Source organism: Papaver somniferum, chromosome 3 (genome assembly GCF_003573695.1).
Source record: "Papaver somniferum cultivar HN1 chromosome 3, ASM357369v1, whole genome shotgun sequence".
NCBI classification, from domain to species: domain Eukaryota; kingdom Viridiplantae; phylum Streptophyta; class Magnoliopsida; order Ranunculales; family Papaveraceae; genus Papaver; species Papaver somniferum.
In genome coordinates, this window is record NC_039360.1 from 41,800,962 (window position 1) to 41,873,050 (window position 72,089).

At 37.2% G+C, this 72,089-nt stretch overlaps 1 protein-coding gene and 1 pseudogene across 5 annotated transcripts; one reads left to right on the forward strand and one right to left on the reverse strand.

Annotated features, from left to right (window-relative positions):
• Positions 1 to 34,421: 34,421 nt before the first annotated feature.
• LOC113362381 lies at positions 34,422 to 34,521 on the reverse strand (annotated as a pseudogene).
• Positions 34,522 to 50,272: 15,751 nt separating this feature from the next.
• LOC113355975 (serine/threonine-protein kinase pakF-like) lies at positions 50,273 to 57,017 on the forward strand. Of its 5 annotated transcripts, none has more exons than XM_026598963.1 (29): positions 50,273 to 50,587; positions 50,727 to 50,981; positions 51,156 to 51,280; positions 51,370 to 51,414; positions 51,507 to 51,588; positions 51,678 to 51,746; positions 51,842 to 52,012; positions 52,111 to 52,176; positions 52,303 to 52,371; positions 52,483 to 52,563; positions 52,637 to 52,707; positions 52,812 to 53,057; positions 53,213 to 53,274; positions 53,405 to 53,502; positions 53,588 to 53,629; positions 53,712 to 53,825; positions 53,922 to 53,970; positions 54,060 to 54,103; positions 54,182 to 54,240; positions 54,888 to 54,939; positions 55,037 to 55,212; positions 55,361 to 55,476; positions 55,564 to 55,661; positions 55,741 to 55,782; positions 55,863 to 55,979; positions 56,073 to 56,127; positions 56,243 to 56,289; positions 56,431 to 56,492; positions 56,602 to 57,017. In XM_026598963.1, the coding sequence occupies exons 1-29, from the start codon at positions 50,306 to 50,308 to the stop codon at positions 56,660 to 56,662; spliced, it is 2,856 nt and encodes a 951-aa protein (XP_026454748.1). In that variant the 5' UTR covers positions 50,273 to 50,305; the 3' UTR covers positions 56,663 to 57,017. The 5 variants fall into 5 exon arrangements, with proteins under 5 accessions (XP_026454748.1, XP_026454750.1, XP_026454749.1 ...); XM_026598965.1 differs by having other exon boundaries at positions 55,361 to 55,458; XM_026598964.1 differs by having other exon boundaries at positions 53,724 to 53,825.
• The last annotated feature ends 15,072 nt before the right edge of the window (positions 57,018 to 72,089 follow it).

Consider the following 72,089-nt stretch of genomic DNA (forward strand, 5'->3'; position numbering starts at 1 on the left):
AATTGATAACTCTATATTAGTACTATTGTCTAGGAGCATTAATTATTCAAGTGATATGATCTTGTTGAAGCGTCATATTTATATAATCAGGAAAACATTGTTACATCCTGAAGACATTATTGCTCTATACTAGCAGGCATGCTGTCTAGGAGCTGTCCAACCTTGCGATTCTATATAGAGGTGATTACTGAAATTGCTCAGTATTCATGAATGTTATGTTGTCTCAGCTGAGAGACTACACATCTACATATACTCGGAGAGACATTATTCTCAGTCAGAGATTCTTGTGGCATGAGCTTTCATGCTTCAATGAGAGACATTAGCCTCAATACTCATCTGATTGCTGAATCAGGAGCATGCATAATTATGGTTTTACGATTTTAACCCTTGTCGAAAATCCAACATCTACATTAAGTCCCATGCTTAGTGAGGGACAGTCATGTTCCTCAGTCAGCACTGAATGGTGATTTTCCAGTTACGAACGAAAATAAGTAATTGAACTTAGTCATAAGATAAGACGTTACCGGATTTTCGATTGCGCGATTGGACCGTGGATTGAACAAAGATCCCAGTGGCATGATAGAACATCGTCTAATGAGCATAAATTGGTTTTGAACCGCTGATTTAATGATGGAACCTTTGTCGATTTAGGATTCATGGGCCGGGCCCGAAAAGGAAATCCTTGTGAAATTAGGTTTTGGAAATAAAATTTGATATAAAAGGAATTAATCCCCCTTTTTTTTATTTCACCTTACCACGATCGACCACCACCTTCATCTATTCCTCATTTTCTCGTCAGAAAAAAAAGAAAAATTTTGCCGGAGTTTTGCCGCCGACAGTCTTTGTCGATCGTCGTCCGATCAACTTCTGCCCGCCGACCAGGTAAGTTTTTTTTTTTTTTGCTGATTTCATTAGTTGTTCATGCTTTGATCATGTTGAAGTTATATACATGTGTATATATGAGTGTGAGTTTTGTAGAAAATCCCTTGTTTTTAGAAAACGTATGTTCGTTTCAATCGTTAGTTTAAGAAACTAGTAATAATCCATGACTTATGAGAGTTTTTTTATACATAGACCTGTGTCCAGTGATAAAATTTTGTTTATGAGCTTTCAGAAAAACCAAAACTTTATCTTGAAAGATGTGAGCCTTCACAAAATCGAAATAAACCCTCGTTTCGAAGACGGATGATAGTACGAAGGAAAAATATATTTTTTTAATATAAAACCATGGCATGTTCATGGATTTTTTTTTTGATGAAACCGTGGAATATCCACGAATTTTTTTATGTGAGCCTTGCTCACGTCAAAAATGTTTTTTTTTTATTTACGTGAGTAAATCACGTTTATATATATATATATATGTAAATATATATATTATTTTCTTTTAAAATTCAAAACTTGAATTTTGTGTAATCTTTAGGAGTAAATTATTTATGATGAAATAATGTTTTAGTTTTCATAATTCCATGGTGAATGTTCACACAGTACAAATATTCATGATTTTATGAAAATCTGAGTTTTGCTCGTCTTTTGTAGATTCGAAGAAACGAGCAAGTTTTGAAGTGTTAACTCTTGCATTACAGTCACTACTGTTAGCGGAATCATAAAAGGTAAGAATTGAGAATTACCATTTTGTAGATGTTTGCATCTTGTATGAATGGCATACTAAAGCAAAGTATCGTGTGTATGTCGCAGCTACTTCGTGAAGATGTCTGACTCCCAAGAGAATGATATTTCCAGAGATGATGCGTGTATGGATGAGACTTCCATTGGTGAATAAGAGGAATAAACACATGGGATCAAAAATGTTCCAAATGTGGATGATGTTTTTTTTTAGGTTCAGAAGGAAACCAAAAAACGCCTTAAGACCCCAGCATATCATCTTCTGATAAATCCCAGGAGTGTTACTCAAAAGAAATTGGTGACTCCCAAGACAATAATACGATTTTTTCTTGAACGGGGGATCTTCCTTGCATCAATCATAGAGTTTAAGTTTTCTCGATGAACTTTAGAGAAATTCTCTGGATGGGCGAGGTATATGCTGGGTTTCCCTCGCGTTAGAGCTACGTTGGATCAAGCACAAGTAACAAGGGCCATTCAAGCATCCTGAGATTTGTTTATTTTCCATGATGTGCGAGGCATAGTGGCTCTTCTTGCTCGCTGGTGCATTCCAAATCACACTTTCATATACATATGGGGAGAGTTTACCATCACCTTAGAGGATGTGGATGCTTTGTTGCATCTCCCAATCACAGGTAATCTTCCTGAGGGACTTTCAACTGAAGAGACGGCAATTTCTAACATCTTGAAAAAAGAAATGGAGCGGATCAATAGGGCGTCTGGCAAATATTGTTATGCTTACTGGTTAACGCGTTGGTGGCCAAAAGATGAGGCTCTTGATTTTCCCGTTGATGGTAGGTTGTTCATTGCCGCTTTCTTATGCTTATGGCTGTCCAGAGATGTGTTTGAAGACAATGGAACTTTGTTGAAGCCGTTTGTGATTCCATTTTCTATCAAGATGGCTCAGGTGAGAAACTCCCGAAAGGTAGTCTATTCTTGGGTTCTATGTATTCTAATTTAGATTCCCTGATTATAGACTCCAGTGTGTCGAATGGCTTCATGAAGATCGAACGCTATTCCAATACGATGTTTCTCCAAGCTTTGTTGTGGGAATATTTCAAGAATTATGCTCCTGTTCCACGTACTATATTTCCAATACCGTGTGTTGATGCCCGTCATGTCTTCTCTGAGAAAGATAATGCCAGGATTATGCGCTGGTCTACAAACCAGCCTCGGTTCAAGACACGTCTCATTGATGCTTTAGACAATGAATCCGAGTTCGATTTTCTCCCATGGGTGTCAATTCCTTCTTGTATTTCCCAGCCATAACTTTCAATACTGGAGAGAGTATGATTTTGGCGTCTGGTGCGGGTCTGAGTGACGGAGAGAGATCTTTCATGCTGAGTTTCACTCCTGGTCACTTGATATCATCAATATATGGAGATATTTCAGTGGAGGAATACAACATTGATAGGGAAGCTCGGCAAATGGGTATGGATCAGTGTGTTCCAACTTTTCGAAGAAGAAAGCCATCAGTTGAGCAACTTAGGACCCATTTGGACTTTACACATGTGGAAGGAAGTGCTTATTGGTTCCCTTGCTCCGAGAGAATTACTTATGTAACTCCAGGTTTTGTAGACTTCTGGGATCAGCAGCTTGAGCGTCTACATGATTTTGTAACAATTGGTCAACCTCCGGTGAAGGATGCTCCTTCTGTTGAGATGCTTTCCACTCGACCAAGATTGAAGTATCTTTCTGGTGATAAACGAAAGACATCCCCAGGATGTTCACAGGTATGAACCCTTTTCATAATCTTCATAAAATTATGATAATTATATTTTGATCATTGCATCAAAATTTTCCGCAGGACGGTCGTAATGTAAGACCTCGAATCCGTGTAGACTTCTCAGAAACTGAAGCAGTTATTCATGGTGGAGAGGGCATGATAAAGAGTTATAAGCTGTTACCTAATACCATAAAGTCCCCAGTTGCTTCTTTGGTGAGCGATCAATACTCCTTTGTTGTGACTTCTTCTTCCGTGTAATTAGGATCGTGAAACCAATATTTTTTATTCCGTTGCAGAACTTTGTTCCATCAAGTATTGACGGTCTTCGATTCTCTGCTGCTGGGCAGACGGTTTCTGACTCGAGTGTTGAAGAAGAGGCCGAAGTAAGTATTTCTTCATATAACAAATTATGATGCTTTGTAGATAAAATGCTAATTGGTGAAAAAATATCCAGTAGGATGTCTCCATGGAAGTGGAGAGTACTGGTGATGTTCTTCCGGAGAATAACGATAGAGAAAACTCCCAGAGCTCGAACCGAATGAAAGTAATGGTGTTCTTGACATTGATACAAGCAATTCTAGTTCTTTGAACACTCTAGGGCCCACCCAAGTAAGTATTTCTCTTGAATTTTATCCATAGAAGCATAAACTTGTTGATTTATGAATGCATGAATGAGAATCCCCGTGAATATATGAAAAGCTTTGCCGAAATACGTCACCAGAAAATTCAGAACTTAGTCTTTTAGCAAAAACGCCATAAAACCTTCGTATGAAGTCGGATTTTCAAGGTATGCATATGTATATTCAAGCCCGGAAAATTTTCAATCTTAAGCTAAGAAGCATTTTAAGTTTTTAGCATGTTTAGGACCTGAAAAATGCGAAACAGTAAACTTCCAGGATATTTTCAGAACTTTTTCAGACTGTATGTTGCCCAATGTTTTGATCACATGTCCTTGCTTGTTCATCGGATTGTTATGAAATTTGGATATGTTTTAGAGAACATCTATAAGAAGAGAATGGTATATAACTCATCATAAGATTCCTTGTATATTTCTCCCAGTTCGTCGTCTTGTACAGGTCAGAGTAAAATCTCATGAGCTTGCCGCAAAACGTGTTTCATGACTTTCACGCTATTTGTTCGTTTCTTGAGTTCATAGTGATAAATTTTGATGATGTTGTACTGCTTGTATGTTATAGTTGATGATCCCATTTGGTTTCCATGTTTAGATTGCTCTAACCTCATGTAATCTTCGTATTAGGTGCCAGATACCGAAGTTGAGGATATTGAAACCACTAAGGATAATTCAATCAGCCCTGGAGTTATTGATGAAGATACAACTATCCCTGCACTTCAAGGCCATGAGAGAGTTGTCACTGAAGTTATGGAAACTTCAATTGTTGTCACTCTAGTAATAGAAGAAACCGAGCCACAAGCAGAGGAGACTGAAGAAACTGTTGCCATGACCGTAGAAGTTGCTCCAGTAATTGAGAATCGCATAGTGTGCATGAATATCCAAGTGAAAGAGTTGCTTTTGATCCCACGTTTGATGTATCATTCCCATATCATGAACTAGTTGGTGGATTCAGCGTTCCTATTGGATATGCAGGCTTGTACGAGAAGATATGGAGGAAGTTTGGTCACATCATCGTTACTAGAGATCCTGGACGTGCTTATGCTTTAACAATGCAAGTAAGTGTCATTGATCGAATTTTAGATAGTGGTAAGATAAGGTTGTCGTTCACTCATACTTTGTTGAGATTGATTCTAGGCTTAAATAAAGAAAAGACTAAAAATAAAGAAAATATGCAACTTATGTCACAAGATGAAGAGAGGATGGGACTCATGATTCCACTATTTTTCATGTTCACGGGGTTCATAAATTAATTTTAGACATTTATAACTCAAAACAAAAGAAACATCAACTCTATTCTTTGCCAAAGTAGATTTCATAAAATATTACCCGTAGGTCATAAGCATGGCGCATCAAAATTACCTAGAACTAAGCATGCTCCATCAAACAAAGTCACGATTAGTTAATAGAAATCATAATTCATTAAAAATCAATGCAAATAGTAAATAAACAATTAATTAAGTTACCCCAATGGTGAAATCCAGCTTCCTCCGTTGTCCCACTGTCGGGGTTTAGCTCATCATATTGGAAACACGCTCAAAGTATGATTTCATTGCTCAAAAGGGTGCTTACAAGGATGATAAATAATAACACAGAGATTTGTAACGGTAAAAGGGCGTTACAGAACCTCTTATTACAAATACAGTGCTGTTACAAGGAAAACGATACGTTACATCTGTTGCAGAACAACAGGCGCAGAGAGGAATAGATGACAATTAAAACAACGACAGACTAAAAGTATAGTTTGTGCGTCTTCTTCCTCTCTTCTCTGCTGATGAAGAACAAGGTCACTGCACTTGGTTTCTCGCTCTATTTTTATCCTCTAACTCTCCATCCCCTTTTCTATGCTCCCAGCATCCTTTATATACTCAATAAACCAATAAATCTCGAGTTTAATTCACGTATCTTCTCACATAACTCAAGAATATTGTTTTCTTGATTTCCCGTATATGCAGTTGGAAATCATGAGCCTTCTTTATCTCAATCACACTCCAAGCTCTCTCAACACGTTGATTTTTGAGTTTCAGTCAGAGTAAAACTCTGTTATCCATACGTCCAACTACTAAAAATACAACTGAGAATATTTTGTTTCCCTGTATAATGAAAACAACATGCCACACTCCTTTTCTTTCAAATATCTTCCCTGTGTTTGACGCATTCAATGCCGTTAGCAATCTTGTTGTGATACGGACAAAATCTCCGACCAAAACTTTCCAAGTCTGGTCCATGCAGTTACAAAGAGAACTGGCACAATTTTCCCGCCAAAAAAATTCGTTTGAATGGTGAAGAAGAAGAACACGTGTCCATAGTAGGGGTGCCTTTAGCTGTTAACTTAGGAGGTGTCCTTGGGTGCCCCTTAGCAAATGAGTTGCCCATTGTCCAACCTGAGGAGTCCGAATAACACGTGTCCTCCGGGTGCCAAAAATACCTACAAAGTTTCTTTCTTAAAAATACCTACAAACACATAAAACACCATATTAAGTACGAAATCGAGTACCAACAATACAGAAAATTGAGGACAACTTAGACACAAAAATGTGTCTATCAAATACCTCCAAACTTAATATTTGCTAGTCTTCGATAAAATCTATTCTAGAAAATAAAATTCTAACTCACTAGGTGGCCCTAGTGACCAAGTTAATCTCGGGAGGGTTTACCAGAGGTGTACCCACAAAACCTTGACTTCTAATTGGTCACAAGTATCCAAAGATCTATGAGGACATACACATTCTCAACCTATATCCAAGTAACTAGAATTTCCAGATAAATCAAAGGTTTCATCTCTAAAGCTGACTAAAGAAAAGGGGAGACACATCCGCAACACTGCTAGATAAAGAGATATCCGCTACACAGCTAGATAAACATTGTAAGATACATCCGCTTTACAGCTAGATAGGATTAAGAGAGAGATAAAGATGAGAGGGACATCTGCTACACAGCTGGACTAATTACGTGTGATGAGTTGAACCAGTGCTAGAAAGATCTCGTGCCAAATAGAAAGAGGACTAACAAAGCAACCAATATGTGTCTCTCTTCGAATCTCTCATAGTGCTCAGTAGAAAAAACGTCTTCTTCGGCTTCAATTGTTGATGATAAACTCTCGAACCTCGTAGAACCTTGACAATTTAACTTTTCTCCTTAGTTTCTTGCTTGAAACTTCCTTATAGATCTCTACTTCCGTATGGCCTTATTGAACAAAATGCAACGATGATTGTTTCATTTTTTCATTTTTTTCACTTTTTTTTTTTTAATTTTTTTTTCAACACAAAAATAACAAGACAAAAATTTAAATGGCCATGAGAGAAGGACTTTAGAACTTGGATTTTCGCAACTTGTGATGTCTTGGTATCATGAACTTCAACAACTCATATTATTTGCTCTTATAACTTCTTGTAACTAAGTCTTCAACTTTGATTTTTGAATTATTCTTTTCTATTGTTGCTTCTAAACCTTAAACGTATTCAACTTTCTTCATAGATTTTGATGTCGCTCTGCTTGTTGATGATGATAAGTTTCTACTGAGAGAGTCGTACTCCAGTAAATAAGACTACATTGTGAGGTTGCTTTGTCTTTCTGGCATTTTCTTCTGACCTACTTTCCTTTCCATCATGGATGGTTAGGTCCATCACGGTTACCTTCTAAAAGGAACAATTTCTCTTCTGAATTTCAAAGATCTCAATGTCTTTTTCTCTAATGTCTCAATAGAATGTTATCCCTAGCAATTCCAACTTCTATCTTTTCGGTGAGAAACATTATGTAAACTTAGCTAATTAACCGGATACTATGTGACGCTAGAAGTTTCTCCCTTACCCCCAAACTTAAATCTAACATTGTCCTCAATTTTCTAAAGATGAAATTGAAAGCATGAACAAGGAGAAACTATTACCACTCGAGGGAAAAGAAATAAGGAAGAATATTACCGTGTCGCATGAAAATGGGTTACCTCCCAAGAAATGCTAAGTTTAAAGTCTTCAGCCAGACATTGGAAGAATTAGTTACCTCGTAGAATCATATAGTAGTAGCCGGAATAACTGTGGGTCATATGGATCAAAAAGTGTTACCCACAAGAAGAGGAAACTGCAACAGACCAAGAAGATACCGAACATACCCTTTCTTAAGACAACTACATCTAGTTGTGGTTCAGGTTCAGGCTCTATAAAAGGGTCTAAATAAAAAGTTTTCATCGGTTGGATTTCCTCAAAGGCATTATGAAGACCAGGCTGAAGAGTCTGGAAATGCGCAACTAAGAACTTAGAAGTGCATAACAAAAGCCTGAATAATTGGGGATCCTCTAAGTCAATCAGATTTGACTCACACAACTGACCACAATGAAAGAGGTGGTCTTTCTTAAGAAAATGTGTCGACCCTATTCTCCTAAAGTAATTAGGTTTAGTCTCAAAACTTAATAACCGACACATCTTAAAATCAAATGTTCCCACAATTGGAAGAAAAGTTTTTGGTGGGAAAACAAAGTCAATCTTGGTATCATAGCCTGGGTTAACCACATCAACTAGAGGATGGGTTTCTAACAACTGAGCTCTGTTATGGACACAACTGGGTTCAGGAAAAATTTCATGAAGATAATCTTGTAAGATGGTTGAGGCACAAATGACAAGTCCTATACGAGGGAACTTTCTAAGAGTTAAAGGTAAGGCACCAGGAAAGTGATAATCACCCCCAAACTTAGAGCTTTCAGTGTCTCTAGATAGACTAGTCACAATCTCCCTAATTTCCAGATCATCAGATTCCTGAAAATGGTCAATTGATTCTTCTAAGTTATTATCAATTAATGGATCCTTACTCATCTCTACGAGTTTATGGTCTTCTAAGACTAGTGTTTCTAAATCGCTAGACTCTAAAACAGTATTCTCAGAGTAAACTCTTTCCTCTAAACCATCATCACAATCATATAAAGGGTTATCAACAAAAGTTTCTGTTAAAGGCTCATTAACTAAGGTTTTAATCATAGTTACTTACTCCGATACACTGATAGGCACATCAAATAATGGATTATCCAACACACTGCAGGCTAAAGGATCATGAACTACATCGTCTAAAACGGTGGTATCTCTAGTCAAATCCTCATCCCTTTGAAAAGGTGAATAATTATTAAAATTATTTGGATTTGTACAAGAAACAACACTATCATTATAAAGCTCAATCGGTGTAACAAATTCCTGATCACTATGCCTACATATTTCATGTTATTCATTGATACTATCCTCATCATAATCATCATTATAATAACATGAAAATGGTTGAACCTCATCTAAAGTAGTGTTACCAATTCTAACCTCGTCATCTTGATAAAAATTATCCTTATTTTCACGGGTGATATAGGAAAGAATGTATTGGCAATCAAGAGTAATACGAGCAGTTCTTTCTTCCGTCTCTAATTCAAGACTGCGTGTTGACTCAACAAACTCACGTGTTGACTCAGTTAACTTACATGTTGACTCAGCTAACTTCCTGATGTTATCTTCTAAATAAGTTCCACTCATTTTTACCATTCTTTCGTCCATAACTAAGTCATTTGTGTCCGCTAATTTATGTGTCGACTCAAGTAACTTACGCGTTGACTCAAGTATCTTACGTGCTTCATCTAGAGGAGAGGAATTATAAGAATCTTGCTCGTATGACCGGTGGGAATGAGGATAGTAATTGGGCTCACCATGGTATGACCCATAACCTTCAAAAGTTTGGCGTTCCCAACCACTATTCACACTATGGTCATAAAAAGAATAATGTTCATGTTGCTCAGTCGAATAATCATTGTATTGGCTATACCAGTTTGACATCCTAACTGCAGGGAAATTCTAAACAAGCACAAAGAAGGCTGACTCGACCACAACAAGCCTATTTTATCTAGCAAACAAAAAGCATGATGGCTCCCTTAGATTGTTTCTAGACCAGCTTCTATTCTTTCGAAAAGGAATTCGTTACAATCTGAGCAAGCCTCTCTGGAATCAATCCGTGTTAAAGTAAGTTGAATAGAGACGAGGGAATCTCAGTGGAGCTTAAATACCCAAGGCCTCACCGGCATTACAAGGCGGCGTATTCAATTTACAGAAACCATCATGAACTTCGAAGTATGCTCAATAGAGCAACCAATATTTTTCGAACGACTTTCCTATTAAGCTCGTTATCCTATCGGTCTCGTTCTAGTCCAAATTTTAAATCTTAGGTTCGTGTAGGTTACGTGTTCCTAAGGCGGGCAAGAAGGAAACGGTGATGAAATCCGAGTCCTTATCTTGATTTGTCCAGGCCTTTCCCTTTACTAGAAAATTAAATCCGATTTCAGGTCCTCAACATATATGCATACAAAATCATCCAGTAAACCCGCTGACAGGGGATTCGCGGGTGTTTAGAATTGTTACCTCCCGTTCCAGACGGGGGATGAACCGTTGAAGTCGACTCGGGCCAGCGACTCCAATGTCAGTGTACGAACCCGAGGGACCGAGACGGTATCGTAACTGTCGTTCTTCCCTGTGCAGTTTATATTTAAACCAACCCTTCCTTAGGGTTTTAAAAATAAATTCCAATGTTCAATGTCCGAAAGAAAATAAGAAAAAAAAGTCCAAAAATAAAATATTTGTTAAAGGGCCCATGCCCATGGGTGTGCGGTCCAGATTTGGTGTCTTTTAGTTTTCCTCTTTCTATGTATACATATGTATTATGTCCATGTAACCAAGAGAATACTGATCAATAGAGCATCCTTCTCCTTCTCCACCTCTTTCTTTTTCTCTATCTTTTATACTAAAACACGTTATCATGCCCGATGCTATACCGCAGAGCGATTGATTTTTTTTTGATTTTTTTCTAAATGGATGATAAACACAAGTTGTTTGAATCAAAAGTTGGGTTTGGATTTACATCGAGGAAATTGTGGAATCAATCTTTAAGCTAAGTATTTATGTTTCTTTTCTTTTGATTTTGGCAGTTTTGAATTGATTTGATTTAATTTAATTTAATGGAGGAGAAATCTGATTTGATTGATATTTATATTAATGGAGGAGAGGATTTGTACTGGGTTGATTGATATTGATTTTTTTTCTCAAGTTTAATGGAGGATTTGGTTTGTAAAGGAAATCCGCTGATTTGTTTTTCTTTACCGATTGGTGATAGGAAATCTCTGGACGCGTTAATGGTGAAAGATGGAACGGCAAAAAGAAATCCCGTTCAGATCTCAGCTGTCCGTTTTTGAACAGTTCTGAAACATATGTTCGAATTTGAGCAGTTCTGAAGCATCTGTCCGAATTTTAACAGTTCCGAAGCATTTACCCGAATTTGAACAGTTCCGAAGCATCTATCCGAATTTGAACAGATCCGAATTATCTGTCCGATTTTGAACTTTTCCGACCCAGATGTCCGATTTTGAACTGTTCCCACCTTGTTCAAACTTGTATCCCGTTTCGATCCGGCTCCTGTCCTATCACATTCCGGTCCAGCCAACCCGGTCCGGTCCAACCAAAGCCGGTCATGTACAACTGACTCAGTCCGTCCAATTCGACCCACCGATCCGGTCCAGTTCAACCCGAACCGGTTCTGTCAAACTTGAACCTGTTCTATTGTATTTCCATTTATTTGGGATGTGCGCGACCAAGGCTATACACCGGGAACCAACCAATATACGAGGTATGCTACTAATGTAATGTGGATTTTTACATTGAATACCTGTTGGGCTTATTTATTTATCTTTTAGAACATGTCTGGTTCTGTTTTTTTTTCCTTTCTTAAGATAAGTCCATAGACGGTCAATTTAAATTATGACTACTGATCTAGACCATTAGGAATTTGGTTTTATTGTTATTTTGTTCTCTTGAATATGATATTGGCTATAATTAAATGATGTCTTTTGTTCAATTGGTTGTACCAACTCTATTTCAATGTATTTATTTGGGGTTTAAAATGACTTAAGCACCATTATTGTGTACTTGATATTTTTCTACCAAAATTTGAATATTCCCTGAAATGTATCCACTTGCTCGACTATTAATATGTCAGTTGTTTCAAAACATACCTTCAAATAAAATCACACGTATTCCAATTTTTGTGGAAGAACTCACAAAAGATGATATGAGTCAGAAAATTTTCATTTCTCTACTTCATCCATAATACTAGCGAACCGGTATATGTTGAAGTATGACAACAAGAGAATTAATTATTTTTAATAATATATTCAACCTAAAGTAAGTAGTTGACATGTGTAGTGAGATTCTCTTGGCTTATTGAGATAAAGAAATTTCTCAAATTAAGCTAAATGTAGCAAAATTGAAAACGGAAAGAACCCCGAAGTGATAAGGGTTAGATGTAATGACTCGTATAAAGCATGTGAAAAGGCACATATATATCATGAGACGGAAATGTATTTTTTCCTCCGGTAGTAATGACACCAAAGTACCGGTATCAGCTGAATATGGGATGAAGCTAAGATGTAATTCTATCTCCCATCATTAATGAAAGAGTTGGAAATGCACCTGGTCATAGGTGTTGATATATACAATGTAATGTGTATATCATAGTAGGAACCAATTTTCACATCAACTTTAATGGAAACAAGAAATTTTCCTGGCCAATTGATTATTTAATTGAACTAGATCATATGTCTGCCCTTACAGTGACAATGGATTTGATTGCATCTATAAATTATTTCCAATGAATGTGGAAGGAAGCATATTCTTAGAAAAATAATGTGTCAATCTAGTGAATTGTATAGATCACTGGAACTTGAATTACTGAATCCTTATTAACCCCAACAATGAAATGAATGGGATTGATTCATAAAGACTTTGACATAACCATAAGGCACATTGGTTGTGACACGATGTTCCGTTTTGAAAGTACTAACATGATGAGCACGCAAGTGTGACGCATTTTCACCCATAACTACATTGGCTATGACTAATTTAATCACTAATAATCTTGGTTTAAGTCTTTTCAAGGAAATGAGCTCTTTTGGAAAAATAGCTCGAAAAAGTGTTAAAGGCAACCAGAGGAGCTGATAAAGGCACCCATCATTTCAGATATGGGCACCCAACTTGTTAAAGGCACCCAACAAATGGATAGAGGCACCCTCTTCTTCTTCATTTGAAATAGATTCACATAATTATGGGAGATCTCAAAGATTTAAGGAAAAGATATCTTCTTTCCTATTATACAGGAAGTTTTCATATCTTGAAGTTAAAAGAGATAATATATTGATGAGTTTGTTTTTATTGAAAAGGAGAAAGAAAATCTGTGGTTTTATTTATAAATAAAAAAGGATAATATCCCCAGGATTTTATTCTAGCAAATAGAGGAAGATGTGTGATAAATGGAGAAAAAAATTATTCCTGAGATATCTTTCATTAACGAGAAGATCTGGTGGAGTTATGGAAGAATATTTTGAAAAGATGTTTGAGTAATGGGTTGTTGTGTATAAATAGGGTGCTAATAGGACGAAACAGGCATCCGGAGAGGGGGGAATTTTGGTAGAGAAAAATAGTTGCGTTTAATTTTTCTTCATTTTCACCATTGTAAACACTTTTCGAGCAATAAAATAATCTTTTAAGAGTGTCTACAACATGAGAAGCTAAACCCCATCACTTGGACGACGGAGGAAGCCGAATTTCATACATGGTAAAATTATTTTATTCTCTATATGACTTTTGCACTTATTTTAAATTGATTTATGATTTGAATTAATTAGTTATTATTTTATTCGATGGGTCATGCTTGCTTAAATGTTTGATGTCCCATGCTTACGATTTATAACTAATGTTTTGAGAATCTACATTGGAAAAAATAAGAGTCAGTATATTTTATTTATTGAGCTATAATTGCCGAAGAATAAATAATTGAACCTTATGATATGAATTCGGTGAACTCCTAGTCCCAGTAACTTTTTTTTTATTATTTTCATTAAACCTTTAAATTTAATCTTCACAAGTCTTAGAGTTCGAATCTTTATTACTACAACAACTTCAAAAAAAATCTCATCATTTTGGCGCCGCCGACGCGGATATGTTTTCAGATTAATTTTTGGTTTATTTATATTTATTTTGTAAGGTATTTCTATTTCATTTTAGATTATTTTTTTCCTTTTTCCTTTTTATGCGTTTCTTTTTGTATTTGTTTTCAAGAACTTTTTGAGGATGATGACTTCTTCTGAGGAGACAACACCTAAGATGATGCTGGCGGAATATAAGATTAGAAAGTCAAATTATCAGGAAACCTCATCTGAGATGACGCTTGCTGAATATAAGCGTAGGCAATGGTATGGAGTTTTTGCTCCACATGAGGTAAGTGAAGAATCACCTTTAACAATATATGAGAAGTATTACAAACACACACCGCCTAGTTTGGGACAAAGATTGAGAGTTCTTGAATGTCAAAGATTATATGCTGCCGAGGATGAATCTTGTAGTGACTCTCTGTTCCATACAGAACATATAGATGACCATGTGGATGATTGTGTGGATGATTTTCCTAATTCCATAGATGAATCCATCCCACAAGAGAATTCACCCAACTTAGAGGTTGTTTCTAGACCCATAGACTTCCAAAAGTTGTCTAATTTAGGTTTAGAATTGCGTGCTTCTAAAGTGTTGTTGTATTACTTTGCATCTAAGTACCCAGAGGACTTGCCTATTCCTGATATCGTGCATGAACCAATTGATATTTCCCCAGTCCCAATAGTATCCCCATATTTTGCTCTATACCCACTTCCATGTGAAATAAAAACTAGGTTTGGGGGTAATATTCTATTTCAGACAGTTTCAATTTCACCATTTTTTCATAGCATAATTGTGAAGCTGTCGTTTGTAAGTACTGTATTTTGGGTTGATCCCCAAATTTTCAGGCTGCTAATTTTTGGGGATCCATTTCTGTACATTCCAGTAGGTATATTTATTTTATTTTATTTTTATTTTGGTTTACTTTTTACATTTCTCATCTTAATATTTGCGTTGGATGACTCAATTACATTGAGGACAATGTAATGTTTAAGTGTGGGGGAGAGGTTAACTTTTTACTTTATTTTTTTTCTTCAGGAAATTCCTTGCAAATCATGACCAGCTGTGTAGCGGGTCTGTTCCTTTTTCTTGCATGTTATGACCAGCTGTGTAGCGGGTCTAAAAAAAATGAAAAATATAAAATGAAAAAAAAATAAAATAATAATAATAATTTGATTGTTAGGGTTATGACGAGCTGTGTAGCGGGTCTTTTCTTTTTTCTTGCATTATATGACCAGCTGTGTAGCGGGTCTAAAAATATATATATAAAAAATAAAAATATATATATGACCAGCTGTGTAGCGGGTCAATTTTCTGTTTTGCTCGAGGACTAGCAAAATGTAAGTATGGGGGAATTTGATGAGCACGCAAGTGTGACGCATTTTCACCGATAACTACATTGGCTATGACTAATTTAATCACTAATAATCTTGTTTTAAGTCTTTTCAAAGAAATAAGCTCTTTTGGAAAAATAGCTCGAAAAAGTGTTAAGGCAACCAGAGGAACTGATAAAGGCACCCATCATTTCATATACGAGCACCCAACTTGTTAAAGGCACCCAACAAATGAATAGAGGCACCCTCTTCTTCTTCATTTGAAACAGATTCACATAATTATGGGAAATCTCAAAGATTTAAGGACAAGATATCTTCTTGCCTATTATACATGAAGTTTTCATATCTTGAAGTTAAAAGAGATAATATATTGATGAGCTTGTTTTTATTGAAAAGGAGAAAGAAAATCTGTGGTTTTATTTATAAATAAAAAAGGATAATATCCCCAGGATTTTATTCTAGCAAATAGAGGAAGATGTGTGATAAATGGAGAAAGAAATTATTCCTGAGATATCTTTCATTAACGAGAAGATCTGGTGGAGTTATGGAAGAATATTTTGAAAAGATGTTTGAGTAATGGGTTGTTGTGTATAAATAAGGTGCTAATAGGACGAAACAGGCATCCGAAGAGGGGGGAGTTTTGGTAGAGAAAAATAGTTGCGTTTAATTTTTCTTCATTTTCACCATTGTAAACACTTTTCGATCAATAAAATAATCTTTTAAGAGTGTCTACAACATGAGAAGCTAAACCCCATCACTGGGACGACGGAGGAAGGCGAATTTCATACATGGTAAAATTATTTTATTCTCTATATGACTTTTGCACTTATTTTAAATTGATTTATGATTTGAATTAATTAGTTATTATTTTATTCGATGGTTCATGCTTGCTTAAATGTTTGATGTCCCATGATTACGATTTATAACTAATGTTTTGAGAATCTACCTTGGGAAAAATAAGAGTCCGTATATTTTATTTATTGAGCTATAATTGCCGAAGAATAAATAATTGAACCTTATGATATGAATTCGGTGAACTCCTAGTCCCAGTAACTCTTTTTTTAATTATTTTCATTAAACCTTTAAATTTAATCTTCACAAGTCTTAGAGTTCGAATCTTTATTACTACAACAACTTCAAAAAAAATCTCATCATAACACGAGCATCACTTCATTTGAGTGTATAAGAAAATGAACTAATAGAATGCGAAGTTACGACATCTATCATAATAAGTGATTTCTAAAGTTACTAGATTTGCACTGCCTCTCCCCATTATGCTTTAGAGTAAGAAAGCACGTCACTCATCTTACAAAGTCTCTCTTTAGTGAAACATAATTGAGACCATCCTGTTTTACTTAGATGCAAATGCTAAATAAATCATTCACCAAAGAAATAAAGTGTTGTTAGTGAACATATATCCATGCAGAATGCGGACCATTCAAGTGATTTATGGCTCTAGTGGATGATTCGACGCATTGAATCAGTTATTGTTCATAACAAACGATGCGTTTAATTTTTGTAGAATTCCTAGAACATATTACACAAAGCAAAGTGAAAAGTCTCACCACTCTTGTTAATGCTAGAGAATTTACATCAAAAGGACTTGATGAATGTTGCATATTTAATAAGATCAATATAGAACATCTTATACCTAATGGTCTAGCAGAGGCTACCATCAAAAGTTACATATGGTGTCTAAGGAATAGGTTATGCGTACCAACCTATCTTTTATTACTTTTGGGATATGCAATATTACACGCATCTTACTTAATTCGTTTTTAGAACGCAATATTAGTCAATCTTTTCTGCGTACCAGTTGGTAACTGAATTTAAGCCTGACATTTGTGTTCTTACGCATTTTTGGTTGCACGATATATGTGCCATTACGACTCCACGTCTTACTATGATGGGTCTTCAAAAATGATTAAGTAATTTTGTTGGATATTTACTCTCAACAATTATTCGCATTTTAAAACCTTTGCAGGAGGTCTCTTACTGCTAGATTTGCAGGTTATCACTTTAATGAGACAGTCTTCCCGTCGTTAAGGGGAGATAATAAAAGGTATTTTCTAAGGGAACGACATGAATTGTTGTGGTGTGTTACCACTGTGTCTCATATTGATTATTGTACTCCACAAATGTAAATGTGAAGTGACAAAGAATAACCAATTTTGAGAATGTACACTGATGTCGCTAAAGTGACAAGATCACACATATCAGATGCAAATATTCCGGCAAGGTTAAAAATCCTCAGTATGGGGTACACCATAGACTAAGGTGTTGCAACTACACTTGGTGGAAGTGTAGTTGAGGCCGTGGCTCCATAAAGGAAGATAGAGAGACCACCAGGTTCGATCAATGCTCACCTAGAAAGGAAGTAGATGATTAAGGCACAATCTAATTTGTATCATTAATGAAATAATATCATTTGATTGTCTCTGACTATATCCATGAATCAATAATGGAGGACGCTCCGAAGTTTTAAATGATTCTAGAGAACAATGAAATCCTTACAGATTATGAGAATGCACATGAGACAATGGAAGGATCATGCATGCACAATGATGATATAATCCATAAATAGTTGCTCCATAATTAGAGCACAATGAGATCGAACCATGCTTTATTTTGATTAATTTCAAATAAATAGCATATTTGGCCTACACAATCCAGGTAGAACTTAGTTCTTTGGAAAATATACAGGTATTTGGTGTGGTAGTGCTAACCAACCAAGTGTAAAGCCTATTGGACATACATAATTAATTTTTCGTAAAGCATAATGAGAAAAAAGTAGTTTTGAAGTATAAAGACTCGCCTTGTGGCACGAGGTTTCTCACAAAGCCCTGGAATTGTTCTCTTGTAATGAACGTTATAGAGTTCCGCTACTTAGTTAGCTTGGTAATTTCAAAAGGACTTGAAATGCAACATATGTATGTGGTTGTTACGTATCTCTAAAAGAATCAAGAGATAGAAGATATTTACAAAAGTACTTGATAGACTTTTGTTGGACAAATCAAATGACTCTAAACCACAGAGTGCGTTTACAGTTAGATAGAACGCTCACCTATATATTTAAGCAATCAGGCGGATGTGGTATACCCGTCTAAGTGGATATTTTATTTGGAGAGGATAAAAAAGTAAGTTATTTTTCCTTGCGTATTCATAAGAAAGTTCCTGATTTGGAATTGTAGCTATTTATGTTGATGGTACAGACATGATGTGTACTCTTGTTGTAATAAGAGACCTTAAAAGCTATTTAAAATCCGAATTTGAGATGAAAAATCTAGGGAAAGCTCGATCGAATAGTGAGATTATGGTATTTTATTCCACCAGTTTGCATGTGTCTAAAGTTGTCAGGAAATTTAACAAATTCCTGATAGCACTCCCATGATTAGTCGAGGTTCAAATGTAACTAAGTAACCATTTAATCCAAAAGGATATGACGAAGATGTGTAGGGAGATGAAATTCTCATATCTAAGTAAAATAGACGCATTGTTGTACTTAGTATAATAATGTACTCGATTAAATTTTATATCCTCAGAGAACTTGTTATCTAAATATAGCTCAGCGCCAACGCAACGTCATTGGAATGGTATAATGCAAGTAATCATATACTTAAAAGTAACCATTGGCATGAGTTTGTTTTATCCCTACAAAGACATTAAAAGGAATGCTAATGAAAGTGCAATCCAAAAGTTGTTGATTATGAAGGAACAATAATCTCTTATCTGCCTAAAGTAATAAGAGGGAGATATAGTAGATTATTTTCTTAGTCATTACCAATATTCAGTTTCGAAAAATACATGACTAAAGGAACTGTCTGGAACAAATTTGAAAGTAATCAGGGGGAGATGCCGACATCAGGGGGAGGATCCAAGGATATGATGTCTCATATTTTACTTCGAAATTGAAGCTGTGTTGTACTCTTTTTCCCTTCGATCGAGAATATTTTTTCCCAAAGGGTTTTTTTACTCTACAAGGTTTTTAGCGAAACAACACTAAAACATCAAGTATGTTTAAAGTTGAAGGCATAAAGATCGCGTTGATATTACTTAAAATATCCGAATCAAAGAAATTAAACGCGATAGTCTGTTAAGCAACGTAACTTCCAGAATCAACAACATGGTCTTATAAGCTTTCAAGTCACCAAGGTACAGTGTGATAAACTCCTTTTGAATGCATTAGAATAATGAAAAATATATGACATCAGGGGGAGCATCTAATGGTGTGTTGAACTATTTTCCTTCACCGAGGTTACTTTTATCCCACAGGGTTTTGTTACTCGTCAAGGTTTTTAATGAAACAACTACAAACACCGAGAATTTAATTTCCCAGCTAAGACTATTGTCTTTCCTACAAGGATTTTCTTCCTTAGGAGTTGTGAAGCATCTAATCAACTTCAACGAAGCAAAGTGATCAAATGCAATAGATCACCTTTACTTGTATCTATCACGTTGTACTCTTTTCCCTTCGTAAAGGTTTTGTCCCACTAGGTCCTTGTCAAGGTTTTAATGAGGCAACATATTTGAGTCCAACTATTTTCTAAGTTTGTTTCATATTGTACTCTTTTCTTTAGTTCAGGTTTTTGTCCCTCTTGGTTTTTCTGACGAAGTTTTAATGAGTCAATTAACTTAGAATCTTCAATCTTTGAAGATCGTATTGCATGTGATGAACTACATGTAAAGTACGAGACAACATGTGAAGTACTACATGTGAATAGTTTTACAAAGGTTTTATACCACTGGGTTTTTTCCTTGTCAAAGTTTTAATAAGGCAATGGACTTCGGCACAAGTCATCAACGAGAACAACATTTGAAGGACTATATGTGAAGCACTATGTATTAATTTTTTTTATTGAACCGTACAAGGGGGAGTGTTAAAGGGCCCATGCCCATGGGTGTGCGGTCCAAATTTGGTGTCTTTTGGTTTTCCCCTTTCTATGTATACATATGTATTATGTCCATGTAACCAAGAGAATACTGATCAATAGAGAATCCTTCTCCTTCTCCACCACTTTCTTTTTCTCTATCTTTTATACTAAAACAATATTACAAAAATAAAAACCTTAATTACAGTTTCTAAAGAAATAAAATAAAATAATATAAAAATCTTCTTCTTCACTCCTTTTGGATTTCTCTTTTCTTTCCTTTTGGGGCTTTTCCTTTCTTTCAGCACTTTCTCTTTTTTCTTTAGCTTAGCTCCAAATCTGAAAGCAAACAAAAATACCAAAACGCGTAAAAAAGAACAAATAAAATAAAATCTAAAAAAAAAATCTATAAAAAAATCCCCGGCGGCGGCGCAAAAAATTGATCAAATTTTAGATAGTGGTAAGAGAAGGTTGTCGTTCACTTGGACTTTGTTGAGATTGATTCTAGGTTTAAATAAAGAAAAGAATAAAAATAAAGAAAATATACAACTTATGTCACAAGATGAAGAGAGGATGGGACTCAGGATTCCACTGTTTTTCATGTTCACGGGGTTCATAAATTAATTGTAGACATTTATAGCTCAAAACAAAGAAAATATCAACTCTATTCTTTGCCAAAGTAGATCTCATAAAATATTACCCGTAGGTCATAAGCATGGCGCATCAAAATTACCTAGAACTAAGCATGCTACATCAAACAAAGTCACGAGTAGTTAATAGAAATCATAATTCATTAAAAAATCAATGTAAATAGTACATAAACAATTAATTAAGTTACCCCAATGGTGAAATCCAGCTTCCTCCGTTGCCCCACTGTCGGGGTTTAGCTCATCATATTGGAAACACGCTCAAAGTATGATTTCATTGCTCAAAAGGGTGCTTACAAGGATGATAAATAATAGCACAAAGATTTATAACGGTGTAAGGGCGTTACAGAACCTCTTATTACAAATACAATGCTGTTACAAGGAAAACGATACGTCACATCTGTTGCAGAACAACAGTCGCAGAGAGACGAATAGATGACAATTAAAACAACGACAGACTAAAAATATAGTATGTGCGTCTTCTTCCTCTCTTCTCTGCTGATGAAGAACAAGGTCACTGCACTTGGTTTCTCGCTCTATTTTTATCCCCTAACTCTCCATCCCCTTTTCTATGCTCCCAGCAGCCTTTATATACTCAATAAACCAATAAATCTCGAGTTTAATTCACGTATCTTCTCACATAACTCAAGAATATTGTTTTCTTGATTTCCCGTATCTGCAGCTGGAAATCACGAGCCTTCTTTATCTCAATCACACTCCAATCTCTCTCAACACGTTGATTTTTGAGTTTCGGTCAGAGTAAAACTCTGTTATCCACACGTCCAACTACTAAAAATACAACTGAGAATATTTTGTTTCCTTGTATAATGAAAACAACACGTCACACTCCTTTCCTTTCGAATATCTTCCCTGTGTTTGACGCATTCAATGCCGTTAGAAATCCTGTTTTGATACGGACAAAATCTCCGACCAAAACTCTCCAAATCCGGTTCATGCAGTTACGAAGAGAACTGGCACAATATTCCCGCCAAACAAATTCGTTTGAATGATGAAGAAGAAGAGGCTCCCCCTATCCAGAGTAGGGGTGCCTTTAGCTGCTGACTTAGGGGGTGTCCTTGGTTTCCCCTTAGCAAATGAGTTGCACCTTATCCAACCTGATGAGTCCAAATAACACGTGTCCTACGGGTGCCAAAATCAGCTTTTTGAGCAAAATTTTCCAACAAAGTTTCTTTCTTAAAAATACCTACAAACACATAAAACAACATAATAAGTACGAAATCAAGTACCAACAATACAGAAAATTGAGGACAACTTAGACACAAAAATGTGTCTATCAGTCATCTTGCGTATTGTAAGTGATATATGCGCTGGACAGAAATACTGTGACTCCAGATGTACTCTTTGATTGGGAGTTCAACTTGGAGAATTCTGAAAGACTTGGCTTCAATATGAAGTGGCTTCGTAAGAAAATAAATACTATCAAGGACTCATGTGAGAATAACATACCCTTTCCCAATAATGCTGTGATGGAGAAGGAGGAAAAGATTGCTAAGCTGACTGAGGCGCTGAACCTGGAGAAGGCATCTTTGCAAATCTTGAAGGATGCAGAGGAGCGAAAGTGTTTCTTTGCTGACTTTCTTTGATTTCTTTTCATAATCTCTTGAACTTCTGAGAGATGTGAGGTTTTATTTTAATTTTGATATTGATTGGTTTTGGATTGGTAGATGATTGAGGATTTTCTTTTGGATTTGATAGAGATTTTCCTTAAGTAAAATGAACTGAATTTTGGTAAATTGCTGAATTCAAATACTAAATGCAAGTATTTCAAACGTTTTGGATAGATTGAAATACAATGAAAGAAAATCCTAAATGCCAAATCTCAGACATCATGAATTCTCAAACGCCCAGTACCTCAAATGCCCAATAATTTCAAGCGTCGAACGCCTTAATCCAATTCTCGTGGATTACTGGCAGGGTCCTTCCATATGTGTTGATCAACCTGTAGTATCCTCCGTTTATGGACTTAACAACTACAAATGGTTCTTCCCAATTGGAGTTCCTTGCAGAGTGAAGGTTGCGCTGAGTTGCTTTGAGAACTAGATCTCCTTCACATAATTTGTTAGGCTTGGTTGTCCGTGCCTTGAATATATTCTGCTGATTCATAATTCCTCGCGTGGTGGGATTCCATGGCTGCGGCACATATGGACACTAGTGCAGAGGGGAGTATCCAGTGTACTGTCTATCGTGCTTAGCCATGTCTTCAGCAATAAATATTTTGATAGAATGATAAATTTGAAGAGGCTCTGTACTCAACCATTTGGTGTAATATTTCCGTGGTGAGGCTATCCACTCATAGTACTTTGCGACAGCTAAGTTGTCAGTGGGAAGAAGTCCCTGGACCAAGAAAATATGATTAAACATTGGTAGTATAGGTGCATGAAGGGGAATCAAACTTGCCTGGGTACAGAACCTTTTGATGAAAGAGTATGCACTTTCTCTAGGTTTCTGCGCCAATTCCACCAAGGATTTAACTTCTTCCAGATACTCGAATGATGGGGGATCATCTATTTCTTCTGAGTCAGAGCTTTCTTCAATCGAAGGCATTAGAGCTACTTTTCTAGCATGAATCCAAGGTCGTCCAAGAATCATGTCATATCTTGGATCTTCCCGGATTATATAAAACTTGGTCTCAGTACATACCGAGTTTTCTCTGACCTTGAGGGTGATGTGGCCGTATGCATCCCTGAGTGTTCCTTCGTGATCTCTGATTGACATGGGAGCATGTGTAGCTTCTTGTCGAGTAATGCCAGCGGCTCTGAGAGTTTTCAAAGGAACGATGTTGATGGTTGTGCCAATATCAACGAGCAATCTTCTGAATTCATTTCCTTTGAGATGTACTGTGGTGAGTAGTCCCCAGTCATACATTTCTTTTTCAGTGCTGGAGGTTCAGGAGGAACCTCTGGGATCGGTAGACATTTCCTAGATACTATGTGATTCAAAGCTATGAACATGTCTCCCCTTTGCGCCTTCGACAGATAGAGAAATTCGCAGACATGCTCGATCAATGACTGAACTGCTTCTTTGACTGGTTGTTCAGAGATGGGAAAAGTCCTGACTGGGAGAGGGTCCCTGTGTACTCCTTCAGTCCCTAAGTTAAGCTCTCCTGATTCAACCTTTTCCCTGAATATGCGCTTCAAAACTCTGCAGTCGCTTGTAGGATGATTGACGAACCTGTGGAAGCGGAAGTAACGAGGACTTTCCATGTCTTCCTCAGTTGGTTCTTTCTTGACATATGGCAACTTGATTGCACCATCTTGGATCCAGTCATCCAGGAGTTCGATCACCTCTTCCATGGAAATGGGAAAGTCAGGTGCCTCTTGATCAGGGACTCATGTGTGTTGGTCAGAGGTTTGTGCATCTTGCTTATCCTTCCTTTGTGCTTTCGAAGGAGCTGATGTATGTTTGCGTGGAGGTTCGGATTTCCGTTTTTTCCCTTCTGCAATGACGTTTGTGGAAGGCTGAAGGTTGTACTGCTTGTTGATCATGCGTCTTCTACCTCGAGTTTCTCGCGGTTCTTCAGCCTTTGTAGCTTTTGTTCTTTCCAGTAAAGCGGGTGCAGTAGTTTCCGATATCTTTGCTGCTTCATGAAGCTCTGAGAAGGTTTGGAAACGAAGAATTTCAAGTAAATCTCTATAGACCGGGATCATGCCGTTGATACACAAGTCTACCAGTTGTTGTTCCGTGACGTTTGGATCATGACATTCCAGGGCCTGGACTCTGAATCTTTTTACTTAGTCATTGGGGTGTTCATTGTTTCTCTGAAACATTCTTCCAAGATCAGAGAGAGTAATTTTCTCTGACACAAAGAAGTACTTTCTGTAGAAGGCGTTAATCATTTCTCCCCAATTGTTGATAGTTCCTGGTGCGATGTTGTTGTACCAGGTGTATTCCCTGCCTTTCAAGTATTTTGAAAATTCTTTGAGGCGAACAACATGGTTATGTTCATGTTCACCCAAGGCTTCCAGGAACCGATAAACATGTTCCCGAGCGTTGTCTGTTCTGTCATACAAAGTGAAGGTTGGAGAGGTATAACCTTTTGGAAGAGGAATCCTTTGCGTAGTGGCAGGGTATGGAGGCTGGTGATGATGGACATGTGATGTCTTCTGTCTTCCACGGTTCTCCAAGAGGCGTTCCAAATCTTCCCGAGTAATGAAATTCGATGATTCCTTTGCTGATGGATCGTCTGCATCTTTCAAGACTTCGCTGTCATCCACTGTATGAATTTTGAACTACTTCGGGATCAACATCTGAGGATGTTTCTTTTTCTTTTCCCTTTCTTGAGTCTTCTCTGACATCTTGTCAGTGAGAGTTTTGAGATAATTGCACAGCTCCTTCTGTGTTGCAGCTATGTCAGTCTGATTCTTGGCAAGAGTCTCTTGCAGCTTCATCAGATCAGCTATGGTAGGTGGGTTTTCTCCGATTTCCTCAGGGAAACGACCAAACAGGGGATGTGATCCAGTATCGGTATGATGAGGAGTGACGCCACTACCATTGTTGGAAGCAGGAACGGTTTCTGGAATATCATCATTAGTGTCATTGCTAGTGTTAGCATCATTTGTGTTAGGATGTGCAATCGTGCGTGACCTGAGATCAACCATCTTGTAAAAACTTGAGATTGCAACCGAGAGATTAATCTCCCACTATGGTCGCCAATTTGTAGATGGAGAAAAATGATTTGGTGGTTTTTACAGAATTGAGGGATGATCGTGCGGAGGAGACTCCTTGAACCGAGCAAATGCTCAACCTCACACAGATGCACTGCAATAAGGGAGTGCTTTAAGTTCGAGAGATCAATATGTAGGACTTCAGCCTAAACCAAGACAATGGCCGTTCCAGAGTCAATTTGGTCACAAGAGAGGATGGGTTGATCTGTAGGAGGGAAGCTGAGAAATATGTGAGATCAATGGTGATCAAAGATTGTAGGTGTGTTGTCTTTTCTGTGTAAAGAAAATAAGTTAAGTTATGATTGATTGAACGCTGGGTTCTTAATATCTTGTTTGTCTGCTTTGACGAGAGATTGTCTTGACCCTTCAATCATGATTCAGAGACTTATTTATATTGCCAGAATGGTAAACACCTTGATCCCATGAAGTGTAACAGTTGCTAGAGTCAAAGAGTGGGGAAGTGGTAAATCGTGTCAAAACCAGTTGCTCATCGTGCGGAGACTTGGTTAATTTTCCACCCACTACTTTTCTAACTCCTCCAACTGATTGCACGAATTGCTCACATTCTCATCGTGTGTATAAACACACGTGCCGTAGACCTCCATACCAAAACCGTAGTTAATATCCCTCCATGTGATATGATTGACATCTCGTGATTTTGACTTTATGGGACGATGAGTCCCTGTATTGTTGAGTCGTGATTTGCAAATGTTCTGAGACTCATGAGTTGAAAATGTCTGCTGAGACAAAGGTATAATTATGTTGATTGTTAAGGTGAGCAAATATTGCTCTTATGAGAAAATGTTGCTCATTTGATGAATTATTGAATATTGATAGTTGAACCAATATTCATGGTCTGAGCAAATATTGCTCATCTGATGAATTATTGAACATTGATAGTTGAACCAATATTCATGGTCTGAGCAAATGTTGGTCGTTTGAGGAATCATTGGTAACAGGACCAAGATAAATATTAATTTAAAATACTGGCAGATGAACCGCGTATAATTAATTAGGGTGTTGATCATGGGATCAACATAAAATTATTAACGTTTGAATCTGGAATTATGAACCTTGGATTGAAAACCCTAATTTTGATCAATTGCTGAATTGATGATAAATTGATGATTTATTGAAAATCATTCATGAAGTGAAGGAGGGACCGGCTACATGGGATGGCGAATCGACCATGTATGGCCCAGATTCTCAAGTGAGAAAAATACCAAAGTCTCTTGAAGACCAGTTGGTGAAAAGATGATTAAATGCTGGTTTAATCATTTATTAAAATAATGCTCGTGTGAGCGTTAGGTAGTAAAACCTGATTATGGAGAAATGAGGGACCGATCAAGGGGTCATGGGACTGGCTCTTGGTGGTCGTGGGACCAGCTGATGGTCGTTTGAGAAAATTCCCAGTTGTTTGAGAAGAGTTTGGACCCAATATGAGTAATTAGGTCAAAATTATTAAAACATGTGGGACCAGCTATTTGCAAGTCCTAGGGCCATCCTTGGTCGGTCAAGGAGTCATGCCCGCGTCACCATAATGTCCGTGTCTCAGTCCTGAGAGTTTCGATATTTTCTGGTGTGCGTTTGAGCAACATTTCGAGATATATTTTCAAGCTCTCAGCCGTGTTGCGTTGGCGCTTCGAACTTTTCTCCAGGAGACGCTTCTACTTTTCGCTCCAGAATCCGCTCCGCTTCGACGTTTCGCTCCATAAGCCGCTCCGCTTCAACGTTTCGCTCTAGGAGACACTTCAATGTCTCACCTCCATAAGCCGCTCCTCTTCAACGTTTCGCTCCAGAAGTTGTTCCTCTTCAACGTTTCTCTCCAAGAGCCGTTCCGCTTCAAGTTTTCTCTAGAAGTCGACACTCCTCCCTGTCAAGGATCGTGATCACATCCAGCCAAGGTTCGTAGTTGTGACCACTTTTTGATCCATCCCGCCAAACCTCGTGGCCGTGGGCAGTTTACTGGCTTACGCATCCAGCCAATCCCTTTGCTTCCATGGATGCCCATGCAATTTCAGCCAACCTATTTTGGTTCCCACGACGATGTAGTCTCTTCCGATCACACCTTCTTCCAAGAAAGGTTGCTGCTCGTTTGTCAGAGCTTTACCATAGCAACAACCACTACAAAGGTAATCCATACTTCTCCATGTTTTAGTTTCACGTGGAAGAAGTAATAGAGTCTCCAGTGAGGATGCAAGATGATATCTTTATCATGGTCAACTTGCCGACCATACAAGATAGAAATGTGTAAACCAAACTTGGGGACTAAGGCTCTACACGGAATCCCTTTATTTTTAAAGCTCAGAATGACACGTCCAACCCAAAATCCATAGCCATGACAAGGTCATATACTCTTCAAAGGTGTAGCCTAAGGATATCATCACCTCTCCGACCAAAAGGCGTGTGCAAAACTTTATGAGGCCGCGGCGGATCCCAAGTCTACTCAGAGAAAACAACTTCAGTAACCAAAGAGAAGTGCGATTGGGGACTGCTCATCATGGCCCATACCCGACAACAAACAAGCATTCATAAGACAACTCTAGAGACGCGGCTGAAACATTTTTCTTGAAGAGACAGAGGGAGCCACGATTAACGACATAAGTCTCTCACTTCTACCTCTTCGTTATCCAGAATGTTTCGTCCATGTGATATTCCAAGCATCCCAGCATCACATCAAGGGGAGTATGATAAGATTGTATCAAATCCCATAGGCGTGTATTCAAGGCAATGTAATTAAATTAGGCTAAACTTGGGGACTGAAGCCTCCTTCATGTTTATAAGCTTAAACGCAGTCACCATCTTACCAGTGAATACAGCAGAAGCACACCTTCCACGAGAAAATAGGTTCAAGATAATTACACATGGGGACTGCCAGAATGGGATGCCTTCACTGCCCTCAACCAGGTTATTTCCAATTTCAACATAATCACTGTCGAAGTTTTACGAGCCGCGAGAATTTCTCAACATGAAGTCGTACACGCGCATCAAAAACCCCAAAAGTACGCCACAGAGATACATTCACGTATCCGGCCACGCTATCGGATCTAAAAGAAGTATAACTGGGGACTGCTCATTGCATTCTGCTCCATGAAATAATCCAAGATTCAGAAGACGGTTTAAAGGATGTCGCTTGGAACGAATTCCTTAAAGACTTGATAGAAGCACATCGGCAACAGAACGCTCTCAGCTCGTCTACTTCACCCAATGGCTCCAGAATATTTCGACCATGCAAGCATCCACAACATATCATCATCGCAATCAAAAAGTCCAGGCACTAAATAACCTAAAATCAAGGATGGACCAACAACTCAACCACAAGCTCCAAGATTAGCCCTGACATGATCATTGCCGAGCATATATTTCATCCATCTATCCTAAGATCATAATGGAGTTTGGTAAATTTTGAAATCCACTGGAGAGGTTAGATACTCATTCTTTTGAAGTCAGATCCTTATTACACATTCTAGAGAAGATCGATGGTACTGTTGGGTGGATACATGCGAGAGCACCTACCTTGAATCCTCCTGGCTTGCCTTGCCGTTGATTATAACTATTAGAGATTTCTCTGTTTCCATTAATGCTCGCTTTACCACTGCTAAAAAATGACGAAGAGGAGCCAGATGTTGCAGATGAAAGTACAGAGCCGGACGAACAAAAAAAAACAGAAGAGGGTCGATACCCATTTTTCATAAGAACGCAGTTTCTATAGTTTGAAAAGAATAAGGATTCCTCATTGCTCCATGAACGGGAATGGATGACTAGGCGCACCAAACTCATGCACCATAGCCGAACAATTAGTATGCCAATATCTCCATTCCATGACCGAACCAGCAGCGTGCCAGCACGAGGAACACCAGTCGCTCAACCTACAAACTCTCCATGACTTCAGCACTCCGTGGTCAATCCAACTCTCCATGGCTCCAGTACTCCGTGGTAAAGCCAACTCTCCATAGATCCAGCACTCAGTGGTCAATACAACTCTCCATGCCTCCAGCACTCCGTGGTCAAGCCAACTCTCCATGGATCCAGCAAACCGTGGTCAATCCAACTCTCCATGACTCCAGAACTCTATGTTTAAGTTAGCACCGACGCTCCAGCATCTCGTGATCCATCCAGTGATCCTTCCAAGTGCCATTTCCACCGTTCCACGGACCGAAGCCATCAGCGCCACCATCACCATTTGAAGCCAAAGTCCAGTTCCATCATCACCGCTTGGTATCCAAAGTTCCAGTGCCATCATCACCGTTTGGTAGCCAAAGTTCCGACGCCATCTACCTTTCCTATCCAACCAACGCCCGTTCCGCTGACCAAGTTGCATCATCACCTCTGCCGATCAATATCCAAAGCTGCAACGCTGATGCCAATACCCGATGGCCAAGATGAATTTATGCAAAACCGCCAATAGAAGGATCACGTATTTCTCATGCCTTCCACCAAAGGTTAGTCGAATTTCCTTGGAAATCTCTTCACGTCTTTCCCTTTCAATTTTACTCTTGTCTGTCACCATCTCATGCTTATCAATAATGCCACTGTTGCGCGCTAAGCATGGGACTTAATGTTGATGGTGGTTTTTAGCTTAGGGTTAAAATCGTAAAACCTTGCATCTGAGGTGACGTCACTCTGCAAGGAAACAGTGTCGTGAGTGCTAACCTCTCCATCGACATATTTATTGAGACATTCAATATATTTACATGAAATTTATCCATACTGGCGAATGTAGCAACCATCCCAGATGTTTTGTAAATTTCGGCGCCTCGCCTAGATTCACTTAATATAAGTCCCTTTGAATGCATTATAAGCTATGTTCTCCGGCTGAACTCTTAATGTTGATATGGCATTTTGTGTTCACTCGCAGTAGAGTAGCACGAATCTCCAAGTATCAAGGATAAGGTCTTTGCATAAGGTATTCAAATCAGAAAATCATGCTGCTCTCTGGCAATGAACTTAAAAGAACTCTGTGTCAACACATAGAATTCAATCAATTGTCCTTACTAACTTACAGAAGTTAGGGTTTCGCGCCTCGCGCAATATACCAGACCTTACTAACTTGCAGAAGTTAGGGTTTCGCGCCTCGCGCAGTATACCTGACCTTACTAACTTGCAGAAGTTAAGTTAGGGTTTCGCGCCTCGCGCAATATACCAGACCTTACTAATTTATAGAAGTTAGGATTTCGCGCCTCGCGCAGTATACCAGACCTTGCTTGTCAAAATTAATCCTAGGAAAAATAGGTAATTAATCCGCCATGGATTAATAGGTGCAAAACCTCGCAGAGAATCAGAAAAATAGGGAGCCGTAGAAGCAGAGGGAGGCGTGGCCATGCCTTAGGCCAGCTGGCGCCACTTTCCATTGGCCACGCCCCATCCTAAACTGGCCCTATTTAATTTTCCTCGACCAATCAGGTCGCTTTAAACTCTCCACGCGCACATAAGTTGTGGCTGGGCCCATACTTTCCGTCCCCACTTCCCATCGACCAATCAGGTCGCTCTAAAGCCGCCACACTCTCGCCAGAAGTGTAGCCGCGCCTTATGTTTGGCTGGCCCCCTTTTCGTGGCCAATCAAGTTGCTCTAAACTTTCCACCATACATTAAAGGCCAAACACACCCTGCCGCGCCACCATGCTAACTGGAAACCCAAACACACCCTACCATAACAAACATATTGTTCGGCATGCCAGCATGCCACTCTACCGCGGTAACACGCCAACATGCCACTTTTCCGCGGTAACATGTGATAGGCACATTTTTGTGTCTTATATAATCTCAATTGTATATATTATTAGTGCTCGATTTTATATTTATTATGGCTTTTTATGTCCCCGTAGGTATTTTTGGAGAAATAAGCTTTTGCGGCGAAATTGGCTAAAAAAGTGGTTTTTGCGCTTGTGGGAGAAAATTACTATACGGACTCTCACTTTGGATAAGGGGTAACCTAATTACTAAGGGGTGACCCATTTCCAGGCATCTGCTAAAGGGAGAACAGCACAGGATAGGGGGACACCCACCTTCTTCATGATTTGAATCAAAAAAATTGGCGGGAAACTATGTGCAACAAATGCAGATTTTGGACTCGATTTTTGGAGCTGTTTCAGGGAGATTCAACACCAGAAATTGATTGGGATGGACTTGATATGACTTAACAAGTTCATTAGAAGCAATTGGACCAGTCGAATTGGGATGTAATTGCCGGAATAAGGAAACAGAGCAAATAAGGAAACAAGTTCCTGTCGAGTTTGTTTTTGGACATTCAGAGAGATTAAAGGCAAGAAATTCGTTCCAAAGATACATATTCTATCTAAGGAAGAGTTTGATATAATTGGGAGAGCTCAGAAACGCGTGAAATGAATTAGGGAAGAGATTATTGTCGTGACTGCCAAGGAAGGAAAGAAGAGATTTCGAAGCGATTTGGGAAAGATTCAATGACCCTTTTGTGTATAAATAGGATGCTTAGGTCACCTAGCAGGATGACGAAGAGTTTGGAGTAGTTTAGAGCACTCAGGAGGCGAGAATCAGAGTTGCAGGAAGTTACGTGTTTCTGCTGCTGCTGAAGAACAAACGTTGCAAGGAAGAACAACGTCTCAAATTCACAACATCACTTCTCTATAATAGCTGAACTGTCCGTCACCTTTTTCTTTTACTGTAACAATTGAACAACGCCTTTGCATCAGTTATTTCTGTTGCAATTTTTCTGTTTTATTGTTTCACCTCTTGTAAACACTTTTTGAGCTATAAACATATATTTTGAGCAAGTGATTAATATGAGGAGCTAAACCCCATTGCTGAGGCGATAGAGGAAGCTATTTTTCCAACAAGAAGTGGTATATTCTATTTTATTTATTTATTTGCAATTATTTTATGATTATTTTCCTTGGTTGAAAATTGTTTGAATGATCCTTGTTAAGCAATTGTGATTTCTTTCGATAGAACATACTTGGACCTAGGTTTTTGATGTTCTATGCTTCGGATTTACAGTTGTTATTTTGAGAATCTACTAGTTGCAATAAGTTAGAATCAACTTGAACGAGAAAATTGCATAAATATAAATATTGGGATTAAATCACTTTGAACTTGGAAAATAGTGGAATCTTAGCCTCAGTGTTCTTTTAATACCGATATCATCTTTGATTGAGTTTGTGACAGTTTTTAGTTTGTTTTCTATTTTCGTTTTAGAATTTAAGTCTATATTTTATCCTTCGCAAGTCTGAGAATCGAACCACTTTTACCACTATCTCAAAACTACATCAGTTTTTGGCGCCACCGACGCGGATTTGTTTTTAGGGTTATTAGACTTAGTTTTCTTTTCTTTTTTTTATTTTTTAGGTTTTTATTATTTTTGTTCTTTTTTACGTTTTTGGGTATTTGTCTTTTGTCTACAGGTTTTGGATCATAAAGCTAATTGAGCCAAGGAGTTTGGTGATTTCGTAAGGACTGGAACTTAAAGCATAAAAACTTGGAGCGAAATATTAAAGCGAAAAGAACGAAGAAGAAGACAATTTCTTTTTAGATATTTTTTTTATTTTTTTTAGGGTTTGTTTATTTTTCTTTATTAAAAAAAAAGTGAGAGAGAACTGTATTAGGGTTTGCTATTTTTGTAATTTTTCTTTTCTTTTTGGACACTTGGACATTGGACTTTGGACATTATTATTTTTAAACCCTAAGGAAGGGTTGGTTTAAATACAAACTGTGTGCAGGGAAGGACGGTGATTACGATATAACCTCGGCCCCTCGGGTTTGTACATAACATAGGAGTTGTGGCCCGAGTCGACTTCAGCGGTTCTTCGCCCGTCTGGTACGGAAGGTAAGTTTTTCGAAACACCCGCGAATCCCCTGTCAGCGGGTTTGCTGTATTTCTTAAGGTGAAAATATGCTGAGGACTTGAATACGGTTGCTTTTAATTCCTTGTAAAGGGCAAGGACTGGACATACAAGATAAGGGTTCGGATTTCATCACCGTTATCTTCTTGCCCGCCTTAGGAACACGAAACCAAACGCGAACCTAAGCCTAAATTTTTGACTAGAACGAGACCTATAGGGTAACGAGCTTAATAGGAAAGTCGTTCGAAGAATATTGGTTACTCTTTTAAGCATACTTCGAAGTTCTTGACGATTTCTGTGAGTTGAATGCGTGACTGCGCCGCCTTGTAACCGGTGAGGCCTTGGGTATCAAAGCTCCACTGAGCTTCCCTCGCCTTGATTCAAATTACTTTGACTCGGATCGATTCCAGAGGAGTTTGCTCAGATTGTAACGAGTTTCTTTTCGAAAGAATAGAAGCTGGTCTAGTGACAATCTAAGTGGAGCCATCATGCTTTTTGTTTGCTAGAAATTTAGGTTTGATTTGGTCGAGTCAGCCTTGTTTTGTGTTTGCATAGAATTCCCTTCCTTATTCTGTTGCATGCCTGAACATAAAAGAGACGCCCTAGGTAGATTTGTTAAAGAGAAACCTAGTAGTTCTAAGCGTCTTGATTACCTCAATTTAGAGAGTCCGATTCGTGAAGATTCCGTTTTTGAACGTCCGTTTGAAGAGAAAATCCCTGATAGTCCAATAGCGCCAGAAATGGCAACTTTGAAAGCCTTGTTGAATCCTACTAGGACTACTTGTCTCTCGTGTATCAAGTTACCTGAAACTGAAGCAAATTATGAACTTAAGCCTGGAACCTTACAGTTTCCCCCAATCTTTTTAGGAAAAGAAAATGAAAACCCCTATTTCCATGTTAGGGACTTTGAGGAAATTTGTAGTACCCTGAAAATTAGAAACCTTGATGATGATGCTTTAAAACTCAGGTTATTCCCCTTTTCCTTAAAAGATAAAGCCAAGTCGTGGCTGTATAGTTTGGCTTCCGATTCAATTGAAACCTATGAACAACTTACATCCGCCTTTTTGAACAAGTTTTTTCCTAGGCACAAAACCTCGTCTATTAGGACGCAAATCTGCACGTTTACACAACAGGAGGGAGAATCTTTGTATAGGTATTTGGAAAGGTTCAATGATTTATTAGCCCAATGTCCTCATCATGGTTTAGAAAATGTTAGGTTAGTTCAGATCCTTTATGAGGGTTTAGATTATACCACCACAACTACAGTAGAGTCCATGTGTACAGGTGGGTTTGAAAACCAAACAGTTGATAATGCGATGACATACTTGCATGAAATCGCCGAAAAGACCCAACAATGGGAAAGTAATAGGGTACCCCAGAAAACAACTCTTCTAGGAAGAGGAAACGTTAATAGGGTAGAAGAAAGCTACGAATCAGATGCCAAAATTGCTGCTATAGCAAAAAGGTTAGAAGCTTTAGAAGTGGGTCATACTAGTGGTAGAATAGAGCCTTTTTGGGAAGGCAATACTGTTGAAGAGCAAGCCAATGCTCTCTATAATAACACTAGGTTTGATAACCGTCAGAAGTTTGACCCATATTCATAAACCTATAATCCTGGCTGGAGAAACCATCCCAACCTTTCTTGGTTTAAGGGACAGAATCAAGGTCAGTCTAGTAACTCTCAAGATCCCCCAGGTTTTGGCTATACTAAGAATCCCTCAGCCCCGGCACAGTTTCAGAACCCTCCGGATAAGAAGATTATGAGTTTAGAAGAGTCTCTTGCTTTGTTAACTCGTAACACTATGCAGTTTCAGCAATCTGTTTCTCAAGGTATAAAATAAAATAAGAGAATAGGTCAGGCTAACTCTCAGGATATTTCCGAGTTGAAAACCCAGGTTAGTCATATAAATGAGTCTTTAAGAGAAAGAGGTAAGTTTCCTAGTCAAACTCAACCCAACCCTAGAGGATCTCATGAAGTAGGTGCACAACCATCGAATCAGTTGAATGTTGTTAGAACCCTCAGGAGTGTTAGAGTAGTAGACAATCAGGTAAACATGCCCGATAGTGAACATACTGTAGTTCACCCCTCAGGATATCATCCCTCAGGACCGCTAATTGAGGGGACTGATAAAATTTCCAATGATGCTGACTCGGTTCCTGAGAGGTATGATTCTGTGCCTAGAGCCCCATTTCCCCATCTATTAGCACCAACAAAGAAGGAATCAAACTTTAATGACATATTGGAGGTTTTTAAGCAAGTTACCATAAACCTTCCTTTATTAGATGCAATTAGGAAAAATCCTGCTTATTCCAAGTTCCTTAAGGATATGTGTATGCGAAAGCGAAAACTTAGCGTCCATAAGAAAGCCTTTTTAGCTAGTCATGTAAGTTCAATTATTCAGAACACTACCACTCCAAAGTACAAAGACCCAGGTTCCCCAACCATTGATTGTACAATAGGTAAACACCGGGTAGAAAAAGCTTTACTTGACTTAGGAGCCAGTGTGAACTTACTGCCGTACCATGTGTACTTACATCTAGGACTTGGTGAAATCAAACCTACTCAGATAACACTACAGTTAGATGATAGGTCTGTCAAAATTCCTCGAGGAGTCATCGAGGATGTTCTTATTGAGGTCGTCAAGTTTATTTATCCTGTGGATTTCGTGGTCTTAGATACCCAACCTGTCCATGACCCAGAGAACCAGATACCTGTGATTTTAGGTCGCCTATTTTTAGCTACGTCTAATGCGATCATAAACTTTCGAAATGGTATTATGAATCTATATTTTGGTAATATGACTATTGAGTTAAATATTGTTAATGTCAATAAGCTACATTCTGAGCTAGATGACACGTGCATTGAAGAGGTGAACATGATAGGAACCTTAGTTCAGGAGTCATTACCAAATATCGCATCGGAAGATCCATTAGAGAGTTGTCTAGCCCACTTTAACATGGATTTCGACGAAGATAGCAACATTGAACAAGTGAATGCTATGTTGGATTCTATTCCTATGTTAGATACTGATAAATGGAAATCTAGGTTCGAACCATTACAAGCTTTTTAGTCTACCTTAATCCCTTGTTTAGAAGAGCCTCCTAAGTTGGACCCTAAATCTGCATTCTTAGGGCCATCTAAGACTTTGCTTGTGATTATAGCATCCGATCAGGACAGCAGTCCAGAAATCGTGCTTCAAGACAATAAAGAAACTCTAGGTTTGACCATACCGGATATGAAACATATAAGTCCTAAAGCTAGTATACCTCAAAAGAATTTAGAGGATGAACCACCTGATTATAACTCAGAGAAAGCAATTGACCTTTTTCAGGAACCTGATGGTCTAGAAGTTAGGAATATTGTGACTAGTCTATTTAGAGACACCCAAAATTCTAAGTTTGGGGGTAGTGATCGTCAAATAGAAGTCCCTAACTTGGGACTCGAGCCTACTGCATATGAGGTATCACTTGAGTCTATTCAGACTCCTCAAGTCGATCCTCCTGATACTATCCAGGAGGAAATCCAGCTATTAAAGTCTCGTTTTTCGGATGAATCTATTTTTCAAGACACTCATATGAAGCCCAATCCAGTTGTCTTGCAAGAAACTTTCAATAAGGTTGTGCTCCTTATGTTATTTTTTCTGATCCTGTGCAGTTGTTTCATATTAGTGGCAGTTTTATTTGGTTTTGATGACCCACAATTATTTCGACTACTGATATATGATTTGAAAGGTAACTAGCCATTTTATGAAACTTGATGTCTGGCTGAAGACATTAAACTTAGCACTTCTTTGGAGGTAACCCAATCTCATGCAACTCGGTAATATCTTTCCTTAACTCTTTTACTTCAAATGGTAACAGTTTCTCCTTGTTCATGCTTTTAATTTCATCTTTAGAACATTGAGGACAATGTTAGATTTAAGTTTGGGGGTATGGGAGAAACTTTTTAGTTGCAGTATGAATAAATAAACTCCAGAACCTAGAAATTTATGCCTATTGAGGATTGCACTAACTAATCTAAGTGGATGGAAGCATTTTGGTTGTAGGAGTTGAGGAACCAATCTGATTAGATGAAAACATCTAAAGAGTCTATTCATAAAAGCACAGAGCTCAGGTGTTAGAAATAACATGATAGTTTCACCATATCTCGTTGAGTCCTTTTCACTTCTATTTTTATTTTATTTTGTTTTTAAACTATGTTTCTCTAAGTGATAGGTGGGGCCCACGATTCAAGTTGTTACCAATGCTAGGGTGAATTAGAGTGATTGAGATACCATGAAAGAGAAAAAAAAAAGTTGAAAAAGAAAAAAAAAAGAGATGAAAAAAAAATGGTAGTTACCAAAAAGTTGAAAAAAAATAAAAAATTGAGGCCAGACCATTTGACCAAAAGGAATAAATTCAATAAAGTCGACCACTGGTACCCTTGTATATGGCAGTTGTGTTGACCTAGAGTTAGGTTATCGACCACTGGTTCCCTTGTATATGCCAGTGTGTTGATATTAGTCAGACTAATATCTCAATCCATTAGGATAGGTTCATTTTGGCGGAGGCCTTCAGACAAATATGGGAAACGCCGTTCACTTAGTAAACATCAAAACCATGTATGTTTTTCTATATCCATCTTCTTGATCTATCCATGTGATTAGTTTTGACTCCGGATATTGATGTCCATAGTGCAACTATCTGAGTAAAGCTCTGTCACTTTATATGAATTTTAGTATGCTTGAGTGCAAACTCGTGTACATCAATTGGAATTTCGCATCAGGGTACTTCCTCCTGTAGTCAATAAGTATGCCAACCAAGGAGATTCTTTAGTGCCTTTCAAGGTTCTGCGTAGATAGCTAAGGTCTGGAGTAAAGGTTTTGTGGGTATATCTCTAGTAAGCCCTCCCGAGACTATAACTCGTCCACTAGGGCCACCTAGGGGTTTAAATGCTTATTGCATACGCTAAATGCAATCGACGATGCCTGCGACAGTGAGTTAGGATTTTATTTTGTAGTTTTGATTTGCTCGGGACTAGCAAATAATAAGTTTGGGGGTATTTGATAGGCACATTTTTGTGTCTTATATAATCTCAATTGTATATATTATTAGTGCTCGATTTTATATTTATTATGGCTTTTTATGTCCCTGTAGGTATTTTTGGAAAAATAAGCTTTTACGGCGAAATTGGCTAAAAAAGTGATTTTTGCGCTCGTGTGAGAAAATTACTATACGGACTCTCACTTTGGATAAGGGGTAACCTAATTACTAAGGGGTGACCCATTTCCAGGCATCTGCTAAACGGAAAACAGCACAGGATAGGGGGACACCCACCTTCTTCACGATTTGAATCAAAAAAATTGGCGGGAAACTATCTGCAGCGTCTGCAGATTTTGGACTCGATTTTTGGAGCTGTTTCAGGGAGATTCAACACCGGAAATTGATTGGGATGGACTTGATATGACTTAACAAGTTCATTCGAAGCAATTGGACCAATCGAATTGGGATGGAATTGCCGGAATAAGGAAACAGAGCAAATAAGGAAACAAGTCCTTGTCGAGTTTGTTTTTGGACATTCAGAGAGATTAAAGGCAAGAAATTCGTTCCAAAGATACATATTCTATCTAAGGAAGAGTTTGATATAATTGGGAGAGCTCAGAAACGCGTGAAACGAATTAGGGAAGAGATTATTGTCGTGACTGCCAAGGAAGGAAAGAAGAGATTTCGAAGCGATTTGGGAAAGATTCAATGACCCTTTTGTGTATAAATAGGATGCTTAGGTCACCTAGAAGGATGACAAAGATTGGAGTAGTTTAGAGCACTCAGGAGGCGAGAATCAGAGTTGCAGGAAGTTACGTGTTTCTGCTGCTGCTGAAGAACCAACGTTGCAAGGAAGAACAACGTCTCAAATTCGCAACATCACTTCTCTGTAACAGCTGAACTGCCCGTCACCTTTTTCTTTTACTGTAACAATTGAACAGCGCCTTTGCATCAGTTATTTCTGTTGCAATTTTTCTGTTTTATTGTTTCACCTCTTGTAAACACTTTTTGAGCTATAAACATATATTTTGAGCAAGTGATTAATATGAGGAGCAAAACCCCATTGCTGAGGCGATAGAGGAAGCTATTTTTCCAATAAGAAGTGGTATATTCTATTTTATTTATTTATTTGCAATTATTTTATTATTATTTACCTTGGTTGAAAATTGTTTGAATGATCCTTGTTAAGCAATTGTGATTTCTTTTGATAGAACATACTTGGACCTAGGTTTTTGATGTTCTATGCTTCGGATTTACACTTGTTATTTTGAGAATCTACTAGTTGCAATAAGTTAGAATCAACTTGAACGAGAAAATTGCATAAATATAAATATTGGGATTAAATCACTTTGAACTTGGAAAATAGTGGAATCTTAGCCTCAGTGTTCTTTTAATACTGATATCATCTTTGATTGAGTTTGTGAAAATTTTTAGTTTGTTTTCTATTTTCGTTTTAGAATTTAAGTCTATATTTATCCTTCGCAAGTCTGAGAATCGAACTACTTTTACCACTATCTCAAAACTACATCAATTTTTGATGCCAACATGCTACTTCGTGGCAACCTTCCATAAATAGCCACCCATGGCAAACCCTACTCCTGTGGTCGTTGATAGACACATTTTTGTGTCTACATTGTCCTTAGTTTCATGTATTGTTGGTACTCAATTTTTTTTACTTATTATGGTATTTTATGTGTTTTTAGGTATTTTTGGAAATAAACATTCTTGGAAAATCGGCTCGAAAAGTCGTCTAAAGCACCGGAAGGAACGTGTTATTCAGACTCTCACTTGTGGATAAGGGGCACCCAAATGATAAGGGGTACCCAAAGGATATTTTCACCAAAGCAGCTGATCAGAGAACCCCTCATGGCATCTGCTATTCGCACCCCAGGACCGGATAGGAGGCACCCATCTTCTTCTTCACGGGAAAGATATTTGGCGGGAAAAGAAATCTCAACTGTGTGAGATTATGGTCATGATTCTGGTCATGATATTTGGCGGTAAAAGGTTCAATGACTTGATATCTCAATGTCCTCATCATGGTTCGGAGAAGGTTAGGTTAGTTCAAATCCTCTACGAGGGTTTAGATTATTCAACAACAACCATGGTTGAGTCCTTATGCACAAGTGGGTTTGAGAATAAAACTGTTGATGAAGCGATGACGTTTTTGAATGAAATCGCTGATAAGACCCAACAATGGGAAAATAGTAGGGAACCCCAGTAAACAATTCTTCTAAGTAGAGGAAATGTTAATAGGGTAGAAGGATCTTATGATTCAGATGCCAAAATAGCTGTTATAGCCAAAAGGTTAGAAGCCTTAGAATTAGGTCATTCTAGTGGTAGTAGTGGAAGAAATGAGCCTTTTTGGGAAGGCCATGCTGTTGAAGAGCAAGCCAATGCTCTTTATAACAACACTAGGTTTGATAACCAACAGAAGTTTGACCCATATTCAGAAACCTATAACCCTGGCTGGAGAAACCATCCAAACCTTTCTTGGTGCAAGGGCCAGAATCAAGGTCAGTCTAGTAACGCTCAGGTTCCCCCAGGTTTTGGCTATACTAAGAATCCTTCAGCTCCGGCACAGTTTCAGAACCCTTCGTATAAGAAGATTATGAGTTTAGAAGAGTCTCTTGCTTTGTTAACTCGTAACACTGTGCAGTTTCAGCAATCTGTTGCTCAAGGTTTAGAAGAAAATAAGAGAATAGGTCAGGCTAACTCTCAGGCTATTTCCGAGTTGAAAACCCAGGTTATTCAGATAAATGAGACATTGAAAGAAAAAGGAAAGTTTCCTAGTCAACCAAAACCCAACCCTAGGGGAGTCCATCAAATATCTTTAGCTGGTGAGAAATCATCAAACCATGTGAACTCGATAACAACCCTTAGGAATGGTAAAACGGTAGACAATAAGGTAGCCATGCCTAGTGGACATACTATAGTTCCACCTTCTACTTACCAAGAGGAGCCCGTAGACGAGGAAACTGAAACAGTCTCTAAGGATTCTCAAGAAATTCCTGATAAGTCTACCTTTGTGCCTAGAGCCCCATATCCACATTTGTTAGCCCCAACAAAGAAGGAGTCGACTTTCAACGAGATAATGGAAACATTTAAGCAGGTGACCATCAACATTCCTGCTATTAGAAGAAATTAGGCAGATGCCTGCTTATTCCAAGTTCCATAAAGATCTTTGTACACGAAAGCGTAAGCTTAATGTCCATAAGAAAGTTTTTTTAGTTGGTCAGGTAAGTTCCATTCTTATGAACCAAACACCCCCTAAGTATAAGGATCCCGGATGTCCCACCATATGTTGTGCGATTGGTAATCACATGGTCGATAAAGCTTTATTTGACTTAGGAGCTAGTGTTAATTTACTCCTGTATCATGTATACACCCAGCTAGGTCTTGGTAAGTTGAAACCGACTAAAATGACACTACAATTAGATGATAGGTCTGTCAAAGTCCCTCGTGGTGTCATAGAGGATGTTCTGATTGAGGTTGATAAGTTCATTTATCCTGTGGATTTCGTTGTTCTAGACACCCAGCCTGTTCAGGACCCAAGTCGTCAAATCCCAGTGATTCTAGGTCGCCCATTTTTAGCCACAGCTAACGCTGTCATCAACTGTAGGACTGGGCTTATGAACATATCCTTTGGTAATATGACCACTGAAAAAAATATCTTTAATGTTACTAGACAACCTTCTGAGAATGATGATTTAGAAGAAGTGAATATGATTAGCACTTTAGTTCAGGATTTGGTTTAGGATAATTGGCTTGACACTTTACTGGTAGATTGTTTAGATGATTTTGAGGAAACCATTCTCTTAGATCAGATATGTGATCAATCTTTAGAAGAATCTCTTGAGTATTTTAAAGATTATATGGACCCAGAAATTCAGGCAATAATTTTAGGTTTTTCTGAGAATAATGATGACCCTAAGTTTGGGGGTAGGGAACTAGAAGAATCTCTTGAGTATTTTAAGGACTCTGAAGATCCGGAAATTCAAGAAATAGTTAGAGGTTTGTATGTGAACCCTAAGTTCAGGGGTAGTGATGGTTCTTGTGATTGTATCGTATCCCTAATTAGAGTCTCTAACTTGGGACTCGAGCCTTGTACATCTGAGATATTACTTGAGTCTTTTCAGACTCCACAACCCGATCCTCCTGATACTGTCCAGGAGGTAACCCAGGTATTAGAGACCCGTTTTTCGGATGAATCTATTTATCGAGACACACATATGAAGTTCAATTACGCGCCGCAGATAAACCCAGTTGTCTTGACAGAAACCTTAGATGAGGACGTGCTCCTTTTCATTTTTCTGAATCAGTGCAGTTGTCTCATACTGGTGTCATCTCTATTTGGTCTTATGGACCCACAATTTTTTCGACTATTGATATATGAATTTGGAAGGTGACAATCCTTTTTGAGGTATTTGATGTCTAGCTAAAGACTTTAAATTTAGCATTTCCTGGGAGGTACTCATGCTTACGGTAATATCCTTCCTTATTTCTTTTTCCATCCATCAAGTGGTAATAGTTTCTTATTTTTCATGATTTTAATTTCATCTTTAAAACATTGAGGACAATGTTAGATTTAAGTTTGGGGGTGGGGAAGAAACTTTTTGTTATCTCTTAGCTACAACAAATAAACTCCAGAGCCTAGAAATTTATGCTTATTAAGGTTGGCACTAACCAATCTAAGTGGATGGGAACATCTTGGTTGTAGGAGTTGAGGAACCAATCTGATTAGATGGAAACATCTAAAGAGTCTATTCATAAAAGCACAAAGCTCAGGTGTTAGAATTAAAAAAGACATGGTAGTTTCGCCATATATCGTTGAATCCTAATCCTTCTGTTTTTATTTTTTAAGTATTTGGTGGGGCACACGATTCAAGTTGTTAACTTTTCTAGGGTGGAATAAAGTGATTGAGATACCAAAAAAAAAAGAGAGAGAGACCATACCATTAAACCAACCGGAATAAATTCAATAAAGTCGACCACTGGTGCCCTTGTACATGCCATTTGTGTTGACCTAGAATTAGGTTTATCGACCACCGGTCCCCTTGTATATGCCAGATGTGTTGATATTACTCAGACCGGTATCTCAGTCCATTAGGATAGGTTCACCTTGGCAGAGGCCTTCAGACAGATATGGGAAACACCGTTCACTTTTAACCATCTCTTTATCCATCTTCTTAATCTTTCCATGTGATTGGTTGACTCCGGTTATGATGTACAGAAATTATCTGAGTAGAGCTCTGTCACTTATATATGAATTTTAGTATGCTGAGTGCAAACTCGTGTACAGAATTTGGAATTTCGCATCAGGGTACTTCCTCCTATAGTCAATGATTGTATGCCAACCAAGGAGATTCTTTAGTGCCTTCCAAGGTTCTGCGTAGATAGCTAGGGTCTGGAGTAAAGGTTTTGTGGGTACACCTCTGGTAAACCTTCCAGAGATAACACTCCGCCACTAGGGCCACCTAGCGGTTTAACGGCTTGCTGCACGTGCTAACTGTAGTCATTTTTATTTTTTGGATTTGCTCGAGGACTAGCAAATAATAAGTTTGGGGGTATTTGATAGACACATTTTTGTGTCTACGTTGTCCTTAATTTCATGTATTGTTGGTACTCGATTTTTTGTACTTATTATGGCATTTTATGTGTTTTTAGGTATTTTTGGATATAAGCATTCTTGGAAAAATCGGCTCGAAAAGTCGTCTAAAGCACCGGAAGAAACGTGTTATTCAGACTCTCACTTGTGGATAAGGGGCGCCAAAATTATAAGGGGTACCCAAAGGATATTTGCACCCAAGCAGCTGATCAGAGACACCCCTCATGGCATCTGCTATTCGCACCCCAGGACCGGATAGGAGGCACCCATCTTCTTCTTCACGGGAAAGATATTTGGAGGGAAAAGAAATCTCAACTGTGTGAGATTCTGGTCATGATATTATGGAGATATTGGTGTCTTTAAGACATGATTATCTTCTTACCATGATAGTAAGATTTTGTACGTGTCTTGAATGGAAGGAAATCGTATACTTTTAGATATTTTCGAAAACAGGGAAAGAATTATTCACGGAATTAATTGAAGATATTCTCTTTATTATTTGGCTCAATTAAATGAGAATATTTGGATATACCATACAACTCAGAAGACGTGTGAAAATGGAGAAGAAATATTCCCGTGAAATACTTTCATTAACTGCAAAGATCTTTTGGAGTAATTGAGATGATTGTCGACCTAATATTGGCTTCACAGTATAAATAAGAGTGTCTTGGGTATCAGTGAGGGGATGGAGAGTTTGGGGATCGTTTAGAGAAAACCCGGTTTAATCATCATTTTCTCCCATTTCATCACTTGTAAACACTTTTGAGCAATGAAAAATTATTCTGAGTGTGTTTCCAATATGCAGAGCTAAACCCAATCCTTGGGGATATGGAGGAAACCGTTGTTTCGGTAAAAGTGATATATTTTTATTAATTAATTACAACAACTCTATTATGATTTTTGCATTGAACTAAAAATTGTTTATTTGATTTTGATTAGTAGGGTGTATTTTCTCTTGATAGAATATGCTTGTTTTAGGGTTTTGATATTCTATGCTTGGATTAACATTTATTCTTTTGGAAATCCACATGTCTAGGAAATACTATTATAATCAATTTGAATGTTGAGTTGGATAATTATTGTTTTATTAAATCACTAATATCAACCAATGGTGGAATCCTAGTCCCATTCTCTCCATAATTTTAACAACATATTTTTAATTTAGTTCGCTATTTTTATTTATTAAAAAAAAATATAAAAATCCGCTTTCACAAGTCTTGAACGAATCATATTACTACAACAACTTTGAAAATACATCAGCTGTTTCCACACTACAGCCTTGCGATAGTTCCTTCGGCATAGCCAGACGCGCATACAAAGCGCACATGCCAAACGCGCATACAAAGCGCACATGCCAAACGTGCATGCCAAAACATGCCAGACGCGCATAAAAGGCGCACATGCCAAACGCGCATGCCAAAACATGCCAGACGCGCATACAAGGCGCACATGCCAAAAGCGCATGGCAAAACGTGCCTGACACGGCCAATTACCTCACGCGGCATACCATATATGCTAATTAGGGTTTCGACATGCCAAACCCTAATTTAGACAGAATTTCCACACCAACGTGCCAATGGCCATGGCTACGCAAGGCGCCACCGTACCAATGGCATGCACGAACCATGCTAGCCATGCCGATGGCGCGCGTTAAAAGCGCCACTGCCAACATATGGTATCCATAATCAACGTGTAGGTTTGTCCATGCCGCCATGCCACAGGCGCGACTATGCCACCTTGGGCCCGCAACATCCCTCCTGAATTCTTCTTGAGTTTTACTGTCGGGCTGTTTTCACCTCTTAAACGAGCTCAAAACCTAAATATTCATGCGTTGGGAGATATGAAATTCTTTTCCGATCAGAAAGTAGGGGCATACCGTCAAAATCCGAGTTCGTACGAGAATTAAACAACGATTCGAGTAAGGGGCGCTAATTAGGGTTTCAGCATGCCAAACCCTAATTTAGACAAAGTTGTCAGGCGCCGACTGAAGGTAACCATAATCAACGGATACATGTAATCTCATCCATCCAAGTTCTCCACTGAACTGATAGACTTGTGGCAGCTTTTAGGCGACTATACCAATTCTTTGGTCACGGCACCAAAATTTGGCTACGATGTCAATTCTTTGGTCACGACACCAAAATTTGTCCACGATGCCAATTCTTTGGTCACAACGCCAAAACCTAATTTGGCTACAATGCCAATTCTTTGGTCACAACACCAACTTGTCTATGATGCCAATTTTTTTCCACAATGCCAAAACCTTGGCTATGCCGCCAAACCCTAATTTGGCTACGATGCCAATTCTTTTGGCTGCACCACCAAACTCATCAGGCGCCAACGCAAGGTAGCCACAATCAACGGCTACCCTTATTTCGTAAGATGCGATCTTAGCCATCGGAGTTAGCCACCAATCCGGCAAGCTTGTGGCAAGTTTTAGGCGACCAGCAAAGACGAGCCTAATGGCATCACATGCTATTCACTTATGGCAAGCCTCTCAATCTTAACTTGCTACACGTAGCAAAATGCTACATGTTTTCCAGGAAAACACTCGAGACATCAAAACATGTCACAAACTGGGAGATACTCATCAGGGTAATGGTCTGGCGGTTTACAGCGTGCGACGTGCAATACGCCCGTTACAGGAAAGTGTCATAAAGCGGGGCGGTTAGTAATGACAAGAAGTAATGGTGTATTTCATTATGCATAAATTCCAAGCGTTACCCGTTACTCCCTTCTTTCATTATTCAAACGTTTCCATCTCTTATGCGACCAGGGTACGTTTTATTTGTGACTTGTATAAATAGGTCTCACCTATTTCCACCAAACAAGAAGTTTTTGGTCGGCGAACAACATAGTACTCAGAAATCACCTGAAATCACCTGGTAGTTTCCCACTCTGCTAGCCAGTGCTACTTTCTGATACAAGTCGTAAAACAACCACACCTTCAGAATCAACTATTCTGGTCTCAACACTTTCTTCGCTTCCCTCCCTAAGACCAACCCTTCTCCTTCACTTTGTGACCGAAGCAATCCTGGAACGAGCATTTCTTGGTTTAGTCCAGGATTGTAAAGATTGATCTCTCGAATCAATAATACTCCCGTGCAGTACATTGTTTAGGGTTTAGACTCGTTTCTCACCCGCACACACGAATTTACCGAAATCAGAAGAAACCGTGTTCACCCTTAAACAACATCATAATATTTTGTTAATTAGCTGGTAGTTTCAAAAGAACTTGAAACACAATAGATGTGGTTATATCTATGGATATTTAGACTCAAAGATATTTGCAAAAGTGCATGATGGCCTTTTGCTTCCAAAGTCAAATGACTCTAAACCACGGAGTGTGTTTGAAGTTGCACTGGAACACTTACTTATTAATTGAAACAATCAGGCAGATGTGGTATACCCGTCTAAGTAACTATTTAACTAGGAAAATATAAACAAGTAAGGTTTTGTTCCTTAAAAAAGAAGGTTTTGATTCATAATTATAGCTCTCTATGTTGATGGTATGGACATGATAAGTACTCTTGATGGAGTATGAGATCTTACAAGTTACTTGAAATCCTAAATTAGAGATGGGAATCTTGGGAAATCTCGATCTTATATATGTTCTAAACTAGAAAACCGAGCTTGCGATATAATATTCCGTAATTTTACATATGTTCATTGTTAGGCAACTTAACAAGGACATGCATTCTGCTATCACTCCATGATTATTCGAGCTTCAAATGTACATGAATGACCATTTCGTCTAAAGGAATATGACGAAAACGGGGTTGGGAGCTGAGATTCACATATCTTAGTGCAATAGACGCATTATTGTACTTAGATATTGTACACTCGACAAAATACAACATCCTCAGTTGAACTTATTGGTTAGATATAGCTCACCGCCAATGCAGTGTCATTTGAATGATATACAGAGTGTAATCATATACCTAAAAGAAATACTTGACATGTGTTAGTTTATCCTTCCAAAGACATGAAAATGTTTGCTATAATGAAACTGCAATCCGAAAAATTATTGATTATAAATGAAAAATAAGCTATACTCCCATGGAAGTAATCATGGGGGGACGTGGTAGATTTATTTCCTAATCATTACCGTAATTCACTTTCGTAAAACAAATGACTAAAGGAATTGTCTAGAAGCTCCCTTGATGAAAACAAGGGAAAATGACGACATCATGGGGAGGATCTAATGATATTATTTTGACATATTTTACTTCGAAATGTGAAGGTTTGTTGTACTCTTTTTCCCCTTCGATCGAGATCATTTTTTTCTATAGGGTTTTTTGTTACTCGACAAGGTTTTTAGCGAGACAATGATAACAACACTAGGTATATGTTGAACTTATTGAAGACCCAGACGACAAGGTTTGTTGTACGCTTTTCCCCCTTCTCTAACTCTTTATCTTCTTCTCTATAATCTACTGCAACACTCGAGGAAATATATGTGTTTGAAAATGTCTCAACGACATAAATTTTGATCATCTTGTAAGACTTTGAATTTTTTATCTGTTTCATTTTTACCGTTCCTATGTTTCTGGTAAAGAGAATCAATCACTTTTTTATTTTTAGATGAGATCACTCTTTTTTCCTGGCTTAATTGGGATATACCAATTTTAAACCCATCCAAGGTAATGCGTTAAGGGGTGTCTAAAAGATGTTAAAAGACCAAATTGTCCTTACTATTTTCAACCAAATTCAAACCATGCCGACTAAAACCTAAAACTTATTAGAAAAAATTTCAAAATATCTTTAAGATTGGGTATGATTTCAAAATCTCTACACGATGAAATAAAAAATAATAATAATAATAAATCAAAATGAACAAAAAAGAAAAGATTTATAAGCGTATGGGTTTTGAGATTGGTTACAAAACCATACCCAAACTCAAATCCCTTATCAACATTTTACCAAAAAGTCGGCAAGGTATTTTTTTTCGAACTTGCCGACCAATACTAGTCGACAAGGATATATGATGAATAACATGCCGACTTTTCATATTTATTTTTAGTCGGCAAGGTTATATGATGAATAGCATGCCGACTTTTCCAAGAGTTTTGTTTCTGAAAGTAATATTTACAGGGTCGGTATGGTACTCATCCTTATACCTTGACGACTAGTGTTGCAGTAATTAAGGTCGACATGTTTTGAAAATTTGAACCTTGCCGACTATAGTTTAGTCGGCAGGTTATGGAATTAATACCTTGCCGACTGATCATGCATTTATAACACCTTTCTATGTATATTAGAAATCGTATAGTCGGCTGGGTATGTTTTTGTCGACCTTGCCGACTATAAGTTAGCCGTCAAGGTAAGAAATCAATAAGATTCCGACTAGTGAAGCATTTACAACAGTTTCCTGTGTGTCAAAAATAATAGAGCCGGCATTTTCTTCATTCATAGAGCTTGCCGGCCAAATATAATCGGCGTTTTCTCCATCCGCAGACCATGCCGGCTAAAACTAGTCGGCATATTCTTCATTCGTCGACCTTGCCGACTTTTAACAATTTCAGAGTTGAAAGTGTTGATTTCTTCTTTAATTTGGAGTATGATTTCATACAACAGCTTTGCAATCCCCCTTTTACAAGTGTTTGATTAGTGTGCTTTCATTTTCGTTGTAAAAGATATTCTCAAAACCATTTTTTTTTATAAAAAAAATCTTCCCACACAAGTTCAATCAAAAACAAAATTTCAAAACCTAAATTCATAAGTTTTAATCTATTCAATCAATCAATTTAAATTCAATTAATTAATCTAATTATAATTTTAGTGTTAATTAAACTAGGGTATGTTAGCCATTTAGAAAATAGATGGTTAAGGAGTGGCTTGGTTTACTTCAAAATGACCCAGATTTTATCTCATTAGGTACACTCCAATTAATCTTGGTATAACCCAGTCAAACCAGGTTGTTTTTTTTAGATGAGGTTGTTTTTTTTTTAGATGAGATGTTATTTATTTTAGATGAAATTTATTTAAAATTATATTTGAGGGCACCGGGAGCAAAACTAGTCTTTTTTTTAACAAGGCACTCACCATATATGTCCTACCAGGACAAATGCATCAAAATGAAGAGTTTTTCGGTTCAAATCGTGCAAAGGTCGAAAGATTCAAACCGTGCAAAGGCCAATAGGTTTTCGATCAGTAGTAATTCTTTGTACACCGTGAGGACTTTAATTTTTTGTACACCTCTCTGTTATCTCCAGATGGGGCCTCCGGAACCGTGTCTCCTGGAAGATTCTCACGGTGTATATATTACCAAAAGGTTTTAGGGCGTGCGTTGTGTGGGAGGGAAAGACAAACTTACGGACCTTGGGTGTGACGTGTAAGGAGATGCGGATTTCATTGGATGGCAGAAAAAGAAACAACAGAGAAAACCTATTCCCAAAGGAAAGAAAAATCAACAATTTCTAGAAAAAAATCATTTAATTATCTTCTAGTTCTTTCGTTATCCAGAGAATGCGTTGAAATAATGGAGAGGAGAAAGTATCCAATTGGGAACGAACATTACGAGCTATACGAAGAAGTAGGTCAAGGAGTTAGCGCTTCTGTTTATCGAGCTATTTGTATACCGAACAATGAAATCGTTGCTATCAAAATCATCGATTTCGAAAGACATAATAGCGATCTGGTAAAAATCTTGATGCTTTAATCTACATATTTTTTACTTCTTCGATTTCGGTATACTTTTTATATTAAGATGTTGTAGATAAGTTTTAACCTTGTTTTTTTTTCTTCTAATATTAAGTTGTTTGTTTATCGTATAATAGGCCAATATATCACGTGAAGCTCAAACAATGATATTAGTTGACAATCCAAATGTTTTGAGGGCGTACTGTTCTTTTGTTAGTGATCATAACTTATGGGTTGTCATGCCATTCATGGAAGGAGGTTCTTGTTTGCATATATTAAAATCTGCTTATCCCGATGGTTTTAAGGAGTCTGTTATTGCAACCATTTTACGTGAAATATTAAAGGGATTAGAGTATCTTCATCAGCATGGCCACATCCATCGCGACGTCAAGGTAAGTACCTTGCAGTCAAAATAGGGTATGAACGTTTAAAACTTAGGTTTAGCAAGAATTATAAAGAAAACACGCAACTTGCATTCACAGGCGTGCAGCGTATCAAGACTCTGTGTAGCTATGAAGGTTTGCTGCTCCCTTAAATCGTGTCTTATTGTTTCATGTTTCTTTTAGGCTGGAAATATACTAGTTGATGCACGAGGTGCGATAAAGCTGGGAGATTTTGGTGTTTCGGCATGCCTTTTTGATTCTGGTGATAGGCAGCGCACTAGAAACACCTTCGTAGGGACACCTTGCTGGTATACTTTTCGAGCTAATAACTTTGTGTATCACATGTTGCATTTGTTTTTTATATTTACTCATGGGATGTCAAACTTTTCTTTCATAGGATGGCACCTGAGGTTATGGAGCAGTTGAATGGTTATGACTTCAAGTTAGTGGCCCTAATATCTTTTTGACACCTTTTGATTCTGATCAAGCCTAAATAGCTATTGGTAATGTGGTATGTACACTGTATTATTACAGGGCTGATATCTGGTCCTTCGGTATAACTGCCTTGGAGCTTGCTCACGGTCACGCACCTTTCTCAAAGTATCCTCCAATGAAGGTAAATGCTTATTTCCATGCTATTAGTAGCATCATGAAATAGAAACCTTGAAGTTGCATTTAATCTAAATAAAGTATATCTTTCATCAGGTTTTACTTATGACTTTGCAAAATGCACCACCAGGCTTGGACTATGAGAGGGACAAGAAATTTTCGAAGGTGCTCCATTGACATGAGTGGTTTTAATTTATTGCCATTGAGTTTCAATATTCCTAAAATGATGCATGTTCCTAATGGCTTTTATTTTGCTTTAGTCTTTCAAGAATATGATTGCTCAGTGCTTGGTAAAAGAACCTTCAAAACGTCCTTCAGCACGTAAGTTGTTAAAGCATCCTTTCTTTAAGCAAGCTAGGTCTAATGACTACATTTGCCGTACCCTATTAGAGGGTCTCCCAACGCTTGGAGATCGTATGAAAGAGTTGAAGGTAAGAAAATCAGTTCTTTGTAATAATGTTGTAACTTGTAAGCCTACATGCATTGACATATCAGGTTGAACTAATAACGGTTTGTACCTTCATATTAGAAAAAGGATGAAGATATGCTTGCTCAAAAGAAAATGCCAGACGGTGAAAAAGAGGAAATATCCCAGGTTTGTTCCAACTCATTCGTTACTCTGGTGGTAAATAAGTTGTAGATTTGTTTCTTTTCCCTATCCATATCTTTCAATGTTAGCAATGCCGTGTATTGATGTTTAATTTGCTTCCAATATGTACAGAATGAATATAAAAGGGGAATCAGTGGCTGGAATTTTAATGTCGAAGACATGAAAGCACAGGCATCACTGGTATAACCGTGTCAATTTCAGCATTATGTTTTTCCAAGCCCTGTTGGTATCATATAGCTTCTGGAGGTTTAGTGTCACACATGATATATATGCCTTTATTTATTGTAGTAGATTCAAGATGGTGATGAACCTATTGCTGATAAATTAGATCAAGGAGGTAGCTCCAATTCTCTGATGGATGCTTCTGATAAAGTAAGTTCTCTATCTTTAAAGTGGTTTTGGACAAGTTATTGGAAAAGTAAGGCTCATGCCAGACAATGTGCAGGAAAATGTGGATATGGTGCACCATAGGTCCGAATCTCTCCATCCAATCGATTCAAATGGAAACTTTCTTAGGTATACAAGCACATTGCCATCTTTTCTTTGGAACTATGTATTTTTCATGAATCATTTGGTATGTGCGCATCACACTCTTTCTACTGATTGTTTCCCTTCTCCAGGGGTAGATGGGACAAATCTGAGGATGACTTAAGTGTGGCTGGTTCTACCTCAGATTGTGAACACCTTTCTTTGCAAGACGATTTTGCAAAACACATTGAACACGTTGAACATGATAGGAATGGGAGGACAGAAAATAAGGTCAATGGAGCTGGAAGACGCTCCGACAGTATGCGTTCTCCAAGATGGAGTAGAGAATCATACACCAACTTACCAGACCTTTCTATTCCCACATTCGAAGATGAGAGGTTTGATATCCCATTTAAGTATGCTTTTGCTACTGATGCTTCGATCCAAAATGAAAACATAATATGAACATCGTACTACTGGCATCGAGAAACATGATAGACATTTTATGCGCTTTGTTTTTTTATTCGCGTAAGTTTTTTAATTCCTGTACCAGCATCAAGCAAAATCAGAATTCCTTGGCTCCTGACACACCATCCGTACCATCTAAACCACCATGTATGTATGATGGAAGATATTTTTCTTGCCTATTTTACTATGTAGGAGTTTTTCGATAAAACCAGAATCAGGTTTTAGTATTTGAAGTATTTTCCTGCTTTGTCTCGTGAACTGAAGCATTCAATTGCAGCATCAAGTGGTGAGGACCTTGATGAAAAAGCAAGAGAGCATGTTGTGCAACAAAAAGGACGTTTCAAAGTGACATCAGAAAAAGCTCAATTAGAAAAGGTATAAAACAAGTCCCTATCATAATTTTTTTGCATCCATACAGTCGGGAAATCGTATAGTTGTAATCACCACAAATTACTTTCAGGCACTTTCAACCCCAATGCTCCAAAAGAGTCAAAGCTTGCAGGTCAGTAAACCTTGAAGTTAAGGTTTTCGTGCTATTGTATTCCAGCCTTTTCCCTTTTCAGGATTTGATAGTTGTTATCTAGGTGATATCACAGCCGCTTACACCAACTTCACAGTTGGATGCATCATCAAATTCACACGACTTGTCAGTCTTCTCACTGTTGGATATCATGTTGCAGACAAATATTGTACAAAGGGTACGTCATTATCTTTCACAATAGATCTTTATCATTTGAGTTTTGGTAGCTACCACTTTTATTTGGTTTCTCATTCTTTTATTCTATCATCGCCAGGATCATATTTTGTCGTTAATGAAGCAGTGCACATCTGGTAATTTAACAGGTACAAGCAAATGTCATGCCCCGAGGTCTTCCTTGTTATTTCATTCAATATTTGTTTTTTGATTTTTATTTAGTTGGTTACTTGTGCAGCTGGAGGAAGCAATTCAACAGCTCCAGACATTACAGAATCATTGGTACATATGATCTAATATTATCCGGACCTTAAATTGAGCGTTGTTTATGGTTTCCGGTAACTCTTGTCTGTTTTGCAGCTGGAGTTGAGCCATGAAAGGACAAAACAACTATTGCAAGAGATGAATGAGCAGTGGAGGTATCCGTTGATAACTTTATGACTGGGGCATGCCCAGATTCTTCAACATGGCTTGAGGACTGAAAAATTCTTTAGCTGTGTACAATAAAACTTTTTAAATATAATATAATAAAAGTTTCCGATCCCGACCGGATCTTTTATATTAAAATAAGAAATTCGATTTAATATTGTGATACAATACATTTCAAAAAAATTCCTTAAACATTTATAGATCACAAATATTATATTATATAAAATAATAATTCCATTAAAAAACAAAAAATAATTTTCATACATATAAAATTTTTCTAAATACTATTGAATACTAATTTGATTTTTTTGAAGTTCAAATTAAGTTGATTTCTTTCTTATATATAATATGTAATATAATATTAATGTTTTTACAATTTCCAATAGTTCATTTTCTAGAAACTTATATCAAATTAGTTAATGGTTGTTGAATTTCATAAGTACTTCCTGTCATATTTTATAGAAGTTTTACTGTATACTCGAAGTTTGTGTTTTATACCCGAAGTCTATACCCTAATGCTGTGTTTACATTTTTGCGCCTATGGCGTTTTATTATCTAGGCGCCCCATGGGCAACTCGTGTGCCTAGCCTTTCACAACATAGTCCTAATGCTTTACCTCTTGAGTTGATTGTTGCAGGCATATATCTTCTGTTGAAGAGTTCCAGAGGCTCAAACCAAAAACAATCCAGGTGTGTTTTTAATACTCTCTCTCTCCCTCTGTCTCTGTATGGGGTTCTAGATATTCGGGTACGAGTAGTTTATCTTTTGGTTCTCTTTGCATTGCAGGATGATTTGCAGTGCCACGTTGATCAAACTCAACATGAAAGGAATGAAAGTTTCAGTAACGACACCAATGGACTCGAAAAGCGCTCTGAAAATCAGTACGTTCGTTCTGCTAGAAGAAGTGGAGGATCAGACGCCAGCTTACAAGATGTTTCTTGTCCCTTATATGAAGATGAGAGGTTAGATGCTCAATATGCGTAGTGAACTGTTGTCACTTTAATTTTGAAGATACGCTTAAGGAGGCCGGTACTTATTGGGATAGCTTATCTATTCACTATTTGTTTCATCTATTTATGCATCTGGGTCATGTTAAATGTCTTTGTACAGAGACAAGCAAGCTCAAAATGGCACTGGGGTAACCCCACAAACAGCTGAAGAGACGGTTCCTGAAACTCTTTCAAAATCATCCAAATCATGTATGTGTGGTGAGATTTTTCACATGTGTGAGTTATTCTCGATTTACAACCAATTTGTACCTACAATTTAAAGCATTTTCTACCCCGTCCTTGAACGAGTTTATGTAATTACAGCGTCAAATGGTGAGGACTTTGATGAAAAGGCAGAAAGGCCGGTTGTACAACAAAAAGGACGTTTCAAAGTGACATCGGAAAAACCTCAGTTGGAAAAGGTGAGAGGGAAACCACGACACGATTAGCAATGTTTCATATACAATTTGATCTGGTTTAACCATTACCCATTACTTTCAGGCATTATCAACCCCCATCCTACAAAAGTATCCAAGTTTCCAGGTCAGTTGACTCAAGAGTTAATAATTTGTGCCTCATGTCTGCCTTCACTCCGTCTTAATGAATTTTAAGGTTTTGTATAGGTGTCATCTCTGCCGCCTACCCCAACTCCCCAGTTCGATGCTGCATCATCAAATCCCCAGGATGTTTCAAGTTCATCGCATTTGTTTTTCATCTTGCAAACAAATGTTGTCCAAAGAGTACGATCCCAACTTTATTCCTGATGGACAACATAACACTACCGCTTTCGTCCCCTTTTATAATGCTTCATTTTATCTTTTAACATATGACAGGAAAATGTTCTACTGTTGATAAAGCAACACCAATCATCCAGTAATTTAATAAGAGGTAGCTATATATATATATATTGTTACCCCTCAAAGTTTTTCATTTATCTTTTCCCGTAAATTATGTAAGCCACTTACTAACTCTTGCTTATTTTCTCTCATTGTTAATCGTACAGTTGATGGAGGAAATAATTCAAGTGTTCCAAAAATTACAGAGAAGCTGGTATACGATGATACTATCCCTCCCCTAGTATTAATTGTTTCTTTTTATTAGTGTATTTGATTTGATGATTCGATGGCATGCTTTTAAAAAATCAAAACTTACGAAATGCTGATATGCAACTCAATTTTTCCTATCTTTTAGTTGGAAGCGTCTAGTGACAGGGCGAAAGAACTCGAGCAAGAAAAAAACGAGTTACAGATGAGGTAATCGTTATATTTTATGCCCAAATTTGTATTGAAAATCTTATGCGCGCTACTATATGAAAACTTTGTCATGTGTCCCATTGGCATAAGTTTAATTTACTTGTTGCAGGCTTGTAGCGGTTAAAGAATATCTAGAGAAGTGCAAAGCAGATTCTCAGGTGTCATTGTGATATTTTGTTCATTCCATGTATTTGGTAGCTTAGGTTAAGGTTCATTTTTTTTTTCTTCGATTTTCTATAGGTACTTTCTACTTAACAGTGAGTGAAATGCTGGTGTGATCACAATGTTGAGAAATGCTCAATTTTTATTTATGAAGTCCTTCAAAAATTTATTACAATTACAAGGTGTGACTTCTGTGGTGAACTAAGTAAGACTGTTTCAGATCCGATCAAATCCAGTACTTACCTGTTCTGGTCTTATTTCTACGTAGTTAGAAGAACCTATGTATCATAGGATAAAGTTAGTTCACAGTTAGTGCTAAATTCAAATAATAATAATATAATATACAAACCTATTATTAATGTGCTTCCGCTTTAACACTAATGTATATGTATATGTATATCCTAAAACGTACTTTTGATTTTACCATCAAAACAATATTTGACACTAATAAACTTTTTAAAGCATTCAAGTTAAACCATTTCTTCCTTTAGGGCGTTATGGTATGGTTTGTGTCCTTGCATTGTGGTAAGGAAATCGTTCGATGTTGACAGTTTGATTCTAAGATTATATTTAAGACTATTATATCCGAACTCTTTAGTTATTACTACATGAGTGATACTATACTATTTAATCTAAGCACATATATATAAATATAATTAGCAAAATCATAAAGTTAATAAGGCTTAAACTTATCGATCCATTGTGATAATGAGTTATTTTAGTTATTTTTGTAGCGTCAAATCATTCATCAAGATTACTAAATATGGGTTCAAAACAAAGATTTCTCAAAAAAAAAAACTTTTAGAAATGGCATAGAATTTCAAATCCAACACTAAAGCCCAGAGCTGATAGATCCATACCGCTAACAGCAAAAACTAGATAGATCCTACATGCTAAGAAAAAGAAAAACTTGATTGATTCAAAACACTAACAACCTGAAAAACGAGGGTACCCAAATATGCCTCAATCTAAAACTTTTCCTATCTATAAGTCCTTTCTCCGAAAGTGATTGTGTGTGGACTGAGTCGAGACAATACAACTGATCGGTTCACACTTCGTGTGATCATCTATGGATACGAGATCGAGACAATACAACAACGAAGTATGTTTACTTGATAAAAAGGTTCGGACTTAACCAAACACAATAGGATTCACTTATCAAGTAAATAGGAATTAATGTCTGTGTGATTTACTTTAATTATAATAAAACAATTATAATACAAAAATAAAAGTAAATGACACAACAAGATTTTGTTAACGAGGAAAACCGCAAATGCAGGAAAAACCCCGGGACCTAGTCCAGAATTGAATACTCTCAGGATTAAGCCGCTACACAAAATTACACCAACTTCGTATAGTTGAGACCAAGCAACTAAACCTATAGTTCACCTAGTTCCGTCTGTATTCCCATGCCTCCAACTTATAAATAAGTCACGTACTTGGATCAATTCTTTTGGTTCGTATTCCAAACAGTAAAGGAACAACAAATCTGTTTGGTATCAACTCTCTTCAACCAAGTGATATGAGTCGGACAAAAGCTCTTATGTTTATCTTAACATAAACTCCTTCGTCAGGTCCTTAGATCTATCTTATGTTCAATTACCAAAGTAATCGTTAAGATTTTACAATCAACACTCTTAATCCAAAGAATTGTGTTGATGCCGATCTACTCAATTAATCAATCCAATTCTATCACAAGGATAAAACCGATTATTAATTGGATCCTCTTTTTACCGAAACAAGTATTGTGCACACCAAAGGTTATGAAATCACAAATCATAAATCTTCAATATCTTCTTCGTCTTGAAATCTTCTTGCATCTTCAATAAACACCTGCACACAATCACTTGAATCTCTTGTGATCAATCACGCACAGAACGGAGTCTGTTAACAATGGATTATCACAAGATCATCTTTAGAATTAACAACAGTCTAAAGATCCCTGTCGAAACTCTGAACTAGTTTGAGTGAATCTTATATCAGAAGAGAAGATTCTCAAGCATAAACAAACTAGGTGCAATTAAAGTTCAACCACCATTAGTCAATCAAATCAATGAAAAAAAAAAAATCGCAATTATCTAGTTTCCCACCAACGGTACTGACTAGAGCTTCTCAATCCCAAAGAAGACTTTAAACCGAGCGGCCGTAAGAGATTTCTCCTAATTAGGTTACTCTCCTCTCCGAATAGGCGGCTTCACCAGTAGCAGCACAACAATAAGTAGTTTGCTGTTACGAAGGATTAGTTTGCTAGAAATGCAAACTTCAGTATTTATAGACTAGGTAGTTTGGACACCAAGGAATTTCCAAAACCGAAAATATTCTCAAGATATTCATTAAAGCACAAATTCGGTTTCCATAATTCCTGTAAATGCTCTGTTCAAAAATAATGATCGAAATCTCTCGGAAAATCTCTAACTAATAAATGCACATTACTAATTCTTATTTCCCTACAAAATGAAATTAATAACCTTAATTAAAAGATTCTTAACTTATTTATGTTTTGATCCTGGGATTCTCTTCCCTTAGCTATTAAGTAATAACTCTGAACAATTAAATAATAAATATTCACATCACTTGTTCAAAGTATGTCGACATCCTAACTTTGTAAGTTATCTTTCATACTTACAACCTTGAAACCGATTTTCCACACTTCCAAACAAGTTTAGAATTGGTTCATCTGACTTTCAAGAACTATGTGATTGATCAAATAACATTCAATCACAAATCATGGGTTTAACGGTTCTAGCAAAACAAGTTTCGGTTCTACCTCCATGTGAGTATTGTGCATAGTCACACTAGCTTTCCAAAATTCGGTTGACTAGGTACTAGGATCGGTTCCCCACATATATATGGTATCTAACTTGAATTTGTTGCACATGCCCATAGGATCGGTTCCCTTTTGCCTAAAAACGTGTTGCACATGTCCATAGGATCGGTTCCCTTTCTGCTATAAACCTTGCTGCACCTCATACAAGGATCGGTTCCCCTTTGTGATGTACTATATCTCTTACTAGGATCGGTTCCCTTTTTCCTAGTTTTGGTCAGACATAAAATCACAAACCCGATCATACCATCTCAGGTGATTACTTATGATCGGTTTCACTAATAAAAGTCATACCAATACAAAGTCAGGCCTTTGTGAATAGTTCTACCAAGAACACAAACAAGTTATGAGCGGTTATACTCAATCACACATATTGGTTGTTCATAGGATAATCAATGAATAACAAAACCAATAACACCTGGAAATTTCCTTTTCTGTTCACAAACAAGTTTATGAACTGACTTCTTTAGAACACATGTAAAACATTGTTCCCTATGATGAAATCCTCACCTCATACCCATACATAATCACAATAACATTCAAATGGTTATGGCGATGTCTTATCTACAAATTTTAATGGTTAATCAATAAACCTCCTTGTATATCTAGAGTTCAAATATGCTTCGAATTTTTGTTTTAAATTGGCACGACTTGAAAGATACGTTAGTGAATGAAACAGTTCAAGTCAAATATCGCTAACCTCAAGTGGAAGGATGATTGTTGTCGTTGTAGCTCCTTGCTTCTTCACATCTTCAAGTCTTCGCAATACTTGTAATGTCTCATATCCTAATACTTTCAAGTTAACCTGTACGAAGTTGACTCTAGTACATAATCAAGCGACTCTTAAAATGAGTTTTGATTCACTAAAATATGACAACCAAACTTGACTTACCAACGGTTGGTGGGTTCAACCGAGCTATGCTCTTACAAAACCAAAAGTAGATTGATCAAACATACTAAAAACCCATTTCTCCTTCTACCCTTAGATCTCTTCTCTTCTAGATTGATTTAAACATGTTTGGGTGTTCCTCCAGGTAGTGCTTTTCCAATGCTTCTCGAGTAAAATAGAACTCTCCTACTCGAAGTCGAGACTTGCAACCACCGGCTTCACATTTCCACATTTGTCCTTCACCGTCGCTCTGGCTCATATCTTTGTTCCAGGTTTTGTCAACCTATATTTGCACTATTTTCTCATGTTGTTTCCTAATAAGTTTCTTCTCAAGCTTAATACTCTTCTAAGGCTTAGAACTCTTCATCTCTGATTTACCTCCCGAACCGTTCTTAGTTCCAACCATTTTTTTTCTATTTTCTTTCTCACTATTACTCCCAAATTTTGAATTTTGTTTAAATAGATCAGAACAACGATTACTCACAGGTGATTCGAATTCACATGTTTAAGAAAACATCGAAGGATATAGATTTGAATCATTATCTGTATTCTCTACTTTGAATGCACATTTTGCCCGCTTTTCTAGAAACATGATTCAAGATGAAAATTAAGCATGTGAACACCATCTTCTCTATTTGTTAAAGTAAAGAAAATGAGAACTGCAAAGCTAGTGTCATTAAATTGGGAGATGAACAAACAAATCTAGCTTAATTAAAACATGGACAAAATAAGCCAACAAATGCCTTGCAAAAGTGGAATTAATGGTAATGCAGGAATATTCAAAGCAATTTATATAAAATATATGATCTCTGACTAATAGTTCCACGTCCCTGACGACTGTGTTGCATTATACAGATTTCACTTCTGGGGCACACGATCTCTACGCAAAACACAACAAGAAACCAAGATATAAACTAAAGTATACATAAGGATCTTCTGCTTTTCTGTTTAGGAGGTTTCGACTTTAATGCCCTGTAATGTTTCTATTTTTTTATTTCTTTACTAATTGCAGTTGGTGGTCTCAGACCAATTGCAGTTGGAACCATCTGGTGAAGGTTGTGTTCAAAAATTGCAGCAACTTCAGTTTGTGGTGCAATGGCTACTTACTTGGGTAAATACCAGTTTGGTGTGGGTATATCAGATGGTGGGGAGAGCATTCTTCATTCAGCTAACATACTTCTTGATTCTAGAGGTACGCAAAATAACCTTACTATGATGCTCATTGACTTTACAAAAACTTTCAATCTTATTGATAGAACAACCATAATCAAGGAAGTGAGGAATAAGTGTCCCAGTATCTCCAAATGGGTGAAGTTCTGCTATGCAAGCCCTGCAAGATTGTATTATAATGAAGCAATACTGACATCTACACAAGGAATCCAGCAGGGATAACCACTCGGCCCTATGCTTTTTGCCTTGGAATTACACCCCCTTGTGTGTAGTATAACTTCTCAATGCTCCTTGGATTTTAATGATTGGTATTTGGACGATGGAACAGTAACTGGGGATACATTACAGGTTTCCAAAGCACTAAACATTATATAGAAGGAAGGTGGGTCTAGGGGTCTGCATCTAAACATTAAGAAAATGGAGATTTTCTTGCCTACTACAGACCCTAGAAACTTTCAAGACGGTGTGTTTCCAACTAATATTGGTAGGTCATCTGTTGGTGTGAAGCTCCTTGGAGGACCAGTTAGCCTAGACACGCAGTATTGCAATGAAATGGTTACTTACCGAGTTAACATAACTATCAAACTCACGCAAGCAGTCAGAAAGCTAAAAGATCCTCAAAGCGAACTTTTGTTGTTGCACAACTGTACCGGTGTTTCACGTTTATACTTCACCCTACGTACTACCAACCCTCAAGTCCTCCATGCAGCACTGACCTGTTCGATCGACACTTGATGCTATATCTGCAACATTTAATCACCGGGGACGGCGCTGGTTTTGGGACACTTTAACAAAGGCTTGCCACATTACCTATTTAGGATAGGTATGTAGGAGTTTATACAATGGCAGGCACTGGTCAGTATTGCTACCTCGCTTCTTGTATTCAAAATCACAATCTGCAAGACATCATTTTGCACAAAACTTGTATTTTAAAGCCAAAATTTTCAGCATGCTCTTAAACTGTTTCATGCACAATTGTGGACTTTCTTCTTCCTCTTTCAATATCAAAGATAGTGCCTCTCATCCGATGAAATCATTGGCATCTAGATACTTTGAAGTTGTTAAGAGAAACATACCCACGAAGTTTACATTATCAGCTAGAGATGCGATGCTTTAGCAGAGCAATTGTATGGATCATTCCATGGATTTTTTACAAGCCATTACCATTGTCGGACTCAACCAAAACTTAGGGCCACGTCAGTTCAGGGTCGTTGTTCAATACCTCCTTGGCGCGCCACTCTTTCCTGTAGATTATGCTTGTCCCTGTTTTCACCAAAAAATGGATATCTTCGGCGATCATGCTCTCCCCTGCGCAAATGAAGTCGGCGCCAAATTTAGACATGATATGGTTCGAGATGTGGCCATGGATATTTTTTAATAAGGTAAGTGCTGCCGCTAGGAAGGAAGTTCTTTTAGGATTCCTGTCGAACAATAATAAGGGGTTACGCCCATCTGACATTCTTGTGTATAATTGGGTAAATGGACAAAATAGTTTCTTCGATATTACTGGTGTTTCGCCCTTTGCAGGTGATGGTCTTTGCTGCTTCGCACCAAGGCGTGCAATCTCAGCCGATGTTAGCCGCACATGCAATAAATATTTGGATAAATGTTTGTCTGAGGGCTATAGTTTCAGGGTATTGGTGTTCACGACTTTAGGGGAGTTGGGTGAGGATATGATTGTCTTTCTAAAGAGATTAGGGAATTGTTTAGCTAATTACGATGTTAATAATAAGATTGGCAGGTTTATGTTTCATAGGATAGGTTTAGCTATCCAGAAAGGTGTAGGAGCACAGATTGTTTCTAGGCTCCCAACCCTTTCAAACAGCTCTATGTAATTTCCTTTGTTTTATTAATTAGTAATTATTTTTCTTGGAAAAATAGTATTAATAATTTGACATAAGAATCGCTGGTAAAATATCCAAGTTTTCAGGTCAGTTGGCTCAGGAGTTAATAATTTTTTCCACATGTCCCCATTCTCTTCATCTTAATGAATTTTAAGGTTTTGTATAGGTGTCATCTATGTCACCTACCTAAATGACCAGTTTGATATTGCATCATCAAATCCCCAAGATGTTTCAAGTTCGTCACATTTTCTTTTTATCTTGCAAACAAATGTTGTCCAAAGAGTACGATCCCTAAATTTACTCATGACGCCCAACATAACACTTACTACCGCTTTTAGTTCCCTTCATATTACTCCGTTTTATCTTTTGACATCTTACAAGAAATGTTTTATTATTGATAAAGAAACACCAATCATCCAGTAACTTGATAGGCAGTAGCTATTATTATCCCTCAAAGTTTTCCATTTATCTTTTCCCACAAATTATAAGCACTGACTAAGTCCTTCTTATATTCTCTCATTGGTAATCGTACAATTGATAAATTAAATAATTCAAGTGTTCCAAAAATTACGGAGAAGCTAGTATATGATGATATCATTACTTAGTACTTGATGTTTCTTTTTGTTAGAGCATTGCTCGGTTGAACCAACCAAGCGTTGGTATGTCAAGTTTGGTTGTCATATTGTAGTGAATCAAAACCCATGTTAAGAGTCACTTGATTATGTACTAGAGTCAACTTCGTATACGTTAGCTTGAAAGTATTAGGATATGAGACATTACAAGTATTGCGAAGACTTGAAGATGTGAAGAAGCAAGGAGCTACAACGACAACAATCATCCTTCCACTTGAGGTTAGTGATTTGACTTGAAATGTTTCATTTCCTAACGTATCTTTCAAGTCGTGCATATTGAAAACATAACTGCAAAAAATATTTGAACTCTAGGTAGACATAGTATTAATGAATACAATACGAGTTTTATTGCTTAACCATTAAACTTTGTAATTAAGACATCGCCATAATCATTTGAATGCTATTGTGATTATGTATAGGTATGAGGTGAGGATTTCATCCTAGGGAACAATGTTTACATGTGTTCTAAGGAAGTAAGTTCATAAACTTGTTTGTGAACCGAAAAGGAAATTGCCAGGTGTTATTGGTTTTGTTATTTATTGCATATCTTATGAAAAACCAATATGTGTGATTGAGTATAACCGCTCATAACTTGTTTGTGTTCTTGGTAGAACTATTCACAGAGGCCTGACTTGTGTATTGGTATGAATTTTATTAGTGAAACCAATCTTAAGTAATCACCTGAGATGGTATGATCGGCTTTGTGTTATGTCTGACCAAATTTAGGAAAGGGGAACCGATCCTAGTAAGAGGTGCAGTACATCAAAAGGGGAACCGATCCTTGTCTGAGGTGCAACAAGGTTTATAGCAGAAAGGGGAACCGATCTTAGTAAGAGGTGCAGTACATCAAAAGGGGAACCGATCCTTGTCTGAGGTGCAACAAGGTTTATAGCAGAAAGGGGAACCGATCCTATGGACATGTGCAACACATATAAGTTAGATACCATATATATGTGGGGAACCGATCCTAGTACCTAGTCAACCGAATTTTTGGAAATCTAGTGTGACTATGCACAATACTCACATGGAGGTAGAACCGAAACTTGTTTTGGTAGAACCGTTAAACCCATGATTGTGATTGAATGTTTGTTTGATCAATCACATAGTTCTTGAAATACATATGAACCAATTCTAAACTTGTTTGGAAGTGTGGCAAATCGGTTTCAAGGTTGTAAGTGTGAAAGAGAACTTACAAAGTAAGGATGTCGACATACTTTGAACACGTGCTGTGAATGTTTATTTCTTTAATTGTTCAAAGTTATTCCTTAATAGCTAAAGGAAGAAAATCCCAGGATCGAAACATAAGTAAGTTAAGAATCTTTTAGTTAAGGTTATTAACTTCATTTTGTAGGGAAGTAAAAGAATTAGTAATGTGCATTTACTAATTAGGTTTTCCGAGAGATTTCGATCATTATTTTTGGACAGAGCATTTCCAAGAATTATGAAAACCGAATTTGTGCTTTAATGAATATCTTGAGAATATTTTCGATTTTGGAAATCCTTGGTGTCCAACCTTCCTTGTTTATAAATACTTGAAGTTTGCCTTTCTAGCAAACTAATCCTTCGTAACAACAGACTTCCTCTTGTGTTGTTGTTACTGGTGTAGCCGCTTATTCAGAGAGGAGAGTAACCTAATTAGGAGAAATATCTTACGGCCGCTCAGTTTAAAGTATTCTTTGGGATTGAGAAGCTCTAATGTGTACCGTTAGTGGGAAACTAGATAATTGCGGTTTATCTTTTGTTTTCGATTGATTTGATTGACTAACGGTGGTTGAAATCTGGTTGCACCTAGTTTGTTTATGATTGAGAATCTTCTCTTCTGATATAAGATTCACTCAAACTAGTTCATAGTTTTGACAGGAATCTTTAGACTGTTGTTAGTTCTAAAGACGATCTTGTGATAATCCATTGTTAACAGACTCTGTTCTGTGCGTGATTGATCATAAGAGATTCAAGTGATTGTGTGCAGGTTTTTATTGAAGATTTAAGAACATTTGAAGACAAATGAAGATCTGACTTGGGTTTATAATCTTTGGTGCGCACAATACTTGTTTTGGTAAAAGAGGATCCAATTAATAATCGGTTTATCCTTTTGGTAGATTGGATTGATTAATGAGTAGATCGGCTTTGGATTAAGAGTGTTGTTGGCTCAATATTAAACTTTTACTTCGGTAATTGAACATAAGATAGATCTAAGGACCTGACGAAGGAGTTTATGTTAAGATAAACGAAAGAGCCTTTGTCCGATTTATATCACTTGGTTGAATATAGTTGATACCACATAGATTTGTTGTTCCTTTACTGTTTGGAATACGAACCAAAGGAATTGTTCCAAGTACGTTACTTATTTATAAGTTGGAGGCATGGGAATACAGACGGAACTAGGTGAACTATAGGTTTAGTTGCTTGGTCTCAACTATACGAAGTTGGTGTAATTTTGTGTAGCGGCTTAATCCTGAGAGTATTCAATTCTGGACTAGGTCCCGGGGTTTTTCCTGCATTTGTGGTTTTCCTCGTTAACAAAATATTGTTGTGTCATTTACTTTTATTTTTGTATTATAATTATTTTATTATAATTAAAGTAAATCACACAAACATTAATTCCTATTTACTTGATAAGTGAATCCTATTGTGTTTGGTTAAGTCCGAACCTTTTTATCAAGTAAACATACTTCGTTGTTGTATTGTCTCGATATCATATCCATAGACGATCACAAGAAGTGTGAACCGATTAGTTGTATTGTCTCGACTCAGTCCATATACAATCACTTTCGGAGAAAGGACTTATAGGTAGGAAAAGTTTTAGATTATGGTATATTTGGGTACCCTCGCCTTTTCAATTGGTATCAGAGCAGGCAAACATGAAAAGATCTAACAATCTGTGTTTGGTGCGATCCAACCTATAAGAATTGAATATAATATCTGATTTAGTTAACGTAATAGCAGGATTTGATTACTTTATAAGATTGTGGTGGAAATCACGTATGAAGTATGTAATATTCTTATTCCTAAACATGTTAGGAATTATGTTTATGTATGTCTTGAGTGACTTACATAATCTTTTGGTGGACATAGGATTGTATATCATTATGTTGAGAAACAATGATACTGAGGCCTATATGATAGGTTATATCTTGAAAATGCATAAGATCCCTCTCATGATTTGTACGAACCATGGATATTGTCTTCTTGTTAAATCTAGAATCTTAAATATATTTTGGATGGCCTACCAAAATATATACATATACATTTTCAGATGCAATTCTGTCAATGTTTCGTCATCTGGGGTGCGACTTTGGAAAATATGTATTCCTACAAGGAATTAGTTTTCAGTTAATAATTCTATTAACAATGGATTTCTCCATACACCTCACAACTGTTTTAATGAAGCAAGTAATCTTTTGAAATATTACATGGTTTATAATTTTGATGATATTTTTAACAAATATCATATTTTGTTCAATTTTATTTCTGTATACTCTAGTAAATTCTTAAATAAATTTCAAGTGATATTATCACATTTTGGTAATGAAAGAGTACACAGATTATTGGACAAAAACATGAAATCAACCCTAAATAAAGATCCAGTCCATAGAAAACCGGTTTTCCAAAAGAACCTAGATACAAAATCGGAATTGTTTCCCCACAAGCCATGGTTTCTGATTTTGAGTGTATTTCCTAAAACTAGTTATTTCCAGTTTTTGATGTCAAGTCGATTGCTCAAAACCGTAACTAGGGTTTTTCATATTTTTGCAAGTATGAGAAAAGGGAAATCAAGAACTAAATCCGCTAATAAACGGATCAAAATTGCAAATATGGATGAAATCATATTTCCTAACAGTATTGAGAACAATCATGAATTTGCATGTTTCATTGATAGCTCGAGCTTCAGGAAATACGAAGTACTTAAAGGAATGGATTTTACCACTGAAAAAGAAGATTGATCCAGATATCCAAAACAAGGATTATGTGAATTTTTTTCAAGATCGAAACTGGGAGAATCTAAAAAAACGGGGATCTAACAACCACACCCAATTATTTCGATTAGCAATCCGTATGGACAAACTCCAATATACTTTTATGAGAATCAACTAGACAGTTAGACTCAATCAATAGAAAAGTATATCAAAGATTTTTATATCTCTATCTCTTGATTTAAATCTTACTCAAGAAATCTGCGAGTCTCGATTAAATACAAGAGAGATAAACTTGGATGGTACCAAAGACCAATATCTAAGGATCAATCAATTTCCAATCAACAACCAAAGGTTGGATTTTACTATTGATCGATACAATGCACAACCTGTGATATTTCAATTATATAACAAAATATAATGCGGAATAGAAATAACACAGACACCAGAAATTTTGTTAACGAGGAAACCGCAAATGCAGAAAAACCCCGGGACCTAGTCTAGATTGAACACCACACTGTATTAAGCCGCTACAAACACTAGCCTATTACAAACTAACTTCGGTCCGGACTGTAGTTGAACCCTAATCAATCTCACACTAATTCAAGGTACAATTGTCTCCTTACATCTCTGATCCCAGCAACATACTACGCACTTGATTCCCTTAGCTGATATCACCCACAACCAAGAGTTTCTACGACCCAAAGTCGAAGACTTCAATAAACAAAACTATATCACACAGAAAAGTCTACAAGGATAGATAAATCTGTCTCCCACAGATAAACCTAAAAGTTTTGTTCTGTCTTTATATAAAAATAAAGGTGAAGAAGAACCAATTGATAAACTGATCTTATATTCCCGAAGAACAACCTAGTATTATCAATCACCTCACAATAATCTAAATCGTATGGTAGCGAAACTAGATATTGTGGAATCACAAACGATGAGACGAAGATGTTTGTCATTTCTTTTTATCTGCCATATCGGAGATATAATCTCAAGTAAATTATTCAATTGAACTCGTACGATAGAAAATGGCAAGATCAGATCGCTCAACTACAAGAGAAGTAGTTTCGTCTGGCTTCACAATACCAATGAAGTCTTTAAGTCGTTAATCGACAGGATCTCGAGAAGAAACCTACGATTAAAGGAGAATCGACTTTAGCAAACCAACTAGTATCACACAGGAGGTGTGGGGATTAGTTTTGTACAGTTTCTAGACGTCTCCTTATATAGTTTTCAAATCAGGGTTTGCAATATAAGTTACCTCGGTAACAAAGCATTCAATAATCACCGTCAGATGAAAAACCTGATTTATCCAAGCTATATCTTTCAACCGTTATAACGAAACTTAGCTTGTCACACATAAATGAAATGTATTCATTTAGTTTTGAGTAACCGTACCTAAACGTGTACATTGGTTGGTTCACAAATGGTTGAACAATGGTTAGTCATATGAGTGCTTTCATATTAACCGTATTCATCTTTCTCATAACTAGTTCAAATGACTCATAAGAACTAGTTCAAGAGTTGTTCAATTGCTTAGGTCTTTATACATAGACACAATTGAAACAAAATCGGTTTGATTCGTTTGAATCAATCCATGAACAATATAGCCACGGTTTGCAAAGATTGCATTCCTTATAATTTATTGTTTTAATTCCATGAACTACAGATTTGAGAAATAACCATCTTGGCTACGCGTACGGGTATGCGTACCTTAGCTACGGGATTTTAAGTTGGTTTTAGTTTCCAAACTCAGCAGAATTTTCCGGGTGAAAAGTTCCGCCAGTACGCGTACGGGTACGCTTACCTAAGGTGACTGGTTTTGAGTTCGTAAACTCCAAACTCAGAAGAAATTCATGGACGTGAACTTCTTCCAGTACGCGTACCCAACCTGTCTCCTTCACCAATAACGCATGCACACATATGCACGCACTTGGTTTCCGGCACATGGATTTATACACTACTGTGCGAACACACTATATGCTTACATCCATAGGTGGTTACATATTCTCAACTCTACATTTCAATCATTGGAACATTCTTATATAATGTTATAATAGTTGTTAGACATAAAGAATTGACTATCGCCATCAAAGATATTTTCAAGATTGAAACGTCATCATGACTTTCGTTACGGGTAAAGATGAAAATTGTTAAATCAAAAGCTTACCAAAACGTATTTCGAGAAAAAGATAGGCGAGTAAACTCGGCTCGAAATAGCAAATATGTATGTATGAAAACTATCATACTTATACGACTTTTGTCTCAAGAGTATGAGATAGAGTAGATAGACTTTTGAGTGACAAGATGAGTTCAAGTCTCCATATACCTCTTAGTCGCATGAAGTTCCATTGGTTCCTTGAGTAGTTCTTTGTCTTTGCAAGATAATCGCCATGGAGTCCGGAGCTCAACTATTCCTAACTATCCTAGACCAAGACTTAGCCATAAGTATACTATAAATCAAGACATATAGTTTTGATCACTAATATTGACAAACATGCTTGAGATAGCAACGCATGCGAGTTCGACCGAGCATTGTTCTAACAATCTCCCCCTTTGTCAATTTTAGTGACAAAACTATCAATACATATGGATTAAAAAATAAATAAAACTTTGTAGATTCTCGTTCACATGCTTGATCTCCTTGGTGCTTCAACATTACTTCAACACTTCGTCTTTTCCAAGTACTCCCATGATTCCATAGATGTTCAATTCAGCATCATAGTTGTTGAAGTTCCATAGCCATAACAATGAGAAAACAAAAGCTCTCGATCATTGTAGTGTCATAGTATTATTACTCAGCATCAAAGTTCTTATATCACAACTTCGACAACAATACTATGGTGATATGTATCACTCCCCCTTAGTCAATACTTTCGTCTCAACATGAAAACCACTCCCCTTTACATAATGACCCGTAAAACACATAAATCATATGTATTTGTAGTGTGAACTACATATTAATTCTCCCCCTTTTTGTCAATAAAATTGGCAAAGGTACGAAAACGGGATCCTAATGAAATTTCCACGAAGACGTTTCAAGACCAAAGAAAAGTACATATCAACTTTTTTAGATGAAATCATAAAGCCTAGGATAAATGCATTCATCAAGGAGTTTATAAAGATACAAGATAACCCCTAAATAATTCCACATCTGCACTCCCCATAAAGATATGGAAATTAAGCACAAGTTCAAAGAACTCTCCTCCATTTGATGTCATTCCCAAGATAACAACAAGAGCGACCTTACTTTTGCAAGAAAAGAAGGATTTTATTAGACACCAGAAATCATAAAGAAATGATTTTCTATATCCAAAATTCTCAATTAAACTAAACACAAGAGAACCCATGATTAATTTAATCGGAATACACAATCAAATTAAACACAAAAATGATCAACTTAATTAACATGCTCGACATAAGAGAACTTACTTAGCTACGACTATGTTAACCATAAAAGAATGATTAACACAATTTTCTTATGCTCAACACAAGAAAGACTTATGGAGCATTGCAGTATACACATAAAATATGGATCAGGGAATGATCAATATTGCGGCATATACAAAGATTCATTCTATCTTCATCACTATTTGCATAACGACTTATAATAGACATAATCTTTGTCAAAAAAATATTTTAACCTATCTTCCATCAAAAATTGACATAATAGGCTTAACTTTTGTTTGTCAAAAGTTCATCGATCTTGTATCAATACTTGCATATCGACATATTAAAGAGATAACTTTTGACATCATATGGGACAATAATAGTTCACGGACGCAAACACACATATCCCATAACATATTGCAATATATAAAACCATAAAGATTAATACTGCAAAAATCATCTTCCAAACAGTTTTTAGAATTTAAATAAATAAACCTAAAAAATAAAGATGAAAACGTTGGACATTGCTATGTGTATTCACAATAATGGCTATTCCAAACCCTAGTTATCCTTCTTAAAAAAACAAGCATAGAATTTTCCTAGGCATTAATATCTTTGAGAAATTCCGCATCGTTCTCGAACTCCTTGTCGTCAACAGCCATTGGAACATAAGGTTCCTGGAGGAAGGAGCCAATACCAACAAACCTTCTTGGCTGAAGATGTCGAACCAGGGCCTTATGAATTTCCAAAGATCTTAACACACAAG

Bases quoted from the DNA above. Each gene is read 5' to 3' on its own strand.
- LOC113355975 (XM_026598963.1), top strand. From the start codon at position 50,306: ATGGCAGAAAAAGAAACAACAGAGAAAACCTATTCCCAAAGGAAAGAA. The intron at 51,589-51,677 runs GTAAATGCTTAT...ATCTTTCATCAG, and splicing joins CAAAGTATCCTCCAATGAAG to GTTTTACTTATGACTTTGCA. The intron at 55,477-55,563 runs GTGAGTTATTCT...ATGTAATTACAG, and splicing joins TGGTGAGATTTTTCACATGT to CGTCAAATGGTGAGGACTTT.